The sequence below is a fragment of the Equus asinus genome, chromosome 15 (assembly GCF_041296235.1).
Source record: "Equus asinus isolate D_3611 breed Donkey chromosome 15, EquAss-T2T_v2, whole genome shotgun sequence".
In the NCBI taxonomy this organism is placed as follows: Eukaryota; Metazoa; Chordata; class Mammalia; order Perissodactyla; family Equidae; genus Equus; species Equus asinus.
Window position 1 is genome coordinate 34,216,311 of NC_091804.1, and position 70,348 is coordinate 34,286,658.

At 49.2% G+C, this 70,348-nt stretch overlaps 2 protein-coding genes and 1 long non-coding RNA gene across 3 annotated transcripts; 2 read left to right on the forward strand and 1 right to left on the reverse strand.

Moving 5' to 3' along the window:
• Positions 1-1,506: 1,506 nt before the first annotated feature.
• Positions 1,507-40,600, forward strand: MYBL2 (MYB proto-oncogene like 2). The gene is made up of 14 exons (XM_044748292.2): positions 1,507-1,663; positions 5,221-5,314; positions 15,401-15,472; positions 16,687-16,779; positions 17,017-17,237; positions 19,896-20,058; positions 23,951-24,238; positions 27,103-27,516; positions 29,684-29,823; positions 35,028-35,127; positions 36,601-36,714; positions 37,948-38,052; positions 39,296-39,445; positions 40,075-40,600. The coding sequence occupies exons 1-14, from the start codon at positions 1,644-1,646 to the stop codon at positions 40,201-40,203; spliced, it is 2,103 nt and encodes a 700-aa protein (XP_044604227.2). The 5' UTR covers positions 1,507-1,643; the 3' UTR covers positions 40,204-40,600.
• Positions 40,601-52,276: 11,676 nt separating this feature from the next.
• Positions 52,277-52,737, reverse strand: GTSF1L (gametocyte specific factor 1 like). The gene is given in 3 exon segments (XM_070485427.1): positions 52,277-52,387; positions 52,463-52,671; positions 52,674-52,737. Coding segments are annotated over 3 exon segments (384 nt in total).
• A 3,666-nt stretch (positions 52,738-56,403) lies between these two features.
• On the forward strand, positions 56,404-57,594 carry LOC139040270 (uncharacterized). Its single transcript, XR_011494439.1, has 3 exons — positions 56,404-56,527; positions 56,631-56,773; positions 57,381-57,594. It is a non-coding gene; the product is annotated as an uncharacterized lncRNA (long non-coding RNA).
• The last annotated feature ends 12,754 nt before the right edge of the window (positions 57,595-70,348 follow it).

The window sequence follows — 70,348 nt, forward strand, 5'->3', positions numbered from 1 at the left end:
TTTCTTCTTCTTCTCCCCAAAGCCCCCCTAGTACATAGTTGTATATTCTAGTTGTAGGTCCTTCTGGTTGTGCTATGTCGGATGCTGCCTCAGCATGGCCTGATGAGCAGTGCCCTGTCCCCGCCCAGGATCCGAACTGGCAAAACCCCGGCCACTGAAGCAGACCATCGGAAACTAACCACTCCACCACGGGGCAACCTCCTGCACTCTTAAATACTACACCCTAGCAATGAACAGGGAATGTCCACATGAATTCCTTTATGAAGGAAGTAGGTAGGGGAAGGCTTGAATTGATTGATGGGGAAGCTTCTATCACTTGTCAGTATTCCTTCTGCTGTGCTAAATGAAGTTTGCAACAGCTGGCTGGACTGTCCCAGGTGGCCAGCAGCTTCTGGAAGATGGATCTAAAGCACAAGCAGAGGGTAAGGGGCTGAAGTTCTGCCAGGTCTCCCCAGGCTCCCGTCTCATGGTTCATTTACCTTGTCTCAGCACTCCGCCCTGGGAGCCCTGTGTGGCATGATACTGCGGAGGTACTTGGTAAATGGGAGCTTAAAATGGAGAATCCTTGCTAAGTCTCTTGCAGTTTGTTTAAGCACATGGCAAACGGAATTCAACTCAAGTTGAATTCTGGACCCTGGGAATACTGCGGTGAATTGAGGGGCCAGTTGGACCTCAGCATGCCCAAAGTTCGAAGGAGGAAACGCACAGTTAACAAGCAGATTGTGGGCAGTAGACCCCAGGGATAAATAGGAGTTAGTCAGGAGGGAGGGGCGGGAAGTGTTCCTGCCCAGATAATGGCCCAGCAAAGGCAAGGAGGCTAGCAAGTTCCCTTTGGCTAGGGGCAGGGTGGTGATAGGGCAGGATTGTATCAACCTGATTATGGAGTCTTTTACCCTGAGGGAGAGGTGGGCGGTTTTAAGACTGCATAGGCAAGATCAGTTTTGCATTATATAAGCCTCACTCGGGTTGCCACGAGTGGAGCTGAGGAGCCGGAGCCATTGAATTCGAGGCTGCAGAGGAAGCAGGGAGATGGTAGGGGTGAGGGGCCGATTTAGGGTGGGGGCTGTAGGGACGGAGGAGCGGCTTGGACTAGCGCTGGGGGTTTTGCACAGTCGGTTTCCCCGGCCTGACTCTCCATCCTTGCACCTCACTGCCTTTCCTCAGCCTTTGCTGTGTGGGCTGCTCCTGCGCCGCCCCGGATCCACACTGAGCCTGGACCAGGCCTCAGTCACCTGGCGGCCCGTTCGGAGTCGCATCTCGCAAGGCGCCACCGCACCTCTTGGGCTCCCTGCCCTCCGCCTGCAGGGCTCTCGGCCGGTACAGCTCCGGCGCGCCCGCAGGCCCCGCCCCTCCTCACAGGCCCCGCCCTCCCCGCAGGCCCCGCCCCGCACAGCCCGCCCGCCCGCGCGCCAGGCCCGGGCGGCGCCGACGCGCTTGGCGGGAGATAGAAAAGTGCTTCTGTGCGCGCCGGCGGCGGCTGCAGTTCCTGCGAGCGGCGGCGGGACCTGGGGACACGCTGACGCCTCCCAGCGCGGCCCCGGGGCCCGGAGCGGCCGGAACAGCCAGCGCCCTGACCCCGGCCCGGCTCCCGCTCCGGGCTCAGCCGGCGGGCGGGCGAGCGCGGCGCGGCCCGGGCCGGGGGGATGTCTCGACGGACGCGCGGGTGAGCGTGGCGGGGGGCTGAGGGCCCCTCCCCCTCCGCAGACCCCATCCCCCTCCACCCTGATTCCCGCTCCCACCCCCCTCAAGCCGTGGCCCCTCCGAAGGGGCGGGGGCCAGGGTTCTGGGGGAAATGCTGCGCCCTGGGTCGCCCGAGTCAGGGGGCGCGCGCGAAGCCGGGGGGCTCCTGAGGGTCCCTCCCTTCGCTCCCCGGGCCTGCTGGGCCTCGGAGCCGGGGCGAGCGGGTCTCCTGGGACCCGGGCCAAGCCCTGCATGATGTCATTTTGTCTCCCGCCTAATTGCAGGGTGGGGGTGGGATGGCGGTGTCAACTGGTAGGGCCTTTACCGGGGACGGAGGCGACCCCTGAAGAGGGAAAATGATTCTCCAAGTCACAGTGAGCGGGAGGCCGAAGCCTGGAAGACACTTGTCGTTCAAGCTTATTTGGGTTCAGATTTGCCGATTCTCAACGTTTGGGGAAGCCCAGAGGGCCCCAAACGCTCTCCCTTGGCCTGGGAAGTGTGCCGTGGGGGAGGGGGCACTTTGTCCCCCACCACCTGGCTTCCGGGCCCCAGCTCGGTTTAGTTTCAGAGACCTGTCTTCCTGTTCCACGTGAGGAGTTTTGGGGCAGCTGGGGTCGGAGGTGAGGGGAAGAGAAACTGATGTGTGTCAAGACCACTCTGTGCCAGCAGCCCCTGGGGCCAAGGCAGGAACTGTGGTCTCCATTTTACTTACTCCCCCAGAGAATAAGTGGCTGAGTGGAGCCCCGACGCGGCTCTCTGGGCTCCAGGTCCCAGTCTTACGCCTGCGCTCCTGGGGCCTGAGTTCTGGACTTCTCAGCCAGCTTGGGAGTCAGGGAGGACAAAGGGGTCCTGCCCTGACCCCTCCCTGGACTCAGACAGCCCCACAGCCCTCTGCAAGTGGTGTTTGCCTTCTCAGGCCGCGGGTGCAGACCCGAGAGGCCTTCCCCAGAGCTCCTCTCAGCAAGGAGGCGTCTGAGCCCTGCGCAGTGGCCAGGGTGCCTGGCACAGGGTCTCTCTTCCTCAGGTCACCATTTCCCAGGGCAGCTCCAGTTCCCGGGAGTTTTCCGGTTAGGCACTTGTCAGGCGCTCTCCTGACTTTTGGTTCCGGAAGTATCACTCCAGGAAATGATAAAAGCCCCAGACAACCCCCAGGTCCTCTGCCACTTCTCCCCTGGGGCTCACTGGAGGAACCCCCTCCCAGGTGAGGGGTGGGTTCTGCACCCTGGCACCCCACATCGCTCAGCTCCATTCTTGGCCACTTGCTATGACTCTCCGCGGCATCAGTGCCCCACTTCCCGCTCAGCTTCTGACTCACCCCACCTGGAGCAGAGCCCAGCACACTGAAGGGCGTAGAAAGGGTGTGTGGGACCTACATGTGGTGGCCACCACTGACTTGGCCTCTGCTTTTTCAGCTGGGATTACGAGGTGAAGACTTGAAGGTGCAGGTTTGGAGCCTGGCTCTGCGGACTTCGCAAGTGGCATAAGCCCTGTGAGCCTCAGTTTCCACATCCATTAAATGGGGATGACGGGAGTGCCTGTGAAGTGCATGGTCAGCACCATGTTGGTGATAGAAGTATATTATCTCACAGAATTCTCCCAGCTGTCCGAGTTGCTTCCCCATTAAAAAGCACCAGAGTGTACACACAGACACCTGTTCATCCTTGAAGGAACATTTGCTCAGGTTCGATTAGAAGCTGGGTGCTGGAGAACCAAGTGTGGTTTCTGTCAGAAAGGAGTCTGGGGCAGCTGATTTTAAAACCAGCTTCATTCTGTTAATTAGTGTCTTGTAGATTTCTTGCCTCCTACTTTACCGCGGTGGAGGACCCCTTGAATTGGCTCGGGAGTGACAGCACAAGGCTGAATTCCAGCTCCTTCTGTGACTGATGTGTTGCTGGGTTTAGATGCCATACCTTCCTTTCCTACTTCTAAAAAATTTACTTAAATTAGCATTTTTTTGACTAATAGGCAGCAGCTTTGCACATTCGTTCATTCATTCATTTGTGTATCCAGTCATTCCCTGAGCAAACATTTCTTAAGGCCTTTTGGTGCGCGGGTCCCCACACCCCCCCGCCGCAATCCAGGGAGAGGTGGAGGTGGAGCTGACCTGTTGATGATGTCAAGGAGACAGGCACTTGCAGCCTAAGGGTGCACATTCTGAGGCAGGAGGATTTCCAAGGTGTCCTGGGAGTGTAGGAGTGGCTCTGGGAAGATGCTGAGTTCTGGGGAAGGGGAAAGTGTGGACACGAAAGGAAGCCCTCTTCCTTCTTTTGGCACCCGGCCTGTGCTGGCCTTGCTTGTTTGGAGATGTGCGGGCTTTTCCCACTTACATATACCTGCCTTAGGAGTACCTGACAGGTGACCTGCTGCAGGCCCCACCACATGGAGTTGGGAGGTTACTAACCTTGTGTGAGCCCCTGACATCCCTGGAGATGGATAGTGTGATCTCCATTTTTGTAACCATTAAACCTGGTAAATAGGAAGATTTTGGAGCAACTTGGAAAATTGCCTATTAGATAATTTAAAACATCCAGAATTCAAAGCTGCTTCTACCCTGCTTGTATTCCATAAACTATGTCTGTGTGTGGGGAAGGATTGAGAAGGGGATGTGCAAAACTGGACACAGTTACTGAGATAATGTATTTAAAATAACTAATATTTCTTAAAATCCTGGTGCTTGATGATTACATAAATCATTAGCTTTAATCCTCAAAATATCCATGCAAGTTTAAAAAGTTTTGTTACTAAAAATATTAAATGGGTGTCTGGTTTTGAATATTATAACATTCTTGATGAAATCTTAACCTCTTTTTTTCTTGTAGCTTTTGAAATCATTAGGTTGTTCCTGAAAATAAGAGAATAAAATGAAAAAATTAAATTGAAAAAAATTAAAAAGAATGTGGAGGGGGCCGGCCCCATCGCCGAGTGGTTGGGTTCACGCCCTCTGCTTCGGTGGCCCAGGGTTTCGGGGTTTGAATCCTGGCCACAGACATGGCACTGCTCATCAGGCCACGCTGAGGCAGGCATCCTACATGCCACACTGGAAGGACCCACAACTAAAAATACACAACTATGTCCTGGGGGGCTTTGGGGAAAAAAAGGAAAAATAAAATCTTTAAAAAAAAAAAATGTGGAAGTACTTCTGGTTTTAAAAGCAGAAAGAGGGGCCGGCCCGGTGGCACAGTGGTTAAGTGTGCACGTTCTGCTTCTTGGCCTCCCAGGGTTTGCCAGTTCGGGTATGGGTGTGGACATGGCACCGCTTGGCAAATGCCATGCTGTGGTAGCCATCCCACGTATAAAGTAGAGGAAGATGGGCATGGATGTTAGCTCAGGGCCAGTCTTCCTCAGCAAAAAGAGGAGGATTGGCAGTAGTTAGCTCAGGGCTAAACTTCCTCAAAAAAAAAAAAAAGCAGAAAGAGTAAAAGCCTGCCTCCCCTACCTTTTCCCTAGAGGTGACTGGCCACTGCCCACACTGTCCATCTGTCATGTAGCAAAGACGTGTGGAGGCTCATGTACTTGACCTTTAACTTGCTCCCCCTGCAGTGAGGAGCTGGATGAGCTGCATTACCAGGACACGGATTCAGACGTGCCGGAGCAGAGGGACAGCAAGTGTAAGGTCAAATGGACTCACGAAGAGGTAAGTGACACTGAGGGGCAATTCAAGGGGGGTGGGATGGCCTGAAAACTGAGCCTGGGATGTGTCTGCCTGATACCCTGACATGTGGGAGGAAGAGGAGCAGCTGGTGAAAGAAGTGGATGGGTTCTCTGGTTCTCCCCGATGATACCTCTTCTCAGAGCATCCTTGGAGAGTTTCAGTATTGATGTCTTTTTGGGGCGTGTGTCCCTCAAACCTCAGGGCCAGCAATTGCTGTTGTCTCCTGGGAGCTGTTGTGTTCTGTATTGCGGACATTAATTGTGCCTCTTGTCCTTTAACTGCTAGGAGGTTTAGCCAAATCTGCAACCCCCTCTTTATTACTGTTTTTTTTTTTTTAATATTTTCTTTTCCTTTTTTTAAGATTGGCCCTGAGCTAACATCTCTTGCCAATCTTCTTCTTTTTTTCTCCCCAAAGCCTTCCCAGCCTACAGTTGTACATTCTAGTTGTAGGTCCTTCTGGTTCTGCTATGTGGGACGCTGCCTCAGCATGGCCTGATGAGCGGTGCCGTGTCCGCACCTGGGACCTGAACCAGCAAAACCCTGGGCCACCGAAGCAGAGCGCGCAAACTTAACCAGTCAGCCATGGGGCCGGCCCCTATTACTATTTTTTAAGATTAACTTTATTGTCTCTCATGACATCAAGCTCTGAATTGATTTTCTTTTCATTCTTTAATCAAGTTTAGGGAAATATTTATATACACTCAAATACACCTTTCAAAGTGAACAGTTCCAGCGGTTTTGACAAATGTGTATGCTCATGTAAGCACAACCCTGACTATCCCAAAAAGTCCCCTTTGTGGTCCATCTTCCCCAGCTCCAGACAATTGCTGATCTAATGTCTCTCTGAGTTTTGTTTTGCCTGTTCTTGAATGTCTCATAAATGAAATCACACAACTATACTCTTCTATCAGCCTTCTTTTGCTCAGCATAAAGTTGCATGATTCAGTAATTTGTTCGTCTTTTTTTGTTGCTGAACAGTATTGTGTTAGAGTCTGTTTCACTTGTTGATGGACTTTTGGGCTGTTTCTAGTTTTTGGTGATTGTGGCTATGAAGATTCTTGCCTAAGTCTTTTTTGAGGATTATGTTTTCATTTCTCTATGGGGATACTGAGATATGGTCATGGGATAGGTGTCTGCTTAGTTTTATAGAAACTGCTGGACCTCTTTCTAAATTGGTTGTACCATTTTAGACTCCTACTGGCCTTATCTTTTTGTTCTGCTTCTATTTTCCTGGATGTGTTTAGTTTTAGGTCTTTTTTTCCTTTAACTTACGTGAGTTGTGAAACCCGCTTAAATTGTAGAATATGTTTCTTCAGCGGAGTGCTAAGCAAGCCTTTGCTGTTCATCCCACTGTGGATCAGGGACTATGTTGGGCTCTTGTGGTCTTAGAAGAATAAACAAGATTCCTACCCCAGAGCAGCTCTCTACCTGAGATGGAGAGATAAGCCCCTGCGCATGCAGGCCCGTGGATGTGCTGGCATTAGCCAGCAGGATTCATGTCTCTCTCTGTGTGCTCACCATCATATCTCTACTCTTGCACTAAGGCTCCTAGCACGGAGGAGGCGCTGTAATAGTTGAAATACCTTTAGAGGGAGAGGTTACTGTTGTCCGAAGAGATTAGGGAAAGTTTCAAGGATCAGGATTTGGAAATTCAGCAGTCAGGGAAGTGTGCAAAATGGTGGGCAAGGCAGAATAGGGGATGGGTGGGGAAAAGCAAGGAGAGGGGCCTGGTTTGGCTGGAGGGAAATGGACAAAAAGATTAATTGGGGCACATCCTAGAAGGCCTTGAGTGTCTGGCTGAGGAGTGTAGCATGTATTTAGTTAGCAGGGCGGAGCCATTGAAGGTTTTTAAAGCAGAGGAGTGACATGAATATAGCTGGGCTTCAGGGGAGCTAGTCTGCTGTGTGTAGGGTGGATAAGAGATTGGGGGGCAGCCTGGGATCAGTACCAAGGGAGTGGAGGGCGCTATACCAGGCAGGAAGATGGCTGTGGAGACACTGGCAGAGCGAGATGGAGTTGACAGGTGGAGGAGGCCCACGGGGTTCAGGAGGAGCTGGAGATGAAACAGCAAAGTGGCCGTGCCACTTGTCGGGATGGACATAGGGAAGATGGGAGGAAGGCAGGTGGTGGCCTGGCCAGGTCAAGTGCCAGGGGAGGGCAGCGTGTCCGGGGCTGGCTGTGTGGGTGTGGGCTGTGGGACTTTGCCCAGCTGGTGTGTGTGTGTGTGTGTGGTAAGAAAAAAAACAGATAATATTAAATTTACTATTGTAACCATTTTTAAGTGTTCAGTTTGTGTTAAGTATATTCACATTGTTGTGCAACAGATCTCTAGAACTTTCTCATCTTGCAAAACTGAATCTCTATATCCACTAAACATCAATTCCTCATCTCCTCTTCTAGCCCTTGGCAACCACCTTTCTACTTTCTGTTTCTGTGATTTTGACGACTTTAAGTATTTCATATGAGTGGAATCATACAGTATTTGTCCTTTAGTGACTGGCTTATTTCACTTAGCATAATTCCTCGTGGTTTGTCCATGTTGTAGCATGTGACAGAATTTCCTTTTTTTTTTTTTATTGAGTTCATAATAGTTTGTGTCATTGTGAAATTTGAGTTGTGTATTATTTGTCTGTCACCACGTAAGTGCTCCCCCCTGTGGCCACCTGCGGCCTGCCTTCCCCTGGTAACCACTGAACTGTTTTCTTTGTCCATGTGTTTGTTTATGTTCCACATATGAGTGAAATCATATGGTGTTTGTCTTTCTCAGTCTGGCTTATTTCGCTTAGCATAATTCCCTCCAGGTCCTTCCATGTTGTTCCAAATGGGATGATTTTGTCCTTTTTTGTGGCTGAGTAGTATTCCATTGTATATATACACCACATCTTCTTTATTCAGTCATCAGAGGATGGGATCTTGGATTGCTTACATGTCTTGGCTGTTGTGAATAGTGCTGCGGTGAACATAGGGGAGCATATGTTACTTTGGATTATTGATTTCAAGTTGTTTGGGTAGATACCCAGTAGTGAGATAGCTGGGTCATGTGGTAGTTCTATTTTTAGTTTTTTGAGGAATCTCCATACTGTTTTCAATAGTGGCTGCACCAGTTTGCATTCCCACCAGCAGTGTATGAGGGTTCCCTTCTCTCTACCCCCTCTCCAGCATTTGTTATTTTTAGTCTTAGTGATTATAGCCATTTTAACAGGCATAAGGTGGTATCTTAGTATAGTTTTGATTTTCATTTCCCTGATGATTTGTGATGTTGAACGTCTTTTCATGTGTTTATTGGCCGTCTGTATATCTTCTCTGGAAAAATGTCTGTTCAAATCCTCTGCCCATTTTTTGATGGGGCTGTTTTTTTTGGTGTTGTTGAATTGTATGAGTCCTTATATATTATGGAGGTTAACCCCTTGTTGGATATATGATTTGCAAATATTTTCTCCCAATGGGTGGGTTGTCTTTTTGTTTTGATCCTAGTTTCTTTTGCCTTGCAGAAGCTCTTTAGTCTGATGAAGTCCCACTTGTTGTTTTTTCTTTTGTTCCCCTTGTCTAAGAAGACATGGTATTCGAAAAGGTCCTTTTAAGTTCGATGTCAAAAAGTGTACTACCTATATTATCTTCCAGGAGTTATATGGTTTCAGGTCTTATCTTCAAGTCTTTGATCCATTTTGAGTTTATTTTTTTGTATGGCATGAGATAACGGTCTACTTTCATTCTTTTGCATGTGGCTGTCCAGTTTCCCTAACACCATTTAGTGAAGAGACTATCTTTTCTCCATTCTGTGTTCTTGGCACCTTTGTTGAAGGTTAGCTGTGTGTAGATGTGTGGTTTTATTTCAGGGCTTTCAGTTCTGTTCCATTGATCTGTGCGCCTGTTTTTGTACCAGTACCATGCTGTTTGTTTTTTTTTTTAAGATTTTATTTTTCCTTTTTCTCCCAAAGCTCCCCCAGTATACAGCTGTGTATTTTTAGTTGTGGGTCCTTCTAGTTGTGTCTTGTGGGATGCCACCTCACCATGGCTTGATGAGCGGTGCCATGTCTGCGCCCAGGATTTGAACCAGCGAAACCCTGGGCCGCCAAAGCAGAGCATGCGAATTTAACCACTCGGCCACAGGGCCAGCCCCAGACCATGCTGTTTTGATTACTATGGCTTTGTAGTACATTTTGAAGTCAAGGATTGTGATGCCTCCAGCTTTGTTCTTTTTGTCTCAGAATTACTTTAGCAATCTGGGGTCTTCGGTTGCCCCATACGAATTTTAGGATTCTTTGTTCTATTTCTGTGAAGAATGTCATTGGGATTCTGATTGGGATTGCATTGAATCTGTAGATTGCTTTGGGTAGTATGGACATTTTAACTATGTTTATTCTTCTAATCCATGTGCATGGAATCTCTTTCCACCTCTTTATGTCATCATCAATTTCTTTCAATAATGTCTTAGAGTTTTCATTGTATAAGTCCTTCACCTCCTTAGTTAAATTTATTCCTAGATATTTTATTCTTTTTGTTGAGATTGTAAATGGAATTGTATTCTGGAGTTCTCTTTCTGTTAGTTTGTTATTAGAGTATAGGAATGCAACTGATTTTTGTAAGTTGATTTTGTACCCTGCAACTTTACTGTAGTTGTTAATTATTTCTAAAAGTTTTCCGATGGATTCTTTAGGGTTTTCTACATATAAGATAATGTTGTCTCCAAACAGCGAGAGTTTCACTTCTTCACTCCCTATTTGGATTCCTTTTATTCCTTTCTCTTGCCTAATTCCTCTGGCCAAAACCTCTAGTACTATGTTGAATAAGAGTGGTGGTAGTGGGCATCCTTGTCTTGTTCCAGTTCTCAGAGGGATGGCATTTAGTTTTTCCCCATTGAGTATGATGTTAGCTGTAGGTTTGTCATATATGGCCTTTATTATGTTGAAGTAATTTCCTTGTATCCCCATTTTAAGAGTTTTTATCATAAATGGCTGTTGGATCTTGTCAAATGCTTTCTCTGCATCTATTGAGATGATAATGTGGTTTTTATTCCTCATTTTGTTAATGTGTATCACATTGATTAATTTGCGGATTTTGAACCATCCCTGTGTCCCTGGTATAAATACTACTTGATCGTGACATGATTTTTTTTTTTTTAAGATTTTATTTTATTTTTCCTTTTTCTCCCCAAAGCTCCCTGGTACGTAGTTGTATATTTTTAGTTGTAGCTCCCTCTATTTGTGGCATGTGGGATGCCACCTCAGCGTGGCTTGATGAGCTGTGCCATGTCCATGCCCAGGATCCGAACCAGAGAAATTCTGGGCCGCTGAAGCAGAGTGTGTGAACTTAACCACTCGGCCACGGGGCCGACCCTGATCTTTTTGATGTATTGCTGTATTCAGGTTGCCAATATTTTGTTGAGGATTTTTGCATCTATGTTCATCAGTGATATTGGCCTGTAGTTTTCCTTTATTGTGTTGTCCTTGTCAGGCTTTGGTATCAGAGTGATGTTGGCCTCATAGAATGTCTTAGGAAGCATTTCATCTTCCTTAGTTTTTTGGAATATCTTGAGAAGGATAGGTATTAAATCCTCTCAGAAAGTTTGGTAGAACTCTCCAGGGAAGCTGTCTGGTCCTGGGCTTTTATTATTCTTTGGGATGCTTTTGATTACTGTTTCAATCTCTTTACTTGTGATTGGTCTATTCAGATTATCTATTTTTTCTTGATTCAGCTTTGGGAGGTTGTTAAGAGTCTAAGAATTTATCCATTTCCTCTAGATTGTCCGTTTTGTTGGCGTATAGCTTTTCATAGTATTCTCTTATAATCCTTTGTACTTCTGTGGTATCTGTTGTTATTTCTCGTCTTTCATTTCTAATTTTATTTATCTGAGCTTTCTCTCGTTTTTTCTTTGTAAGTCTGGTTGGGGGTTTGTCAATTTTGTTTATCTTCTCAAATAACCAGCTCTTTGTTTCATTGATCCTTTCTGCTGCCCTTTTTTGTTTCAATAACATTCATTTCTGCTCTGATTTTTATTATTTCTTTCCTTCTGACTTTGGGCTTTGTTTGTTCTTCTTTTTCTAATTCAGTTAGATGTAGTTTGAGATTGCTTATTTGGGATTTTTCTTGTTTGTTAAGGTTAGCCTGTTTTGCAATGAATTTCCCTCTTACTACGGCTTTTGCTGCATCCCATGTGAGTTAGTATGGTGTGTTTTCATTTTCATCTGTCTCCAGAGATTTTTTGATTTCTCCTTTAATTTTTTCAATGATCCATTGGTTTTTCAATATTGGTTAGCCTCCACAACTTTGTCCCTTTCTCAGCCTTTTTCTTATAATTAATTTCTAGCTTTGTAGCATTGTGATCAGAAAAGATGCTTGTTATTATTTCAGTCTTCTTAAATTTATTGAGGCTTGCCTTGTTTCCCAACATATGGTCTGTCCTTGAGAATGTTCCGTGCGCACTTGAGAAGAATATGTATTCTGCTGTTTTTGGATGAAGTGATCTATATATGTCTATTGAGTCCAACTGATCTAGCTTTTCATTTAATTCCACTTTTTCCTTGTTGATTTTCTGTCTGGATGAGCTATCCATTGATGCGAGTGGAGTGTTGAGGTACCCTACTATTAATTGTGTTATTATTAATGTCTTCTTTTAGGTTTGTTAATAGTTGCTTATGTACTTTGGTGCCCCTATGTTGGGTGCATAGATATTTATAGTGTTGTCTTCTTGGTGGACTGTCCCTTTGATCATTATGTACTGCCCCTCTTTGTCTCTCTTTACCTGTCTTATCTTGCAATCTACTTTGTCTGATATAAGTATTGCAACCCTTGCTTTCTTTTGTTTACCATTAGCTTGGAGTATCGTCTTCCTCCCCTTCACTCTGAGCCTGTGTTTGTCATTGGAGCTGAGATGTGTTTCCTGGATGCAGCATATTGTTGGGTCTTGTTCTTTATACCGTCTCCACATTCTGTGTCTTGTTATTGGCGAATTCAATCTGTTTACGTTCAGGGTGATTATCGCTATATGAAGGCTTAATGCTGCCATTTTATCACTCGTTTTCTGGTTCTCCTGCATTTCCTTTGTTTAGTGTCCTGTGTATTTTGGTCTACCAGTTGAGTTATGTAGTTTTTTATGTTGTGTTGTGTTTGTTTTCTCCTTACTTATTATTTGTGTCTCTGTTCTGCTTTTTTGTTTAGTGGTTACCATGAGGTTTGTATTCATAATCTTGTAGACAAGATAGTTCATTTTCTGATGCCCTCTTATTTCCTTAGTCTAAACCGATTCAGTCCCTTTCCTCCTCCCCTCGTAAGTTGTTCTTGTCACATCTTATTCCATGTTATGTTGTGAGTTTGTGGTTGAAATGACAAGATTATCTTTGTTTTTGGTGTTTTCCTTTATCTTCAGTGCTATGTTTGAGTATTTACTAACCTGTTCTGATGTATAGCTGCAATTTTCTGACTTTGTCTACCTATTTATCACCTTACTCTGCTTTGTAACCTCTTTCTCCCCCTTTTTTTTTTCTGAGTATGAAGGCCTTCCTGAGGATTTCTTGTGTGACTGTGGGGTTTTGTGGCTACGAACTCCCTTAGCTTTTGTTTATCTTGGAAAGCTTTTATTTCTCCCTCATATCTGAAGGATATTTTTGCTGGATAGAATATTCTTGGCTGAAAGTTTTTGTCCTTCAAAGATTTGAATATGTCATTCCAGTCTCTCCTAGCCTATAAGGTTTCTGCAGAGAAATCTGCTGAAAGCCTGATGTATGTTATTTTCTTCTGCCTTGCTACCCTTAGTATTTTTTCTTTGTCATTTACTTTTGCCAGTTTCACTACTATATGCCTTGCAGTAGATGTTTTTACATTGACATATTTAGGAGATCTGTTAGCCTCTTCCATGTGGATTTCCATCTCCTTCCCTAGATTTGGGAAGTTCTCTGCTATTATTTCTTTGAACAAGCTTTCTGCTCCATTCTCCTTCTCTTCTCCTTCTTGAATACTATAATTTTTATATTGCATTTCCTAATTGATTCAGATATTTCGTGGAGACTTTCTTCGTTTCTTTTTAGCCTTAGTTCTCTCTCCTCTATCTGGAGTGTTTCAACATGTCTACCCTCAATTATGCTGATTCATTCTTCTATGATGTCTGCTCAGGTGTTCAGGGAATCCATATTTTGTTTGATCTCTTCCATTGTGTCTTTCATCTCTAATATTTCTGATTGATTCTTCTTCATAGTTTCAATCTTCTTTTATGAAGTAGCTCCTGAACTTGTTGAATTGTTTCTCTACATTCTCTTTTAACTTGTTGAATTTTCTGACAGCTATTTTTAATTCTCTGTCATTTAGATTATGTGTTTTTGTGTCCTCAGGACTGATTTCTGTGTACTTGTCATTTTCTCTCTGGTCTGGAGATTTAATATAATTTTGGATACTACTAGAGGGCATGGCTCTGTTTTTGCACATAGTGGTATTATTTGATTGCAGTTACCGCCTGTTGCCACTGGGTGGGGGTCAAGAGCTGCATATTCTGAGCCCTCTGTGGTCCACCAGGATGCCAGGCACTGGAGCTGGCGTTGGGTGGGTGGGAGGGGGTGCACTTTCTTCTGCATGCTCTTGGGGTTTTCTTGCTCTGCCCTTGCTGTCTGCTGTCAGGGTTGGCTTGATGAGGTCACCCCCACAGTAGCTTTCACCCCAGTAGAGGGGTTCCCTCTAGGCTGCAAGGGCCCTCGTGGATCTTTGACGTTCCTGCGAATGAATGTCCCCTCCCCACTTCCTTCCCTCTCTGAGGCCTCCCACGGTCCCAGATCCTAGTCTTTTGGGGAGGGAATGAAGTTTTCTCTTAGCCCCGTTCCACCTCCTCCAAGGGGGGCTCCAGCCTCTCTGCCCCCTGTCATATGGCTGTGTGGGTCTCTCGGATGTCTTTTGTGTTGTGTTTGGATGTCCTCTGTTGGACTATGGATGTCTTTTTCATTGTGTGGTGGAGGGGAGGGATTACTGGGAAAGCTCTCTCCGCAGTGATGCTGACGTCACCTCCTAGACTGAGAATTTCCTCCTGTTTTAAGGCTGAATAATATTCCATTGTATGGATATGCCACATTTTCTTTATCTTCATATGTTAAGTGAAAAAAATCAATTTGACTGAGGAATACCTTACCTACAATCAACTACAACCATTTAAAGGACAGTTTGATGAGTTTCAACTGATGTTTTGCTGTTGAACCATGAGCACCTTCACATTATAGAATGTCACCCCCCCAAACATTCCTTGCTCCCCTTTGCTATCCATCCCTCCCTCTCTCCACCCCTGACCTCAGACAACCACTGACTACCTTTCTGTCCCTGTAGCTTAGTTAACATCGTCTAGAATTGGATACGTGTGGAATCACGCAGTGTGTACCCCTTTCTGCCTGACTCCTTTCGTGCATCATGGTGATGCTGAGATTTCGTGTTCTTGCCTGAATCAGTAGTTCGTTTTCAGGAGAATGTTTTAACCGATAGTGTTTTGCCTTCTAACTACTCTTGATTATTCTGCCCAGGTCTCTCCATCTCCCTGCTGAGTCACTGGCCTCTCTGGCCTGGGTGCCTGTAATGGCGTCTTTTTGTCCATCCTGCCCTCTTAAGCCGGTTTTCTTGCAGCTACCAAAGTGAACTTCACAACAAGCATTCAGACCATGACCATCCACTGCTTGAATGCGTCAGTGGCTTTGCATGACCCAGAGGCCTGAATCAGTCCTGCATGTGGTCTGGCCCCTTGCATCCCTCTCTCACTTGCTTCCTGCATTCAGCTACCTCAAACTTCCTTTGAGCCCATCCCTTGGTCTCCCTGAATAGACAGTCACTATATACCTCTCCGTACCCCCGGCCTGGGGTGGCTTTACTTTTGTTTGTGGGAGCCTTTGCTTAGCATCTGCCTCCCTTTAGACCACAAGTCCCCTGAGGTTGGGGCAGCTCTGTGGCTGCCTGCTGCTGTGTCTGTAGTGCCCAGCTCGTAGTAGCTGCTCATTCCATGACTGAATGGATGAATGAGGCTGTTCCTCTTGGGGAAGGCTCTGTCCGGAACAGCTGCTTTCTGCACATGTGTGAGCAAGCCCTCTGTCTTTCTGGTGTTGGCAGGATGAGCAGCTGAGGACTCTGGTGAGGCAGTTCGGACAGCAAGACTGGAAGTTCCTGGCCAGCCACTTTCCTGTGAGTACAGCCCCTCTGTGGCCCCCTCCCCAGGGTCAAGTGTTCTTGGTGACCAGACAGTGTGCCTAGGACAGACCTTCTGCCGTGGAGAAAAAAAGGGAGTTCCTTACCAAGCCCCCCAGCTCACCCAAACAGAACCAAACAACCTCCCTAAGCCCTTTCTTCCCAAACTGGAATTGGAGGCACCCTGACGTAAGCATCTCCACCCAGCAGCCTTGGCATGCCTGGTGGTCTTCAGCCTCTCTGACATTTGCAGCGTGTGATCAGTGACATGTGCATGTCTTCCTGCAAGTCAGGAGCGAATTGCTGCTCAGTGTCTCAACAGTGAGACTGGAACTGGGGAGACAATGCTCTTGGCAGGCTTTGTGGTGAGGCCCCCGCAGAGCTAGCTGGTGTCACCACATTCAGCATGTGGAGCCTCCTGTGGTGCGGGTCCCCTCAGATCCCCACTCCCAGGACTGCAGGTGTCTGGCAGGTGGCAATGTCGCAGGAGCTGCTGTCTGGCTTATTTCCTGGGTCACTCAGGCAGCTCTGTGACCAAGTCCCCAGACTCCTTCTGCCCATCCTCTTCTCCCCTCCTTTCACGTGATCTGAAACCTTTAGGGAAATGATATTTTCCCAGAAGCAAGCAAGGATCCCTCACATACCCCACAAGCTTTTTTAGGTTTTTTGGGGGGGATTTTTATTTTGAGGAAGATTAGCCCTGAGCTACCATCTGCTGCCAATCCTCCTCTTATTGCTGAGGAAGACTGGCCCTGAGCTAACATCCGTGCCCATCTTCCTCTATTGTATATGTGGGTGCTGGCCACAGCATGGCTTGACAAGTGGTATGTAGGTCCACACCTGGGATCTGAACCTGCAAACCCTGGGCTACCAACACGGAACGTGCAAACTTAACTGCTGCTCCACGGGCCGGCCCCCTCACAAGCTTTTACAGGGGTTTAAAGGCTCATGATGGCAGCTCCTTGTGTTAGGGTGGCAGCAAGTGGCTTCCCTGGGCAGAGTTCTGAGTTTGCCCAGTTCCATCCACGCCCTCTTATAGCAAAGGGAGACCACACATGTTCTGGCATGTGGGCATGTAGTGAGTGGTGGGTGTAGGGAACAAGACAGACGCCCATCTGAGGTGAGCCTGGCCACGGTCCCCTGAGCCCAGCACTCGACAAGGGTCCAAGGCCACCATCCCAGGAGTTGTCACGGTCCTCTTCTTCCCCCAGAACCGCACTGACCAGCAGTGCCAGTACCGGTGGCTGAGGGTCTTGAATCCAGACCTCGTCAAGGGGCCATGGACCAAAGAGGAAGACCAAAAGGTGACTACTGGGTCAAGGCCTCGCACACAGTGGGCCTTCACCCACCCCAGCAAGTCAAGGGACTGTGTGGCTGCCCTTGGGGTTGGCAGGGGGGCCAAGCTGAGCGTGGGTGTGTGTCACCCCGCAGGTTGGGCAGTCCCTTCTCAGGGCCATGGTGAGGCTCCCACGGAGTGATGGTGCTGTGGGGGGGTGAGGGAGGGGCGCATCCCGCTGGTTTCACAGAGGCTTTTCTGCAAGGTCATCGAGCTGGTGAAGAAGTACGGCACGAAGCAGTGGACGCTGATCGCCAAGCACCTGAAGGGCCGGCTGGGGAAGCAGTGCCGTGAGCGCTGGCACAACCACCTCAACCCTGAGGTGAAGAAGTCCTGCTGGACCGAGGAGGAGGACCGCATCATCTGTGAGGCCCACAAGGTGCTGGGCAACCGCTGGGCCGAGATCGCCAAGATGCTGCCGGGGCGGTGAGTGCCTCCTGGGGCTGGGGTGGAGCCGGCAGGCCCTGTTCCCAGGAGGTCGGGTCATCTGTGGGCCTTGCGGGGGGTGCTCCAGGAGTCAGATTTCTCAGAGTTGTTGACTTTTCCCGGAGATGATGAATCCTTTAGATTCTTGCCTGGACCTGGCTGTGGGGAGTTCTGGAGCAGGGCAGGAGAAGGGGCCTCCCATTTAGTGCTGGTTTTCATCTGGTCCCCGTTTCAGCTCTGTGCACCATCCCTGCCCTCTGCTGCTGTGGCCAGCGTTGCCTGGTCATTTGTTCTAGAAAATAAATCTCTTCCCTCCTGCCTACAAGGTCAGGGCCAGGATCTGGACCTTTTCACCCTACTCCTAGCTGCGCCTGGTCCCTCCAAGCCCTGAGCCTCTTGATGTTCTGTGGGGAGCTTTGGGAAGACTTGGCTCCATTCTTGCCAGACTCCTAGTCTCCTAAGTGGCTTCTTGCTCCCCTAACTTCTTTTTTTTTTTTTCTGCTTTTTCTCCCCAAATTCCCCTGGTATGTAGTTGTATATTTTTTAGTTGTGGCATGTGGGACGCAGCCTCAGCATAGCCTGATGAATGGTGTCACATCTGTGCCCAGGATCCGAACCGGCTAAACCCTGGGCTGCTGAAGTGGAACACGCGAACTTAACCGCTCGGCCACGAGGCCGGCTCCAGCTCCCCTAACTTCTTTCCATCTTGTGGAAACTTAGAAAAATCTCTTATTTGCTGCTGTCTTCTACCCTGTTCTCTTTGTCTCTTATACTGTTTTATTTTTAATCCTTTCTTTGTCATGGCAGTGCGGTTCTTGGAGGGAGAGGAGATAAAACGCCCGAGGGTGTTTTTCCCCTGAAGTCTAGAATGGTCTCTTTTCAAAACTCAGACCTGAATGTGTTACCCTTTCGGCACTTCTAACACTTGGGTTAAAAGGCCTCTTTCCCCATGTGGCCTGCGTGGCCTGGCGCACGCCACCTGCCTTCCTCGACTCACCGTCTGCCTGCTCACCTGTTGAACTTCAGCTGCTCTGCCCTCCTCTCAGTGCCTCACACGTGCTGAGCTCTTCTCAAACACGCCCTTGTGTCCCTCTGTCGGCCCGGGATACCCTCTGCCCACGCCCATCATGTAGCCAACATGTTCTCATCCTGCAGTTCTTGGTGGGGTGTGATTTCCTCAGAGAAGGTTTCTCTGTCCTTTCAGACCACAGTTGGTCCCCCGCAACCTCCTCATAGTGCCCCGAGCCCTGCCTGGTCAGCGCCGTCCTGACGGCTGCAGTGGGAGCCATCGCAGATACCCACCCTCCTCTTAGCCTCCTGCTCGGTCAAGCTGGTAGTCTCTGGTCACAGTCCAAGGGAAAGGCACTCTGTGTGGAGCCCCAGGGAAGGAAGTGCCTGTCGGCCCTTGTACACTACTGTAGTACCACGTACCACACTGAAGTACAGTCACGTGCTGCTTCCTCCTGTGCTGCTACACGCTTCTGTAGTACTGTACCGCTCTCTGCTTCATATTGCTCTACTACATGTGCTGCTACATGCTGCTTTTTTTTTTTTGAGGAAGATTAGCCCTGAGCTAACTGCTGCCAATCCTCTTTTTGCTGAGGAAGACTGGCCCTGAGCTAACATCCATGCCCATCTTCCTCCACTTTATATGTGGGACGCCTACCACGGCATGGCATGTCCGCACCCGGGATCTGAACCCATGAACCCCGGGCCGCCGAGAATCAGAACGTGTGAACTTAACTGCTGTGCCACCGGGCTGGCCCCTGCTATATGCTTCTGTAGTACTGTACTGCTCTCTACCTCTATACTCCTCTACCAGCGTATGCTACTTACTACTCTACTGCTGTGTGTTTCTGTAGTACTTACTTCTCTATACTTCTGTACCACTCTACTGCCATGTCCTGCTTCCTACTCTACTGCTGTAATACTCTATACTTCCCTAGTATCTTATACTTCTACACACTATATATTTCTATGCTTCTCTGGAATGCTACTTCATACTGCTGTGGCCTTCTCTCCTACCCACTCCTTCCGTACTGCAGTACCAATCTGCTCCTGTCCTCCTGTGCTTCCCTGAACTTCTGTACTGCTCTGCAGTTCCGTGGTATTGTGCTGCTCTGTGCTTTGTACTAGTACACATGTCTCCTCGTCTAATCTTCAGTGAGTGGTGGAGTATGAAGCGGTCTTCTGCTTCTCCAGATAAAGAAACCAAGGCTCAGAGTGGACAGTCGTGGACCCTCTGTGTCATCTAGCTCTGCCCTCTGTGGTGGTTTTTCAGTCTGCAGAGATGCATGGGGCTTATGTTCAAGGTCACCGTGAGCCTCAGGATGGGGGTCAGCAGCCAGCGGTTTGCTCATGGTTTCTACAAATGCAGAGTGAGCAGGGGAGGGAATGAGAGTTCCACAAACATTTCAGTTTTATGATTTTTGCCGTAAGCTGAATAAAACCTTTGCTTATTTTACAGAGGTGAGTGAGAGGTAAATCATTAAGGGCTAGAAACGTGCAGCTTCATCTTACAGCTAAGAGACCTTAGAGTTCATTGATTTGAACCCTTATTTACAGAAGTGGGGGCTTAGTTCAGGGGGGTCAGTGGCATGTCCAGTGGCACACAGGCTGCAGGGCTGGGGTTCAGTGGTCCGCTCTTGGCCCCTGCAGGACAGACAATGCTGTGAAGAATCACTGGAACTCCACCATCAAGAGGAAGGTGGACACGGGAGGCTTCCTGAGCGAGACCAAGGACTGCAAGCCCCCCGTGTACTTGCTGCTGGAGCTCGAGGACAAGGATGGCCGTCAGCGTGCCCACCCTGCAGAGGGCCAGGTGGGATGGCTGCCCGAGACGCCTCGGCCACTGGGCGTGGCTCCGGGTTGGTTTGTTGGGTCGCATGTTTATCCGACACCATCTCGTTTACATCTGTTCTTCTCATTTCACCTTTTCCTCAGCTGTTCATTAGTTCCTGCCACAGGGTCTCCGTGTGGGCCATGTGTCTCACCAGGGCCTGTCCTTGTCACACGCTTCTGAGGACGAGATGCAGGGGTCCTCAGCCTCCTTCTGTCCTTGTCAAAGCTCCTTCCTACTTGTTGCTCTTTCTAGGCTTTTCATACTAAAAGCATATTTGCAATAAACAAATCAGGTTTATTGAGGTATAGTTCACATATAGGAAAATTCGTTGTGTTTGGTGTACAGTTCCTAAGATATGACAAAAACACACTGTCATGTAACCACCATTACAATCAAAATACAGAGCAGGGGCCAGCCTGGTGGCACAGCAGTTAAGTTCGCATGTTCCATTTTGGCAGCCCGGGGTTCTCCGATTTGGATCCCGGGTGCGGACATGACACCACTTGGCAAGCCATGCTGTGGTAGGTGCCCCACATATAAAGTAGAGGAAGATGGGCATGGATGTTAGCTCAGGGCCAGTCTTCCAAAACAAAAACAAAAAAAAAGATACAGAACGTTGCCATCACCCCCTAAGTTCCCTGTGCCCCTTTTCATCAGCCTTTTTCCCACCCTTACCCCCTGTTACCCCTCATCTGTTTTCTGTGTCTATAATCTTATATGATTTGCTAGAAAATCATACTGTGTTACATTTGCAGTTGTGAAAATGAAACCAAATGTGCAGATGTTAACATCTCCCATCCCACACCCCAGAGTAAACTTCTCATTGATATTTTTAAGCTATATCTAATGATTTATTCATTAAAAAAATAAAGATTTGGGGGCTGGCCCCGTGGCTGAGTGGTTAAGTTCGCGCGCTACGCTGCAGGCGGCCCAGTGTTTCGTTGGTTCGAATCCTGGGCGCAGACATGGCACTGCTCATCAGACCACGCTGAGGCAGCGTCCCACATGCCACAACTAGAAGAACCCACAACAAAGAATACACAACTATGTACCAGGGGGCGTTGGGGAAAAAAAGGAAAAAAATAAAATCTTAAAAAAAAAAATAAAAATAAAAAAAAAATAAAGATTTGAAACATACGTGTCAAAGTGTAAGATTTGACAGTGCTGGCTATGTGGTAGGTAACACACTTCTACACTGTCAGCTACAAAACAGAAACCAGTTTAAGAGGCACAGCGTTTATTTGGGATCAAAGAATTGCAGTTCAGGGAGCACAGATTCAGGTAGAAACCCAAAGTAGTGTCCTGAGTACAGGAGAGGGGCTAATAGTGTCTATGGGAAAAGGGAGGGAGAGGAGCAAGGTTGTATTAAAGAAGAGTGTGTTGGTGCTAGACTAGGGAATGCTGGGTTTGTACTTCATTGATTGGTTAGCCATTCAGTCATCGGCAAAGTCCGGTTTCGTCAGTCCTTACAAACAGGATATTCTTGTCCCTGCTGACTTCTTGGAATGTTGGTGGTTCGGTTTAGTTTGGAAGATAAAGAAAACAAGCTGTGCAAAGCAATTCCTCTGAAATGGCTGCTCTGGCTCTGTTTTAATATGGCTCCAGTCATGTCATCTTTCACAACCGTTTCTCAATATTTTCTGTAATTGTGAACCATTTAACAATTTTTTTAATGCTCCCCCTTCCCCTTTCTTACTGGCTAGATGCAACTTGTTCACTGCTCCAGTTCTGCAGTGCTCAGCTGGAGCATATAGAATGTCCCTGCCTCTCTTTCTTGATTTTTCAAGTCTGGAGTGCTGGCCATGCTGGGCCAGGATGAGCCCCAGATCACAACCCTGAACACAGGAGGTCAGGTCAGCAGGTCAGCGTGTTACTGTGTCCTCCATACTCATTCCTCTCCAGCGTCAATTTAATGGTTCTGTTGTGTTGTTTATTTAATTAAGCTCATATCCAATTTTTTGTTATTAGAAACAAAACTTTAATGATTGTCCTTGTGGCTCAGTCACAGCTTATTTGCTCAATTATTTCTTGAGAAATTCCTAGAGATGGATAGATAATTCTTGAAAAACTCTTAATCGATCTTGTTAGATTGCCTGCCAGAGAAGGTTTGCCTGTTAATGTGTGTTTGGGACCCCCCCCTATTTTCCCCGCTCACTGGTCAGTGCTTGCAATTATAAGTTTTTTCCCTGTGCTTCAAAAGTAACACATGATCACTGTAAAGAGGGAAAACTTTACAGAATTGAACAGTGCAGAGGGCAGAGCTCACTAATCTCAGCTTCCCCAGAGAACCAATATATCGTTTCCAACATTTGTTACTGAGGGTAATAAGCTTAAAATGGGATTTTGTTATATCTCACCATCTTACGTCTCTTTTTCTATTAGATCTTTCCATGTTGTTATATGTATACAGATGTTTACCTCATTCTTGAGTCTGTCGTATCTGATCATCTTGTCCATGTTGTTGTGTGTATCGGTGCTTTGTTCCTTTTTATGGCTGAGTGATACTGTATGGATGTGCCACAGTGTTTCTGTTAACGAGCTGAGGGACATTGTGTCCAGCTAGTGTTTGCAAATGAAGCTGCTGTAAACATCTATGTGCTGGTTTTTGTGTGAATGTAAGTTTTCCTTTCTTTTGGGTAAATATCTAGGAGAGGGATTGCTGAGTCATATGGTAAGTGTATACCAAGCTTTATAAGAAAGTGCCAAACTGTTTTTCAAAGTGGCTGTTTTCCAAACTGGGATTCCCATGTTGGTAGCTATTAAATAGTGTTTGTGGCATTCTTGCCCACCCTTCTGTTATAGCAGTTACACGTTTTAATCAAATCTGTTCTTCTTATGTCCTTTTCGTCCTTTGCTTTATCACAAACCGTATCCATCGTGTCACTTGACAACGATACCAATAACAGCCCCTGTTTAGATTGGATGCTTTTCACATCATTGCCGATCTGTGTAATGTCCCTGCATGGTAAGCCTTAGTGTCCTCGTTTCACAGGCAAGGAAATTGACCCTCAGACGGTCAAACAGCTTGCCCAAGGTCAGCTGGTCAGTGGCAAAGCTCCATCTGAATCCAGAGCCCAAGTCCTCTCCCTGACTCCATTGTGCCCCCATTGACACGGGACCCAGCTAACCACATGTGCCATCTCCAAGGCCACGCTGGGGTCTGTCGGGTTAAAGTGTCAAGCTTGTTTCCCAGGTTCTGCTAAGAGAGCTATTGCCATGAACCGTTTTCCTCTATTCCTTTTGGTCTTTCACAAAATTAGTAAACGCTCATTTTTCAAATTTGCGTTTTGAAATGTTAAGCATACAGAAAAGTTGCAAGAATAGAACAAAGAACTCCTATATAGCCTTTACTGGATTCATTAGTTTTTAACGTTTGCCAGATTTACTTTATCTTTCTCTCTATATACACGTATCACTCATTATCTGAGCCATTTGAGAGTCAGTTACATACATGGTGCCTCTTTATCCCTTAATGCTTCACTGCGTGTTTCTTAAGAGGAAGGGCGTAACCTTACATAACCACAGTACAGTTATGTCCAATCCAAGGAATTTAACACCGATTTGAGACTTTTCTGTTATCTACAGTCCATATTCCGTTTTTTTCCTGCCCACAGTCCAATCCAGGATTAGACGTTGCATTTCATTGTCATATCTCTTTCGACTTCTTGCCTCTGGAATGCTTCATCAGCCTTTCTTACTCTTTTGTGATATTGATATTTTTAGAAGTGTAAGGTAAGGCCAGTTATTTCATACACTGTCTCTCGATTTGGGTTCATCTGAGTTTCCTTAGGTTGTGCGTTTTTAGCTGGAATACTGCACAGTCTAGATCTCAGAACAGAAAGTCCCAGCGGTGTGCCTTTGTGTCCACCAGGGAGGTCTCGTGGCCGGCTGGCCCCCGGCGCCCCCCGCCATGAAGGAGGAGGAAAGCAGCGAGGAGGAGGCCGTGGCAGCCGCCCCTTCCAAGGAGCAGGACCCTGTCCCTGCAGAGCTGGACGGAGTGCGAACGCCAGAGCCCTTGGAGGACTCCCCCAAGCGTGACGACCAGGAGGGCTCCCCGTCGGAAATCAGCCTGCCCTACAAGTGGGTGGTGGAGGCCGCAAACCTCCTCATCCCTGCCGTGGGGGCCAGCCTCTCTGAAGCCCTGGACTTGATCGAGTCGGTAATGTTGGTCATGGTACTTCCGGGTGGGCCTGGAACACCCCCAGTGTAGTGCTCCCAAGGGCAGGCCTCCTTCCAGTCCCGCTCACGTTTACTGAGCCGATGCTGAGTACCGGCCCGGAGCCAGGCCTGGGGACACCGAGATAGTTGCCATGCAGTCTCTGCCCTAAGGGAGCTCCTGGCTCATTCTGTACAGTTCAGGGTGGGGTGGGAGGGCTCCCCAGAGGAGGTGGTACTGCCCTGATTCCTCAGAGATGACGAGGGGAAGGTGTCTGATTGATAACACAGCACGGGGAACGTGGGATTTGTGGCACCAGAGATGGTTGGGTGTCCCTGAGAGGGGCCTGGGGCTGGAGTGGTGGGTGGGTTCTGATTGCTCAGGGGGAGCAGCCCCCAAGGCCGCGCTGGATTGTGCCCCTTGGGAGCAAGCTTGGTGGGAGGAAGCACCTCTTGGTGTGACGTCCCCGGCTCCCCGCTGTGTCAGCCAGGCCTGCAGCGTGGAGGGCGTTTCAGCAGGTGATGGGCAGCAGGCCTGGCAACCAGGGGCAGGGGAGCTCAGTGGGAGGTGCCCTGCCTTCACCAGCATACTTGGGCTTCCCCCTGTTTACTAAGAGTAATGATGCTGTTTATTGAACATCTGCTAAATCCTAGGCTCTGAGCTTAATGTACAGTCCACACAATATCCTGTGAGGTGTATACTTTCTCTGTGTTGTAGATAAGACTGAGGATCAGAGAGATCAAGTAGTGTACCCAAGGTCACACAGCGAGTAAGCTTCGTGGCCTTGACCATTGTGCTGTGCTCCCACTGTCCTGCCCAATGAAAGATTGGATGGTGCAGTCTCCAGGGGACCATCTGCTGAGTCCCTCTGACTCTGGGCCTCACCTCTTGTGCCCAGCGGCTGGGACTAGACCCAGCTGCAGGGTCCATCTGTGGAGTCCCCTCCACTGCAGAGAATTTCAGAGTAGCTAGAGAGCAGGTCTGCTGTGTTCATCAGTCTCCCAGGCCACCGGCTGCAGTCCCTGCTTTGGGCTTTAAGGGGAGTGTTAGATGAGAGTTGGGCCCACTTTGCGCCTGGCACTATTGGCGTTTCACGGCCTTACCTCCCTTCATCCTCAGACTCTTCCGTATCTTTCTCCACTCACTAGGCACAGAGAAGAGGAGAGGGGAACTCACTTCTATTGAGCACCCACTGGCTGCCAGGCCCAATGCTTAATTAGTAATTATAATATCTAACCTTTAGCGCCTGCTATGTGCCAGGCTCGTTACTTGCTACCTACATACACACTCTCTGTTAGTTCTGTAGTAGCCCTGTGAAGTAGGTGGTAGACCCATCACTAATGAGGAAATTCCAAGCTCAGAGAGGTTAGGAGACTTACCCAACATCACACAACCAGGGCTAGGAGTCAGGCGTTGCTGTCTGGGTCTAAGTTTGAGCCCTTTCCATGATGGCCTTCAGTGGCTGATGGAGTTACAGCATTTGCGGAAATACCGCTGCCTGTCCCTCCCTGCAGCCCTCCAGGCGGACCTTGTAGGATGTGCTTCTGGTCTGTTAGACGCTGTCAGTTCTGGGGCCTCCCCGAGGTAGGGGTTTGCTGCTGGGAGTGTGGGCCTGAGTCAGCACTGCCCTGAGCGGGCCTCCACTCTAGGAATGAGCTGCCCCAGGCTCCTGCAGGTCCTGAGGACCACACCAGGGTCGGGGTCTGATCACCTCCAAGGACCAAAGCAGAAGGTTCTGTCTCCAGAAGGCTTTCAGCTGGCTTGTAATTTACTGGGCAGAGGTGGGAAGACCTGGGTATGCCTCTTAGAATGGCTCTTAGAAACGCAGTGACCTCGGGCAGATTGCGCCCTCTCTGGCCTGGGTTTCTTGGTGTGAAAGGGGAAGAGTAATACTTCCCTGGTGGGATCACTGGGGGATTGGAAACAACTCAGGTGAAGCGCCAGGGAGGCACCTGTGATTGACAGGCTCGTGGAGCACAAGTTGCATCCTCTCTCCGGGAATGTGACTGTTCGAATCAGGACCCCTAAACCTCTTCACAGCCTTGGGGCCACGACTTCCACTGCTACTAATCTATATTAAGGAAATAACTAAAAATGCAGGGGAAGATGTATATCCAGGATATTCATAAAGATGTTACTGTTAATTTTTTAAAATGAGAGGAAAAACCTAAATGTCCAGCAGAAGGGGAATGAATAGTTAAGTAACTGATATATTCATGTGAGGGAATATTTTGCAGTCATAAAAATTATGTTATAAAAGTTGAAAATTTCTCATCATAATAACAACTAATGTTAATAGTAAACATTTAACTCATAGGTAATAGAATTAGGTAGTATTGTTATTATAATAATAATTTTAAATGGAGAAAAGAGCAGCCTATAGAAACAGTTTGTACTAAGGTTAAAAACATGTAAAATCCTAGATTTTAGGGGCATGTGTAAGTGGTAAAGAAATGCATGAGGATGAGAAATAGTGACTTCAGGCACTGGTCGCCTGCCCTGGCAGAGGATGTGAGCCAGGAGGCAGACACGGGGTTTTAGTGATTTATTTAAGCTTATTGATGGGTATCTGAGTTTTCTTTGTATTTTTCTTTGTGCTTTTTGTATATATTATAGATCGCTTAGAACATTTTTTAAAATAACAGAGCAAGCAGCTACATGTACAATATGCCTTCAGTTATGTTTACAAATATACAGACGTAGAAGAATCCTTGAGGAAATGCGGGAAAATGTTAATGAGGCTCGCTCCTGGGCTGTGGGGTTGTACTTGACACCCGTGTATTTCCCTTTAATGAACGAGTCCTGTTGCATCAACTGGTAGAGAAGCAGAGTAATTGCACTTATTCCTAACCCTCCTCTCCGGGCAGGACCCTGATGCTTGGTGTGACCTGAGTAAATTTGACCTCCCCGAGGAGTCGTCCACAGAGGGCAGCCTCACCACCAGTCCAGTGCAGCCCCAACCGTCACAGCAGCAGCAGGCCCCGCCAGCCCGCCAGCCTGCTGCCCCGGGGCCCAGTGTGACCGAGTACCGCCTGGACGGCCACACCATCTCGGACCTGAGCCGGAGCAGCCGGGGCGAGCTGATCCCCATCTCCCCCAGCACTGAAGTGGGGGGCTCGGGCATCGGCACGCCGCCCTCGGTGCTCAAGCGGCAGAAGAAGAGGCGTGTCGCCCTGTCCCCCGTCACGGAGAACAGCGCCAGCCTGTCCTTCCTGGACTCCTGCAACAGCCTCACCCCCAAGAGCACACCTGTCAAGACCTTGCCCTTCTCGCCCTCCCAGGTGTGTGGACCCCACCTGCTCACTGGGTTCTGTTTACAGATTCCCAGTGCCCAGTACAGGGCCTGACATGCAGGCGCGCACCATTCAACCAGGACGTGTTGAGAATCTGCTGTGAGGGTCCCTGTGCTAAGTGCTGGGACATGGGGGTGAGCAGAAATAGGCCTGGCCCTTCCCTCGTAGAGCTTACACTCTGGTTGGAAGACAATTGATAAAAACAGACCCAAATAAACATGATAAATGGAACGAAGGAGGCTACAGTACTGTGAGTGCATCTGGTCTCGGGGTGGGTGTCATCCAGGAAGGCTTCCATGAGGAGGAGGAACTGGTTGTGCTGGGGTGCTAACCAGGCAGAGAAGAGAAGGGACTCAGTATTTGTTAAAAGAATCAATTTATCGAGCACCTATTTCATACCAGATTTGCCAGCACTGGGGAGCAAAGGTGAAGATGACAGCCCTGCCCTTGAAGAGGATAGCTAGTGTTGGGGACAGGCTGTAATGAATTGATCGGAATGTGGTGTGGAAGGTGCTACGGTCATAACGATGACTAAGTCGTTGAGAGCTTATTGTGTTCTGGGAACTGCTTCCCGGGCTCTAAGATACACAGTGTTAGGGGAGAGCCGGGGAGGGGTCCTGTCTCTCCTAGAGGTCAGGGGAGGCACTCAGAGGCTTCCTGGAGAGTGGTGTCTGAGCTGGGTTTTGTCGATCCATCGGCTTAAACAAAGGCACAGAGTTGGGAGAGCAGTGTGTGTGGTGTAAAGTCCAGAGCTAGGGGTGACAGGTGGGGGCAGGAGGGGGTTGGGAGATGGGGGCAGGGGCCTCAGAGGGCCTTAGGTATGACGGAGGGGTATGTACTGCTCTGGGGGCTGTAGGGGGATGGGGATGGTAGGGCTATGAGAGGATGGACTCGGGGGTGGACGAGACACAGGTCCTAGAGTTCCATGTCCCCAAACAGGAAGGAGAGGCAGAGGATTTGGGCCTGGTTGGGTCTGCTCCCTTCTGTGAGCATGTGGGAGAGAACAAGGCCCAGAGGTGGCACATGTTACAACACCATCTGCTGTGGAAGGATCGAGGCCCGGCCCACGTGTCGGGTGTGATTGGTGTCTCCGAGAGAGTCCCCGAGATAGTTTGCTCTGGCTGCTGGAACAGAGTACTGCAGACTGGGGGCTTATACCCCAGAAATGGATTTTCTTACCATTCTGGAGGCTGAAATCGAGGTGTAGGCAGGATTGGCTTCCTCTGAGGCCTCTCTCTGGCTGGTAGATGGTTGTCTCCTCCCTGTGTCTTCACATGGTCTTCCCTCTGTGTGTGTCTGTGTCCTAATTTCTTTTCCCTTATCATCTCTTACCTTTTTCTCTTATAATCTTCCAAGGACACCAGCCATATTGGATTAGGCCTTACCCACATGACCTCGTTTTGCCTTCTGAAGCCTCTTTAAAGGCCCTGTCTCCAAATGCAGTCACAGTCTTAGGTACTGGGAGTTAAGGGTTCAGCATGTGAATTGGGGGAGATACAGTTCCGTCCGTGACAAGCCCCGAGTGAGGGCTGCTGACTAGAGAAGAGGGGAGCCTGAGCTGCCCGGACAACAGCCCAGGATGACGGGCCACGGTGGCCACCCTGCTTCAGGGACCCCGCTTAGGGCAGGGGCCCTGAGTGCTGCCGGTGGCCTTGAGGGCAGAGAGGCCAGGGAGGTGGTGCTTTGGGCATGGCTCAGATCTGGGTTTGAGTCCTGGCACTGTGAAAAGTGCACGACACGCTTGGTGAGAAGTGCTTAGCCCTGGCGAGAGGAGACACTCTCTAAACGTTAACATCACCACCGCCATCGTCACCTGTCCTGCACGGGTCACTTAAGAGCTGCTCCTATTTCTTCTGAAAAGGAGCTGCTCTCACACAGTCAACTGTCTTTGACCTAACTGCACACTGAGCAGCAAAGAGGGGTGGGCGATGGACCTCCCACCACCTGGCAAAAGCAAGGATTGGGGGCAGTGACAAGCCCAGGGGTCTACGTGCATCTTCTCGGTGGGTTCCTGTCCAGCTGTCTTGCTCTTTATTCTCTGATGGGAGGAGTCCTCCCAGGTCAGGAGGGCACTTGTCAGGGGAGGGGCTCCAGGGTGTCTCCCACCCCCACAGGTTGTTAGTTTGTCATTTCCTTTCTCTTTTTTCCCTGGCAGTTTCTGAACTTCTGGAACAAACAGGACACACTGGAGCTGGAGAGCCCCTCGCTGACATCCACCCCCGTGTGCAGCCAGAAGGTGGTGGTCACCACGCCCCTGCACCGGGATAAGACACCCCTGCACCAGAAACACGCCGCGTGAGTGTGCCGACGGCTGCCCGCCTGCCCCCTCCCCCAGCGGTGGATGGCCTGGAGGCCTGGGGGCCCAGGATCGCTGGGGAGGGGCCGCTGCGGAAAAGCAGAGACTGTTTTCCTTCTGGCCACCACATCTCTTGCTTTTTGTCAATATAATCTGGTGCCTCACCTTTGTTCTTCCTCATTTTCGTTTTTCACTTGGATGGTTTTCTAATCTCAGGAACGAAGAGAGACCAGATTGTCACAAAAAACTTAGTCTCCATCTTTTATGAGTTTCAAGTGCAAACCCACTGTGTTTGAGTAGCCTGATGTGAAGGAGGAAAGTGCCCCCGGCCCCTCCCCGCCCCACCCCTGGTCTCTGGTGCACAGGGTTTCACCTTCTGAAGCCCCTACAGTTTGCTTACCCACCTGCTTTGTTGGACGGGCTTTCACAACAAGTTTACTTCCTTCTGTCAGCCTGACTCTGAGTTCCAGGTAGAGAGAGCTGTGTAACTGTGCTTCTGCTTATGACATTTGCTGCAGGAGAAGCGTCGCTGTTTATTATTTCGCGAGTAAGTTACGAGATTCAGGAATCAGTTCAGGATTTTAACCCTTGTAATGATACATAATTTCGGAAAGGATTCATGTCTCCCTTGGTCAGAAATGAGTCTCAGCAGTCGACCTAAAGTTTAGCATAGGTACGTTTCCTGAGAAATGGTTCTCCTTTCAAGCCAGAATCCTAGGACTTGAGTGTAAGCCCTTGATCAGATAGGCTGGCACCACAAAAGGAACAGATTGTTCTTTCCCCTGCTCCTTCGTGTTCATAACCTGCTGTTGCTCCGGCTTCTCTGTTCTCTTCCAACAAAGAAGCATGTCCGTCCTCTTCACCCCGCTGTGGATCCGTATCTCTGTCTGGTAGATCCTTCTGTCTGAAGGCTGTCCTTTACGTTATTGGTACTGTGGGCCTGCTGGGGATGAGTTCTTTCAGCTTTTGTGTAGCTGGAAAGTTGATTTAATTTGGGGAAGATATTTTTTGCCGAGTATGGAATTCTAGGTTGACAGGTGTTTTCAGTTTTAAAGGGGTTGCTCTCCTGCCTTCTGGCTTGTACAGTTTTATCATCGGTTTGGAACAATTTGGTTATGATGTGTTGTAATGTGTTTTTCTTGATGTTTCTTGTGCTTGGTGTTCATTGAGCTTCTTGGATCTGTGGGTTTATAGTTTTCTCCAAATTTGGAAACATTTCAACTGTTATTTCTTCAAATGTATTCTCTGGGCCCTCCACCCCCCAGCCCTCTTCAGCGACTCCACAGTTACACATATTTTAGGCCCCTTGAGGTTCCCACGGCTTACTGATGTTATGCTTATTTTTCTCGTTCTTTTTTCTCTCTCTGTTTCATTTTGGATAGTTCCTGTTGCGGTGTCTTCAGGTGTACTCATCTTTTTCTCTGCCACGTCTAGTCTTCCGATAATCCCCTCCAGTGCATTTTTGGTTTTGGGCGTTGTAGTTTCCATCTTTAGAAGTTCAAGTAGATCTTTTAAAATTCCCTCCCTGTCTCTACGTCACTTCTTAAGCATATGAAGTACACCGATGATAACTTTTTATTTCCTTTCTGCTGGTTTTAGCTTGTGTATCAGTTCTGGGTCAATTTCAGTTGATGGACTTTTCTTTCTGCTTCTTTGTAAGCCTGGTAATATCTCTTTGGATGCCAGACGCTGTGAATTTTACCTTGTTGTGAACTATGTATTTTTGTATTTCTATAAATTTTTTAGAGCTTTGTTCTGGGATGCAGTTATATTACTTAGAAATAGTTTGATCCTGGGACCAGCCCTGTGGCTGAGTGGTTAGGTTTACACATTTCGCTTTGGCAGCCCAGGGGTCACCACTTCAGATCCTGGGTGTGGACCTACACACTGCTCATCAAGCCATGCTGTGGCAGCATCCCACATAGAAGAACTAGAATGACCTACAACTAGGATAACTATGTGCTGGGGCTTTGGGGAGGAATAAAAAAGAGGAAGATTGGCGACAGATGCTAGTCAGGGCCAATCTTCCACACCAAAAAAAGAGAAATAGTTTGATCCTTTTGGGTCTTGCTTTTAAGATTTATTAGGTGGGACCAGAGCAGCGGTTGGTTCAGGATCCTCCAGTCTCTGCCCACTGCTTGTGAGTGATGAGGATTTCCAGTCTGGCTGGTGGGAAGGAGCGCTTTTTCCAGCCCTGGTGGGTGTTGACTACTCTGCTGGATGAGCTTTTTGGATGGTTCTTCCCTGGTCTCTGGTAGTCTCCTTATATGGTGTGTGCACAGATCAGCACCCTGGTTAACACTCAAGGAGGTCCCTCTGCCATCTCTGGTGTGTACCTCACTTGTCTCTGGTGATACTGTGTCTTGTGAACCCGCTTGCCGTCGCCTCTTGAGCTCCAGGCCTGCCGGGCTCTGGCTCTGCCCCTCCTTGTGCTGTTCCTTGAGTCTCAGTGCAGCTGCTCTCCTCATTCGTCTGCCTTCTCAGGGCTCGCTCCATCTTTGCCTCATGTCCAGTGTCTTTCATCGTTTCACGTCGTGTGTTGTTTCCTCGTTGTTTCAGGCAGGAGGGTGAATCTGGCCCCTGACGTTTGATTTTGACCAGAAGTGCAGATCTTTTAAATCCAGATCATTGCCACAAAAGGCTTTTTTGGTTTTCTTATTTTCCCTTTCAAAATTTCTTTTTGACATTTACAAGACATACTAGGCAATGGTATTTGGACTTAATTCTGAATTTTTCTGTCTCCTTGACCACTGATTTTAGATCCCACCTTCCCCACTTTATTTTTGCCTGCAGAGGTCATGGTTGACTGGAAGGGACAGCTTCCTAACGGTCCGTAGATGGTGTTTCAGAGGGAAACGGACACCACAGAGGGATTATATGGTCTACAGGCCTGGGGAGCACAGAGCAAGGGCGAGGGGTTTCTAACTTAGGTAGGAGGTTGGGATGGCGCCTCAGAGAGGGAGAGCTGTGCAGGGTTCTGAGGAAAGGAATCCAGGCAGAGGGAACCGCAAAGCAAAGGCTACCAGGTAGCAACGTGCTGTTTGAGTTTAATGAACAAAAGTAAGGCTGCTGAGTTTGCAGTGAGTTGGGTGTGGGGAAGGACAGTAGGAGAGAGGACAGGGGCCGCATGGGTCAGCGGGGACACAGGGCCGGGTGGAGCTGTGTAACAAACACCCCTAAGACTTTTGTGGTTCCCGAGAGCAAACTTTGCCTTGTTTTAAAATTTGGGAATTGTCTGCGTTTGATGGAGTGCTTTTTCGAGTTCTTTTCGGAGGGGAGGGGTGAGGCCTGTGCCTCCTGAGGTCTGGGCTGTCGTCTGTTGTTCAACCACAGGGGCTGGACGTGGAACTCTGGAGGGAGGATGCCTGTGGCCCAAACCACGGCCTCGGCTTCGTTTATGGCGTTTATGTCATGGAGAATTCTGATACCTGTCCTGCTCTTATTCCTTTGTCCCAAATCTTTTTTTTCTCCCTGGATCCTTGTAGGTTTTTTATTATTATTATTATTACTAGTTATTCCTGAGATTTGCCAGGCTGTATGTTGGTATGCTATGTCTTTATTAACTTTTTTTCCTCCGGTTTTCATTTCAAACTCAAGACTCAAACTTTGAGCTGAGAAAATGTACTGTTATTTCTTTAATTATTGTATCGCTGGTGTCTGCTCCTTTCCTCCCACCTTAGACGTTGCTTCCTACACAGACGCCTCTCTTTTTCCTCCTCTTATTCCTGTTCATCATCTTAAACCATTTCCTTTGAACTCTGCGAGAATGTCAGGGATTGTCTTCTGATTCACCAACTTGGTTTTCTGCGTTTTCCCACCTGCCAAGTCCTCTGGCTCACAGAATTACATTTTTTTCATCTCTAAGCCCACTTCTGTGTTCGTTTTTCAAGTCGGCTCCCTTCGTCTTCTAACACGCGTGTTGCTCTCAGTTCTTGCTGACACCGTGAATTAGAGAGGTGCTGGAGCTTTCTCGTTTGTTGCAGAAGCTCCGTGTCCCATAGAGATGTTTGGTCCCAAGGCCCAGATTCATCCCCTTGAGCAACTGTAAGGTGTTTGCATCTGACCGGTGCTTCTCATCCTTACAGAGGGGTCTCTGTGCCCCGTGCCTTGCAGGGGGTCTCCCGTGTGGGAGAGAGCAAGGATTTGGGAAGAGACCCTGTGGATCCCTGTCTAATCTCTCAGTCCCGAGGAAGGAAGAAAAGAATGGTTTTACTTGTCCTAGCTTTTTATCTGCCTGTGGAATGTCTGGCAGGCTGAGGGAAGTGGCTGGAGGGGTGGCCCAGGCCGCGTGTCTGGGAGTTGGCCTCTGCACCCGAGTTCCTGACCACCTGGCGTGTTTCTCAGGAACCCCCACTGAGGCTTTGGGAACCGCTGTGGCGGTGCCTCTAGCTGGATGAGGCCACGCTGACCTCATGCAGGTGGGGTCTGGCACCTGCCATCAGAGCCAGAGTTTGCCACCACCAGCTGGCCCGGCCTGTACCTGCAGCCCTGGCTCTCCGGTGTGAGGCGCCTCTTGTGTCCCTTCCCCAGCAGGCTTTTCCATCGCAGGCAGAAATCACGCGTTGGTGGGGCCACATCTGATAGAAGCTCTTAGTATTTCTGCTTGTGGACCAGACCCTTCCCAGGTTTCTCTCTGGTAAAGCTTTCCCTCCACAGTTCTCTCCCCACTCTGGTCGCTTTGAGGAGACTTGGGATGAGGGTAAGTTAAGCACGTGCACTGGCCTCGCCATCTCGCACCTGATGGCAGCCCTGCCTTTCCTTAGTGACGCTGCTGCCGTGTGCCCTCCAGGTCTTCAGGTCTTCCTGGCTTCCTGCCGTCCTGCCCTGCCCCCTCTCTCTGGGCCTGCAGTGTGCCACAGGCCTTCCTTGTCTTACGGGAAGTCCTAATACAGACCATTGACTGAGCAGCATCCTCAGCCATCCTTTCACCTGCCTGGGTCTCCAGGATCCTCTTAGACTATGTCCTGTTCTTTCCTGTTTCTGAGGATGGCCCTTCTCCCAAGACCCTCCCCTGATTAAGCCCCTTGGGGATGGGAGGGGGGGCGTGAGCGGGAGGGGAGGAGAGCGTTGCCGGGGTTTCCTCCCTTCTTCTGAGGCCAGAGGTCCAGGTGGAGGGGAGGTGGGGGCCGCAGGCAGCCTGCAGCTGAGCGGCTGACGTCTGCCCCCCACCTCGCTACTAAGCCTCCCCCTCTGGCCCCGGCAGGTTTGTAACCCCAGATCAGAAGTACTCCATGGACAATGCTCCCCACACGCCGACCCCCTTCAAGAATGCCCTGGAGAAGTACGGACCACTAAAGCCCCTGGTAGGTGGGGTGGCCAGGTGGGTCTGCACAGTGGGGTCTCCTGGGTTCCTCTGGCCGTTTATAGTTCACAGGCTCTCTCCCTCTGAGGTCGCATTGGATTCTTCTCACAGTCCTGAGAAGTTGCGGACATCCTAATTGTGTAAATGGGGATACCGAGGCAGAGTCACTCATTGGCTCCTCAGACAGTCCCCAAGCACCTACAGTGTGCCAGGCAGCCACTGGCTGGGGCTGGAGACAGTGGCAGCAGGTGAAGCTGAGCGTGGGCTGCTGGAGACTGGCACTAAACACATGAATGCACACATAGCGAGTACTTTCAGCACGTCGTCAGTGCTGGGCAGAAGGCGGGCAGGTGTTGGAATGGAGGAGGACCTCCCCGGTGCCATCGCTAATTTGGGGGGTGGCGTGTGGCTCCTCGAACTGAAGCCTTTTGCTTAACTGCCAATTCTTTACAAAACACTGGAAAGCCACTCATGGGTGGGCTGAGCGGGCTGGTGAGGACGCACCCTCTCAGCGGTGTGCAGACCGCCCTGCTCCCCCTCCTCCCAGACCATGAGACCGTCATGCTTTCCCCAATGAGAAAGGAAGAGGTGACACCGGGGCTTTCTGAGACAGGCAGGTACTTTAGAAACCGGTCGAAGGTGAGGGAAGGGCAGGTCGTAGAGGAGCGTTCGCCATGTGAACAAAGCCTGTGGAGTGCTCCCCTCGCCTCCTCCCCTCTGCGTGGGGTCCTCATGTGAAGGCCAGAGCCAGCGGGGCTGTGGTCTCCCGAGTCCTGAGACAGAGCTGACTGAGTTGATGGGCCCAGGCGAGGCGCTAGTTAGCATGCCCTGTCCTTTCCTAGCGGAGATTCGGCTCCGAAACCTGCAGGCTCTCCAGACGGGGTGAGAGGGCAAAGCTGACCTTGGCAACTGTAGTTAAAGCACGTGGGGGCTTTTAGAGTGACTTCTTAGTGTCCCTGCACCTACACCTGCTGCTGCTTGGTAGCTCCCTCCCTCCCCTGGTCTCTGCTGCCTGAGGCCAGAAAGGTCACCTGGAGCCCCCAGGCCTGAGAAAGGGAAATGGAACCAAGTGTCCCCATTAGTGCAGAGCAAAGGGGTGAGGAGTGTGTGCGTTGAATGTGTCCAGGTCCTAACTGCACAGCTGTGTGACCTTGGCCCAGGCTCTTGCTCTCTCTGAGCGTCCGTGTCTACCCTGAGGAAGCTGACAGCTGTTGCGCACGCTTGTGTGAGGGTGCTGTGGGGACACTCCTGGTCCACAGCAGCCCACAGTGAGTCGAGGTCAGTGTCCACTTGTCCAGGACGGGACCATTAATGGTCGTGAACGATGTGTATGAAGCCAGTGTCCTGGGACTGGGCCCCCTTCCTGCATTGCCTGGAACGGCCGAAGCGTGGTGGGGTCTGTCCTGACTTCCCCACGAGCAGGCCCTGCCCCATAGCTGGGTGCGGAGCCTCACGTGGGCCGCCCTGCCCCCAGCCCCAGACCCCACACCTGGAGGAGGACCTGAAGGAGGTGCTACGCTCCGAGGCCGGCCTTGAGCTCATCGTCGAGGACGAAGTGAGGCCGGAGAAGCAGAAGAGGAAGGCTGGGGTGAGTGGCTGGGCGGGTGGGAGAGCACCTGGCCACCAGCCTTGGCACCGTGGGCAGGGGAGGGTGGAGCCATGGCAGGGTGAAGAGAGACTGGGACGGGGGGTGGGTCTAGGGACAGCTGATGAAAGTGAGGTGCTGGGGAAAGTGGAGCTGTGGCCCCATGCCCTTTGCTCCCCTGAGTGGTTAATGATGAAACCGACTAAGGTAAGGCCCTGGGGCCTGGGACCACCCCATCCCCGTCCCTGCTTTTGGACTGGTCCCTTAGTTATTAAGCATTGTGTTTGGACCCTTCTGAAGTGGGCTGTGGGCTGGATGGGGTGGATAGAGCAGTGGTTCAGACCCTGATGTGGTTGTTCCCTCCTCGAGTCCAGTGGATGGAGACAGACACTAGACAGACACTGGTCGCTTTCCATATGCTTGGCATTAAGGGAGTAGAAAGGGTCACAAAGAGAGGATTCCGAGGGAAATCCTACAGATGGAGCCAGTTGGGTGTGTGGGCCGCGTGAACCAGGTGGGGGACAGTCGGCTTAGGAGAGCAGGCAGGGGCCCCCCCAGGCCAGCCCAGAAGCCTCTCTCCCGCTGCACTGCGTGTGTTGTTTCCTGATAGCAGGACAGACTCTGGGGACCCCTTTGTCTGTGTGCCCCTTTTCTCCTGGATGGTCTCCTCTGCAGAGAGGTGGGAAGATGGGAACGTGGCAGCACTTTCTGGGGCACACCGCCGGGTTAGGGGCTGAGTGCTAGACCCAGAGCCCCTCCCTGCTATTGGGGCTGACGCCTCACCTGCTTATAGGAGGCGCATCGGTGGGCCAGGCACACCTGTGATGGGCCTGTGTCCTGTGGGCTTCTGTGTCTCTGAGTTACTCGCGCATGGGTGGGTGCTTCAGGTGTAACTTGGATGATTCTCTGCTGGGCCTGTCTGGGGGGGTGGTAGAGACTTGGGGGCTGTGCTTGGTCCATTCAGGGATGAGGAGTGGGTCTCTGGGTGGAGGTTGGCATTTGTGTTCTCACTCCAGTCACAGCATCTGGAAGGGCAGTCTACCCTGGGCGCAGGGTCTGCCATGCGGCCGGAGTCTCCTGGTCCCCCACCCACCCCCCACCCCCCGCCTTGCTCGAAGGCAGCGGGGCCCGGTCTGTGACCAGGGCAGCTAGGGCTGGCTTCGTCAAGGTGCTGATAGGGACCCATGGGAGTCCCAAACACCTGCCCTAACCGCCTCCTGCCTCCCCAACCCTCAGCTGCGGCGGAGCCCCATCAAGAAGGTCCGCAAGTCTCTGGCCCTTGACATCGTGGACGAGGACGTGAAGCTGATGATGTCCACACTGCCCAAGGCTCTGTCCTTGGTAAGGGGTCCGAGGGAGAAGCCGCGCACTCAGCCAGTCCGCCCAGAGCTGCCGAGGGCTCTTCTGCCCCTGGAACCCTGTAGCTGTGGAGAGGGCCCTGGAGGTGGAGTGGTCCGGTGGTTGTCAGACGGCTTCGGGGTGCTGGGCCAGCAGGGAGGGGGCTGATGGGGGCGGTCGGGCTGGGCAGCCCCCGGCTTCCATCAGGGCAGCCCAGCTCCTGTTTTTCACAGAAGGTTTATTTGGCAAGAGTTGCATTGCTAGAATATGTTTGAAAACCCTGGATCCCGGTCCCCAGCACCTTCCCTTGTGTCCTGCTCATGGGGGTGACCCCAGAGACGGCCTCGAGGCACGTCACCCTGGGCTGGGTGCTGTCTGCTGCCCAGGCCAACCTCAGGAAGGCTGCTGCTGCCTGCCCAGGACGTGGGTCCCAGAAACCAGGCCATGCTGTTGATCCCTTGCAGCTGACGATGGCCAGCCCGTCTTGCCCTGGCGCCCAGTGGGAGGCCGTGAGAGGCGTGGTGTGGGGGTCACAGGACAGAGAGTTGCCTGATTAGGCCTTGCAAGTACGGCTGCTGCACCCGTAGTCTATGCAGAGAAGCCTCACTCTGGCCAGCGATCCCCCCGGGCCAAGACTTAGCCAGACTTGGGGCTGGGGCCACCTCGGGCACATGAAATAATTACCAAGAAGAAAAAATGGTCCGGCAAGCCGTTCAGAGCACAGGCTTTGGAGTAGGGTGGGCCTGGGCTGAGTGCGGACACCAGCACCTGCTCCCTCGGCTCTCTGAGGCCCCTGAACCTGAGGTTCCTGTCTGTCAGAAGGGCATTGAGCCCAGCAGACTAGAGGGTGAAGGCCGAGCAGAGCGGGGAGCCTGGGGAGGCCTGAGGGCTGTTGTGCCGCTCCACGTGTTGGCTGGTCGGGGCAGGCGTCTCTGACTGCCCATGGATGTTGCTGGTACCTGGAGAAACTAGAGTAGCTTGGGCTCCAGGGGAGGAACCAGTTTCATGTGAAAGGAACCAGCATCACTGGGCATTTTAGGTGCCAGGCTTTGAAGCAGGCACTTTAGAGAAGTTTTCTTACTTAATCTTTAAATGAAAGAGGAGCTGAGGCTTAGCAAAGTTAATGTTCTACCCAAGATCTCGACAGCCAGGAGGTGGTGGGGCCGGGATGTGGCTGAGGTGTTTTCTCCTTCCCACTAAGAGCTTGTGGCAAAAACCTGAGTCTTTCACCTGGTTTTGATTTCAGCCGACAAATGTCCCATCAAGCTCCTCCAGCCTCATCCTGTCAGGCATCAAAGAGGACAACAGCCTGCTCAACCAGGGCTTCCTGCAGGCCAAGCCCGAGAAGCCAGTGCCCGCCCTGAAGCCCAGAAGCCACTTTCCAGCACCCGCCCCTGTGAGTGCTAGCCACACATGTGGCATCACCCTTGGGGGCTTGCTCTGCTGCTCTTCTCACCTCAGGGCCTTTGCACAGGCTGCTGCCTCTGCCTGAATGCTCTTCTGTGGCTCTGTTTGCTCCAGATCTCAGTCCAAACACCACTCCCTCAGGGAACCCACCTACTGGGGAGCCACCCTCCCCACCCCCCATACTTATGACACAGTCTTACTTGTAATCAGGTCACAGTCTCTATTTGGTGGCTTAGCACGTGTCTGTCCTTGAGGGCAGGGGCTGCCCTGGGCTGTCCAGATCTCAGCGTCTGTATGTATGAACTCCTCGCCCCTCCTCCTCACCAGCCTCCGTGGCTGCAGCTTTTCCTCACGTGGAGACTGGTGCCACACGGAGAGCATGGAGGGTGGCCGTGTTGTCTGGCTCATCCTCCTTGCTTTACAGCTGAGATGGGAATGACTTCCCCAGGGCCACCGGGAAGGTGGAGAGAGCACAAAAAGACTTGGGGCTTCTAGAGGGAGGGAGGGGGAGAGAGAGGGTCGTAAAAATGTCCCCCACCCCTCCCCAGCCAGGCTTGCCAGGGTTCGCTGGGAGCATGCTGTCCTTGCCCGGAACATAACCCTCTTACCTCCTCCCAGATGACCAGCGCCTGGAAGACGGTGGCCTGCGGGGGGACCAGGGACCAGCTCTTCATGCAGGAGAAAGCCCGGCAGCTCCTGGGCCGCTTGAAGCCCAGCCACACATCGCGGACCCTCATCTTGTCCTGAGGGGCTTGGTGGTCACGAGCCCATTCTCATGTTTACAGGGGGCTGGGGGACCGAGGGGGTCAGTGAATTTGCGACTCACACTCAGGTGACCGCCTGCAGCGAGCCTTCTGCCGCCAGCCCCTCCCCAGACTGCTCAGGTGGAGACAGCAGGGCCACCCCTGCCCTGTCTCCAAGTCCGGCTGCGGGCGGTTCCTGGTGCTAACAGAACAAAGTCCCACCCTGGGCCTGCTCAGTGCTCTCCCCAGTGCCACAGGCAGCCCCATTAGCTTCTCCCATGCCTTGGGCAGGCCTGGCCCCATCTCAGACCCCTGCTTAGGACGGGGGACGTGGCCAGCGTGCTCCTCCCCTCAACCTGTTGGTGCATCTTCTTGAAAGAATAAAATTACCTTTCTCTTTCTGCTGTTCTGGCATCCACCCTTCTCCTGGGCCCTGCTCGTGCTTCCCTGGTAACTGTCCTTGGGGCCCCCAGGGCTGTGGGGACCTTTGCTCTCATCTTCACAGTGCAGCCTTGTCTGCACAGCCCAGGCCTGGGGACTGAACCCTTATCCACTAGAGGGCCCAGTGTTCTGAGAGCGGTTTCTCATCTCTGCACCCAGTGGGCGTCTGCAAAACCCCGAGGACTCTTGGCTGTGGGGTGGGGGTGAGAGAAGTTGTGCATCAGAACTTGGCCTTTGCCACTGATGGCTGACCTGGCCTGTGATGAGCCAAGCCTCCAGGTCAGACTGGTAAACAAGGAGTGACCAGCACCTAGGCAGAACCTCCTTGCCACAGTGGCCCTCACTCCCCAAGGCCATGGCGGCAGTGGCAACCGGGGCTGTGTCCCTGGTCATGGCCCAGTGGGCGCACCGTGGTCCTTGGCTGGTAGCTGGGAAGAGTCATTGGGGATTGAAGGGGGGCAGGCGCCGGGTCTGAGAAGGTCTAGATGTGGGAGTGAGGTTTTCAGCAGTGGGGCTCATGGGATGGGGCGTGTGGCCATTCCTGGGGGCTGAGGTCTCAATTCACTGCATGGCGGCACCCACCTGGGGAAGGACCATACCTAGACCCTGCTCAGTGCCTCTGGCTCCCAAAGGAGACTTGGGGCAGGTCCTCTTGCCTGTGGGCCCCCATCCTCTAAAGAGAAAGAGTGGGAGTTAGGACCCCAGGGTTCAAGTCTGACCCAGACACACCCCTGCCTTGCCGAGCTTGCACATGGGCTCCTGTCACTCAGCATGCAGAACCCTCCCCAGGTGGCCCCTGTCCGGTCACACATCATTGTGCCTGGTTTGAGCCTGGCCGTGTCCTGGTTCCTGCTCTTGAGAGCTGAAGTGGAGATGGGACACTGCCTCCTGCAGCCCGTGTGGCCGAGACGGATGCTCCAGCCTGTTCCGTGGAGGGGCCATGCCTGCCTCACACTCCTGTCCCTTTGCTGATTTTTTGGTCTGGACTCCCCTCACTCCAAACTCCTTCCCCTGGTGACCTGCGGGGCTCTCAGCATTAATGGGCAACCCCTGTCCTTCAGTGAGAGTGGGGCCCGGGGTCCCTTCATCCCTGGGGTTCCCACTACAGCTCAGTCTGTAGAACACCCAGATCACACTTGGATGCAGCGTGCCTTGGGACCGCCTGCCCACCAAGTCTCCCACCCTGGGGCTGATCAGAGGCTCGTGGGGTGGAACCTGGAAATGGGGATTTTAACAATGACCTGTGGGAGAGTCACAGGTGGGTGGATGGTAGCTACACTGGACAAACTGGCCTACAACACGCCAGAGGCTGTTTGCCTCGTGCCCCTGCTCCCCGTGGTCTTGCCCACCTATTCTCGGGGTTCATCCTTCCTCTCTTCCCTGTCCGCCAAGGGAGGTGGCCGCGGTGGCCGCAGACTTCTGAGCTCTGCACTGGAGCTGTCCTCTGCCTCTTGCATTAAATAAACACATGGAGGTTTCCTCTGGCAGCCGCCCCTCCTCACCCCTGCGCCAGGCATGGTTCTTATGCTGAGGATACAACAGTAAAAAAAAAACCCCAAACAACCTTATTCCTAGGGAGCTTAGATTCTAGAGAGGGCAGACGAACTATAAACAAAACTATGCAAACGTGCCAGAGGTCGTGGGACTTTGAAGAAAGATACAGCAGGGGGATAAAAGCAAGGGGGCCAGGCAGAGTGCTAAGAGGAGGAGAGAGGTTTGAGTGAGAAGGTTGGACACAGCCCCTGGCCACCATGGGGACCAGGAGGGACAGCCTGCCTGGGAAGGGGGCACTGGGTGCACTGCGTCAGTGCCGAGGGCCCACTGTTTCTTGAGCACAAGTTTTGGGGCACACAGCCCGTGGGTGGCCTGGAGAACTTGGCCATCTGGGTTCATCCAGGGCCCGGTGTTGGCTAGGCCAGTGTGAAGAGCAAGAGGGAGTTAGCCAGCGAGCTTCTGAGTTCAGGGAGTACAGGAGAGGGAGGGCTGGGAACCCCTGGGAGATGAGAGTAGGAGGGAAACGCATGCTTCAGTCAGGATGGCAGAGGGTGAGTGTTCTGGCAAGGTCCTGATGGTGGCTTGGCCTTTGGTGGCTGGAGGTGAAGGTGAGCGGGTCGGAGGCATAGAGGCTGCAGGAGATTATTTGTTTAATGGCCCCAGTGAATCGCTGTTCTCTGCAGCCACACCCTTGAGTAGGTCACATGGCCGTGACTTACTTTGCCCAACGGAATTGCACAATTACCACGTGAGGCATTGTGAGGGAGCCTGCTGGAGGAGACGAGAGTTCCCCATTTTCCCAGCTGAGTCTTCAGACCCTGTCCTGAGCCATCCAGCCTCACCCAATCTAGTCCAGTCCAGAAGGACTGCCCAGCTGACCACAGACTCATGAGAAATAATGAATCAGTATTGTTTTAAGCCAGTACATTTTGGGATGGTTTGTAACTGATAGAAATGCTGTCATGGGGAACGGGGACTGTGGGTACTTGGGGGTCCAGGATGAATTGGTCAGGTGTCCTGGTCCTCCGTGAGGAAAGGGCGGGGACTAGGGGCAGGGGGAGGCCACAGCCGCTGGTTGAAACCTAGGTTGGACCAACACAGGGTGGAGGAACGGCCTGGCCGTGAGCAGATCGCCTCCCAGTTGTGAAGAACCCTGCGTGGATGGGAGAATGGCATTCTCACTTTGAGGAAGCTGTAGGGGATTGGGAGCCGGCCAGCCCCCTGGTGAGGGTTTGGGAGGTGAAGACGTTCAGTGAAGCTGTGGGCACATATGTTTAGGTACGGGGTGTTTGTTTATAATGTTTGAGATATGCAGTAAAACATTTATTTGCATTTTTATATCTCCCTTTTAATAAGGGGAATTGTTTTCCAAGATGGTTTTATTAGATATTTGTCTATTTTTTTAACTTATAAAAGCCTTACACGAAATTCAGATGATGTCGAAGTGCATAGATCAGAAAGGAGGAGTTGCCTCTCGTCCACCCCGTTTTCCTCGGGGGGAAGCCCTGCTAATCCTAACACAGTGCTTCTCCAGCTCTGATCTGCACCTGGATTACTAGGGATCCTCCTAAAGTGCAGGTTCTGACCCGGGAGGTTCTCAGCTGAGGCTTGAGATGCTGCACCTCTAACAGGTTTCCAGGTGATGCTGAGTTGGGGACAGCACTTTGAGTGGCAGGGAGATAACTGATGTGTTCATTCGCTTGGGGTAAAAAACATAAGGTCCCATATTTTTTATTAATCAAATTCAAAGTTTGGAGATTTTAGGGCTGTTGTTATCTTTTCTTCTTCCTGGGTTTCCGTGGCACCTCCTAGAGCCTCACTCACTCCAAGTCAGTCCCGGCAGATTCAGGGCAATTTGGCCATGTGGTTTCCATGGTGATAGTCCCCTCCACCTGCCCCCGCCTCCCAGGAGCCTCAGGCCCAGCTGCAATTACACATGTGTTGTACTGGTTGCTTGTATGACCCTCCCCACTTGCATGTAACCTCTGAGGGAGCTGGGGCAACACCATCATGTTCTCTGCTTTATCTCCAGCACCTGATCAGTGCCTGGCCCACAGAGGGTGCTCAACAAATATTTCTTGAATGAACAGTGAAAACCAAGCAAGATCATCCATCCTCTGTTTCTGTTTTTTTATTTTGAGGACGATTAGCCCTGAGCTAACAGCCGCTGCCCATCCCCCTTTTTTGGCTAAGGAAGACTGGCCCTGAACTAACATCCGTGCCCATCTTCCTCCACATTATATGTGGGATGCCCGCCACAGTACATCTTGCCAAGCAGTGCCATGTCTGCACCTGGGATCTGAACTGGCGAACCCTGGCTGCCGAAGCAGAACGTGCGAACTTAACTGCTGCGCCACTGGGCCGGCCCTGATCAGCCATCCTCTGGCCATTGTTCAGCATTCCTGAGCTAAGAATCTCCATGTTAGACTGATGTGGGCTCAGCAAGCCAAGGAGTTGACAGAAAAATTTCTTGGACTCTCAAGTTCTGGCAGTCATGCTCTTTTATTCAGAGAATAGCATGGAATAGCATGGGGACAGGACCCGTGGGCAGTAAGAGCTGCAATGGGTTGAGGGCAGGGCTAAATTTATAAGGCATAGGTATGTGAGTTATTTCTTTACAAGACAAAGGAAAGATTATGTTAAAAAAAAAAGTCATTAAAATGGTATCAGTTCATGTGGGGTCTGGTTATCGGGTGGTCCTATAACTTTAGATAAGAATCAGATCGGATCAGGTCGAGATGTCCTATGCTTCCTGGAGGATGATATAGATCGGTATGTAGGGCAGGACGCCTTGGACTTCTCTCCTCAGGGCAGGGGCAGCCTTGATTCTCATCAAGACCACTCAAGGTGGGGTTGCTCTCTTGACAAGGCCAAGGGGAGACCTGGCTTTCTGCTATGTGGCCACAGGGCCTGACCAAAAATTGTCCATGGTCTGAGAGTTGTACATGTGTCTCAGGAGATGGAATCTCCCACTTCTTCCACTCCAGCCACCCAGACACAACCCCTTCAAGAGCCTGGAGGCCTCTTCCCAGAGTCATGCCCCACCCCCTCCCATATGCAGGACGCCCTGTGCCAGAACATGTTCTCCATAGACACTTACCTGTCCTGGGGTGCCCGGGGACACAGTGACTGAAGGTCTGATTCGCAGTCTCTCTCATGACAGATAATCCCAGATCTCTCCTCCATGCCAGACTCAGTTGTTTATGGGTTTTTTAAAAAAATTGCAGTAAAAACACGTAATATAAAGTTTACCGTCTTAACCTCTTGAGTGTAGTTCACTAGCATAAACTATATTCACATTGTCGTGCAACAGATCTCTGTCATTTTTCACCTTGAAAAATTGAAATTCTGTACCCATTAAATAGCAACTCCCCATTTCCCCCTCCTCCTAGTTCTTGGCAACCACTACTTTCTATTTCTGTGAATTTGACTGCTCTAGGAACCTCATATAAACGGAATCATACAGTATTTGTCTTTTTGTAATGGCTTTTTTAACTTAGCATACTATCCTCCTTTTTAAGGCTGAATACTATTCCATTGTCTGTATAGACCACACTTTACTCATCCATCATCAGTTGACGGACACTACGGTTGCTTCCACCTCTCATCTGCTGTGAACAGAGCTGCTGTGAACATGGGCGTGCAAATATCTTCACAATCTTGCTTTCAGTCCTTTTGGATACATACCCAGGAGTGGGATTGATGGATCGTATGGTAATCCTATCTTTAATTTTAGTTGTTTACGTTTTGTTTCTATTAGATTCCTGGTATTTTCGAGAAACCTCTATTCCGGGTTATTAAAGCCTTTGCAATGATGGTGTGACTCTGTCGCCACCTGGTGGCCATTGATGTGTTTGCAGCAGCGGGGAAAGTGGCCTATATTTGTTGAAGGTCTTGGAAGGTCCTTAGAAATTTTTTTTGTTTCCCAGGCCCCCTCTTCAGCAGTCCCGTCATGCCGTTGTCTGGCCGTTCTTCGAACACTTCCACTGACGGGGAGAGGTGACTCTGTTGCTTGGCATCCAGCTCCATGGATGGACAGCAGTTGTGAAAAAAAGATTCTTTACCCAGAGAGAAAATTCTCCCCTTGTCATATCTGACACCAAAGGAAGGACCAGGGTGAGTGGGAAGCTGGTTTATGGGGACATCGGGGTCCTAGAACAGGTAGCTGACAGGCCAGGGTTAGCTTGGGCGTCTGATTGCCTGAACTCGCCGCTGTCTCGGCTGCCCTGAGCGTGAATCAGTTCTGTGTTCCGGCTGTTTCCAGAGATCACCGAGCCTCTGATTTAGTGATGATAGTGATTTAACTCTCTCTCAGATGGATTTCATGTTTCCGCCCTTGGCCACACATGTTTGAAATTAAAGCTGAGTTTTGATATGAACTGAGAACCAAACTTTTCACTGATACAGACCAGCGGTCCCAGCTGGTCAGGATGAAGGTATTTTACTTATATATTAACTAGGGCTGAGCCATAGGTATTTAGGTTAAAGTACGTAATGAATGGGACAGTCTGATAGCGCAGGGGCAGAGCCTGAGTCAAATGCCCTCCAGAAAGGTCAGTTGGGAGGAGGTCTGTCTTCTCTCTGAGACAGTCCTGGGACCGTGTCCAGAGAACTGCCCAGGCCTGAGCCCAGTAGACGCTCAGTAAGCGTCGTGTCTGCCGTGAAGCGATGTGATTGAGAGAGAAGCCCGGGGCAGCCAGGACCAGAGGGGTGGGGAAGGCTTTGTCATTTTTTATTGTCGATTTCCAGCTTAATTCTCCTGTAGTCAGGAAACATAGCCTGTGTGGCTTCACGTCTTTGAAATTTGTTGAGACTTGCCTTACGGTCGAGCATAGGATCGATTTTGAAAATGTTCCTTGTGCATCTGAAAAGAGTGTGTCCCATTTTTGTTACATGCTAAGCCTCTTGTCCAAACACCCAACATCCTGGTTTTTCTGTCTGCTTCTTTTTGTGGACCTAGATTAGCCAAGCCCCAAATGACACGTGATAAGAATGTTTTTTAAGCCACTGAATGTTGGGGTGGTTTGTTACTCAGCATTGATGTGGCAGTAACTAGTTGATACAGAAGGTAGACTCATGTCCACCAAAAAGCCCTGAGGAAAAGGAGCCATGCACCGGGCTTAGCAGGGTAGGGGAGGGACTTAGAAGACTTGGAACTTTGCTAGAAACGAGTGGGATGAAGGAGTGGGGGATCCAGAGCCATTGTGACTGTGCCCGTGTCTTGGTTGTCCTCCGGGACTCGGGGCAAGCTTTCCGTGCCTCCCCTGCAGCCGTGGATAAAGCTCTGACTTGGGCTCAGACAGTCCTGGGTGTGAATCCCAGCCTGGCTGTTACAGCTTGTGACTCTTTCCTGCTCCGAGCCCTGGCATCCTCGGCTACAGAGTGGGAGAACCCGGAACTTTTCAGAGTTGCTGAAGGGGTTGGAGAGAACACTGGCACCCCCTCGGGGCTCAGAAAATATGGCTCTTAGGATGTTATTGCCAAATGCCTTCTCGTTCCTTTCTCACGCACAAGAAACCCTGCAAAGGAGAAGTTCATGTGCTTGTTTCAGTTGACTGCTCTGAGCGGAAGTTACTAGAAAGTGGTCAAGTCAGGACTCGAGCCCAGTCTTGGACTTGAAGGCTGGCACTTTAGCATTGCCCTGTTCCATGTAATCGTCTGTTTCGTACTTACCAGCCTGGGAAGGGGGGTGGTGCAGTAGATAAAGCAGATGCGTTAGGTACAGGGTCAGTCTTTAAAGACTTTCCGTGGAGTTCAACATACAGGAAACCACACAAACCCCAAGTGGACAGCTGGATGAATTTTCACAAAGAACACACTCACATAATCAGCAAGCAGATCAAGAAATACAAGACGACGAGCATCCTGTAAACCCCGTCCCCCCACCAAGGGTAAACACCACCCTGACTTCAAACACCATAGATTTGTTTTGCCTTTTTTAAACATCGTGTAAACTGAATTTCACATTATGTGAGATTTACCCATGTTGACTTGGGTAGTTAGTTTGCTGCTTCTCACGACTGTATAGTATTCCATTGTCTGACTTTTCCATAATTTACCTACTCTCCTGAAGAACATGTGGAGCGTTTCTGGATTGGCTATTACAAATAGTGCGTTATGGGGCCAGCCTGGTGGTAGTGTGGTTGGGTTTGCGTGCTCCACTTCAGTGGCCTGGGGTTCACAGATTTGGATCCCGGATGCGGACCTACAAACCGCTCATCAAGCCATGCTGTGGCGCTGTCCCACATACAGAGTGGAGGAAGATTGGCACAGATATTAGCTTGGCGATAGTCTTCCTCAAACAAAGAGAGGAAGATTGGCAACACATGTTAGCTCTGGGCCAATCTTCCTCACCAACAAAAAAGCGGATAGTGTGTTATGAATAGCTTGTCCTCATCTTTTGGCAAACTCCTGTGCACACTTCTGGTTTATAGATATCTGGGAGTGGAATTGCGGGGATGGGCTCCATTTCACTGGGCCACTTGCCGCTTGCTAGCTTTGTGAACCGAGGCAATTTATTTAGCTTCTCTGAGACTCACTTTTCGTATCTGTGTATTGGAAATAAAAATACACAGTGCAGCGGCCAGGACGTAATAAAATAACGTCTGCAGGGCAGCCTCCTGGCCCAGTGTAGCTCCCCTTTCTCTCCTCCTGCCTCGGCCATGCCGCAGCTCTCTCTGCCCTAAGTCGTGGATTTTCTGCTAGGTTCCCCCTTTGCCAGGAATCCTCCCCATGAACTTGGAAAGCTTGCCCGCTCTCCAGTGCCGGTGGGGGTGCCCTTCCCCGGTCCATTGTCTGCTTTCCTTTGTGAGTCAATCATGGCACCCAGTCCAGCATTCACTTGCTGTGGTCACTGTCACCGCTAACAAGTGTCCTTATGATGGTCCCTGTAGGAGTGTGGCTGGGACAGGTCCCGCAGAGGCAAGGAACAAGGGCTGAGGAGGAGAGGGAACAGGCGGCTGAGATCCAGCTCAGGAACTTAGAATGGACGTTCCTCCTCTCTTGCCTGGTCTTACCCCCAAGATCTCCTGGCAGGAGTTTTTCTTAAGCCCTTTATTTCCTTACGCTTCCTGAAACACCTTGAGTCAGGCTGGGAGGCTGCGAGTGCTCCAAGTGGGGAACCTACCCACAGGGGGCTCTGTCAAAATAGAGCTGCCCTCTGTCTCTATGTAATGGCAGCCTGGAGCCTTGTGTGAAGGAGGATTCTGAAAGTACTATAATTGATTAGTTATGTCTGCTATATGCACAGGAGGTGGTAGTGGTGGCACACCTTTCACGTATTTACTATCTCTGGCTTAAAGGTATTGGTTAGTATTAATTAGAATGGACATGCATTTGATTTAGAAAGATAAATGGAATTTTTTTTAATAGGTGAGTTAAATGTTTTCATTTATATGATTATTGATATATTTGGATTGATTTCTATCATTTAATTGTGTTTTCTCTTTACTATTCCTTTTTCCTCTTTTTCTTTGTTAAAAAATATTTCTGGGGGCCAGGCCGGTGGCACAGTGGTTAAGTTCACACGTTCTGCTTCTCGGTGGCCCGGGGTTTGCCAGTTCGGATCCCGGGTGCAGACGTGGCACCGCTTGGCATGCCATGCTGTGGCAGGTGTTCCATGTATAAAGTAGAGGAAGATGGGCACGGATGTTAGCTCAGGGCCAGTCTTCCTCAGGGAAAAGAGGAGGACTGGCAGTAGTTAGCTCAGGGCTAGTCTTCCTCAAAAAAAAAATTCTGTTGTTTTAGAAGCTATTTAAAATTTTTGATATACATTTTTGTTATTTGATGTTTCTATCCCCCTGAACAATGCCCTCCCCTAGCCTATTTTTATCTAGTTTTATCATTTTGAATTCAAAATTGATGATTTTCTCAGTTGATTAAATTTGTTTACATATCTTATACATTTACTTATTTATCATTGTTTCTCTTACTCCACTCTATATTTTTTTGCTGAATGCTGCCACCCCTGTTGCCACTACTAGCAGTAAGTGATTTGGTGGGAAAAATTGTATTCCTGCCATGCTTGATGTATGTTCTTTGTTCTGAAATGGTGTATAAGCACGCTGTAACCCATGCTTCCTCAGAGTGCTTTCTTCCCTGGTGGAGAGAGCACTTCCAGGCTAGTCCTCAGCATTGGCTCAATATCACTCTATGTTTCTTATCTATAGATTGGTTATTGCTTATTTGCATCGACACCGCTAACGTCTTTTTCTGTTCCAGGATCCAATCCAGGGTACCACATTGCATTTAGCATATATATTAAACTATTTTTACTATGGAAGATTTCAAATTTATATAAAAATAGAGACAACAGTAAGATAAATTTATATGAAAGTAGAGAATAGTAAAATTTATCCTTCACTCAGCTTCAACAATGATTAACTCATGACCAATTTGTTTCCTTCATACCCCAAACCAAATTCCTTTTTTCTTTATCCTGGTCCTGTTGACCTGCAGTTTACAGATATGCACCCTATGCATCATTTCTTATTTCCTCTGCTTCCTGGATGAAATTCTCTAGTCCATGTACTTTATTTATCATGGAGTTTCTGAGGCCAACACCCAGAACTTCTTTTTTTTTCCGAGAAGAAATCCTTAATACTTTGTAGAAACAGTTGAAGGGGCCAGGAAGTTATGATTACTTAAAAAAACAACAGTTAAGATTTCTTCCTGACAAATGTGTATTTTAATTTTTGACCAGATAATGCATTCCCGTGTGTTCACATATAAAAAAGCCTATCATCCCTGCCTGCAGTTGCCTTGTTCTCTTCCCAGGAGGCAGCTGACATGAGTTTCTGGTGAAGAGATCGGCAGGACTTTTCTGTAGCGATTAGAGAGTAAATATTTTGGGCTTTGTGGACAGACCCCTGTCTAGAGTGACCTTGGAGAGGAAATTTATGCAAACACAAGCACAGACCTATACACGTCCTTTCCCACAACTCTACAAAAATGGTGGCATCATATAGAGAGTGTTCCAGACTTCTATCTGTTAACCCAGAGGTTGGCAAACTATGGCCAAATTCAGCCCGTCACTGGTTTCTGTAAGTAGTTTTATTGGAACCTATGTTCATTTGAGCCAGCTGTGGTCTAATGGTTAAGATTGGCGCTCTCACCACCGTGGTCTGGGTTCGTGTTCTGGTCAGGGAACCACAGCACCCATCTGCCATTTGTCATACTGTCACGGCTGTGTGTTGCTGTGAAGCTGAAAGCTCTGCCAACGGGATTTCAGATACAAGCAGGGTCACCCATGGTGGACAGGTTTCAGGGGAGCTTCCACACTAAGACAGACTAGGAGGAAGGACCTGGCCACCCACTTCCAAAAGAATTGGCCATGAAAACCCTACGAATAGTGCGGGGCATTGTCTGAAACAGCGCCGGAAGGTGGGAGGATGGCACCAAAAGACCAGGCAGGGTCCCACTCTGCTGGACGCAAGGTTGCCACAAGTCAGAATCAACTCATTGGCACTAACAACAAACGTTCATTTGTCTACACAGTGTCTGTGGCTGCTTCCGTTCTACCAAGGCAGAACTGAATAGTTGTGACAGAGACTATACAGCTCACAAAAAAAACCTCAAATATTTTTTCTCTGGCCCTTTAGAGAAAAGTTTGCTGGTCCCTAAGTTAAAAACACATCTTAGCCTTTCCCTGTCAGTACAGAAAGAGCTTTACTCTTTTTCATGGCAGCATACTATTTCCTAGTATGGCTGCATCGTGCTTCATTTAATCAAGCTCTCCTAATGGATACGTAGGTCATTTCTGACCTTTTGCTGCTACAAATAATGCTGCAGTGAATAACCTTATGTTTACCTCATTTTCCACATGTGTGAATGTATTTACAGGATGAATTCCTAGAAGTGGAATGGTTCCATTGAAGCAAATGCACTGATCATTTTTAAAGCTATGGTCAAATTGCCCTCCATGGAGTTTTATCAACTTATATTCTCACAAATGTTACGAAAGTGCCCGTTTGGCCCCACCTTTGCCAGCAGAATCTCTTAAGCCTTTTGATCTTTACCAATCTCCTTCGGTGGAAAAAAAAAAGCATTCCAGTGAAGTTCACGTTCCGTGCCTTTTATTCTGGTGAGTTGCGTCTCCTTTCACGTGTTTAAGAGGCACACATCTTCTTTCTGCTGCCTGTGGTTTACTCTCCGGGTCTGAGGGTCTTTTGGGGGCTGGTCAGGGATGGGGGATGGTCCTCTCTCTCTGACTCTCTTGCGTCGCTCTCACAAACAAGCTTTTGGGGAACAAAAGTCTTAAGGATGAACATGGGGTGGCAGTTAGGGCCATCGACATTCCAGACCTCAGCGTTGGGGAGCCAGGGGGACACCGGAGGGGCACTTCCATTCTGCTCTGAACTCAGAAGGCTAACTTTGAGAGGGCTCGAGCTGTCCTCCTCTGCTGTGCTCCTGTTGACAGAGGCAGCCTCGTGCTCCTCCAGCTTCTTGATGGGAACCACGTGGCAGGCATTGTATTTGCAGCTGGCCATCTTTTTGGCTTTCTTGGGATTCTTTCTCCTGCATGATGCCAGGTGGTACTGAATCTGCTGAGCGGGATTCGGTGGTGAGGGTTGTAAGGGCAAACTTCCAAGGCTTCTGGCTCCATGAGAAATTGTTCTTGAAGCAGAATGGTCACTGCCAAGAGTCAAAACAAAATGCCCCTCTTGGAAAAGGCCCTTGGTGAGAAGAATGGAGATTTTCTCTGCCCCAGCGTTGGCCTTGTACGCACAGGTCTTATCAGCTCACGTTTCCTGTTCTCTGGGACCACGAGTAGTGGATTAGAAAAAGGACAAGGAGCTGTCAGGAGCAGCTGCACAGAGAACAGAGTTATCAAATGGCACGTGAGACAGAAGAACTATGTAAAGCAGATGCAAGAGCCAAAACCCCACACTGCCCTGCCTGGAAGGTGAAGAAGGTATGTACGTGCCAGCCCTGCGTGACTCTGCAAGTTATGCTGTGTGATGTCATGGTCACAATGGGCAGCGTGAGTCCTCAGGAAGAGGCTACTTGTTGTCCACCACTTTCATAGGGGTGGGGCACTTTGGGGACAGCTGTCATGCAAAATTGTTTGTGGCATGTCTGTGACCATTTAACTGTCTTTAAACTCACCTGTTTAATATAATCCCCCATGTATTTGGGTTTAAATCTGCCATCTTATTATGTGCTTCTTGACTTATTCTTCGGTTTATTCGTTTCTTCTTTCTTCTCTTCTTTTAAACAGACAGTTTTAAAAATTCTTTCCACCTCCCCACTATTTTGTAAGTTATACATTCTCTAATCGTTTAGTAGTTACTGTACAAATTGAAACCTTCATAGATAACTTACCAAGGTTTAAAGTTAATAAAAGTTTCACCCCCTTCCTGGATATTATGGACTTCTTCATTTACTCCCCCCTTGACTTATTACGTTATTGTTCCCCGTATTTTTTTTTTTTTTTAAGATTTTATTTTTTCCTTTTTCTCCCCAAAGCCCCCCGGTACATAGTTGTATATTCTTCGTTGTGGGTCCTTCTAGTTGTGGCATGTGGGACGCTGCCTCAGCGTGGTTTGAAGAGCAGTGCCATGTCCGTGCCCAGGATTTGAACCAACAAAACACTGGGCCGCCTGCAGCGGAGCGCGCGAACTTAACCACTCGGCCACGGGGCCAGCCCCTATTGTTCCCTGTATTTTAATCCTAATTTTTAAAAACTTGACAAGACAGGATTGCTGTTGTCCTTTTACATCGTCAAAGCTTGTGTGCACTCTTCCTCCTGTTCACTCCTCTCTGTTTTTGCACCTCAGACCCACCGTGTGGGATCCCTTTGTGTCTGCTGGAAGTTTATCTTCTAGAATTTCCTCTTGGCAAACACTTTTGGTTTTGTTTGTCTGAAAATGTCTTTATTTCATCCTCCTTCTTGAAAGATATTTCGCTGAGTATAGTGGTGTTATTTTCTTTCTTCACACTGAAGCTGAGTTCAGTTTCTTCCAGCTTCCACTCCCTGCTTGAGAATTCAGAATTCCATCGTTACCTAACTTCTTACGAAGGTAATCTATTTCTTTTCCTATGTCTGTTTTAAATGATTTTTCTTTATCTTTTATTTTTCTATAGTTTCATTGTGATGTTGACCTGTGGGTTTCTTTTTATTTATTTGTTAGACCTCTGGAATCTGTGGATTATTGTCTTTCATTAGTTTTGGAAAATGCTCAGCCATTCTCTCTTCAAATATCACTTCTACTTATTCTCTCACGTCCACTGGAATGATAAATGTCACTTCCACTGACATTTCAATGTCCAAAGCAAGTGTCTTGGCCACACCTAACTTCAAGAGTCAAGGAGGTACACGTGCTCAGAAGGAGGAGAAAGGAAACTTTGTCAAGAGTCCTAAGAACACCTCCAGTCTGTCCTTCTTATCACCAGTGTTTGTTCCCTTTTTCTCCATGTGCACAGAGTGTACTCCTTCCTACCCAAGGGAGAAAACCCAGAGTCCCAGCTCAGAGTGGGGGATAAACAGCTTGGTCAGGGCTCATTTGGGGCTTCTTGGGTCCTGGCAGGACCTTTCTCTAGACTAGTGGGAATTCTAGTACCTCCAACCAAGTTGCCCCCTGTGAGGAATGAGAGGGCCACGGAGTCACGCTCACTGTACCCTGACCCATGCACCCCAGAGATATCTCCTGGCATACTTTACTAGGAAGGTGTCCTTGGTAAATCGTAACTTCCGTATCATTGATGTGACAGTGTCCATTTTCTCTGAGCCTGTAACCCAGTATTGAGGGAACTATGACATTGACCCTACTGGGAGTTAACAGGTGGCTCAGCATCTGCTCTTACAAACCCCTAAAGCCTGGCATGGTGTTTGTTGACAACACTGGCAATGCTTTTGCTTTTTAAATTCTCAGTCCTACAGCCTTTTTCGCATGTGTGACCAGGAGTGGCCCAAGCTCGAGTAATTTAGGCATTTGTAAGGCTGTGAATGGAGATGATAATGAAAGCACTTCATCTGTCATTGAAATCGACATAAAGGACAGGGCATTAGCTATTGCAGGTTTCTTTGTGGCTAAGCACCCATTAGTGCCGCAAGCCACCATTTAGCCCATTAGGGAGAGAGGGAAGGCCAGGGTTGTTAATGCTTCTAATGGATGTCTTGAATGGTCCTCAAGCCTGCAGCCTTCCCTCAGCATCCGCTCTGAGCCTGGGACCTGACAGGATGCTCACCATGGCAACACAAGGGAAGAGACGGATATAGATGCACCTGTCTGGGTGGCACTTCTCAGGCCCGTCTGCATGTATATGACCAGTAATGCAAGCGAGGTCAGATATGCTTTCTGCTCACTCCTGTTCCACACTGATCATCTTGAGAGATGCTGCCAACAGATGGTAATGAGAGCTTGGAGAGGAGAAGGTCACAGAGCATGCAGAAACAAAGTTTTCTGAAAATGAAAAATCATATGTCCTGGCCAGCCAAGTCGGCAATGATCATTATGGGGTGGTATGGAGCAGTGGAAGGATTAGAGTTGCTACGAGTCTGAAACTTTCAAGCTTGGAGAGACTTCTGATGACACCAAGGCCAGCTTCTCTCCCAGAGGCAGCTCTCCTCTGGTCATATAGTGATGGGGAGCTCCTACCTCCCCAGAGAGTTCCGTTGTTAGGTTTCATCCACTGAACTAAGCTGACCTGCCTCTTCATGGCCTTTGGCAGTTAGTGTTAACTTGGTGACCTCGGCCCCAGGAACATCCTCTGGGATATCCCAAGCATGTCAAACTCACGCCCTGTGTACATGGCATTGGAGTAGGGGTGTCCACTCCATTCCTGGCTCCTTGTGTGTCCCTGCATGTCCAGCAGACTGGTGTGGACAGCCCAGCCAGCCCCTCTGAGCCCTTGAGCTCTGGCCCAGGGCTTCTCCATGCTGCCCTTTCTGGGCCGTTCCTTGTTCAAGGCTGCTCTGGTCTCAGGCCATCTGGGCTCCTGCTAGTTCTTTCGATTCGAGGGCCTTATTTTGAAAACCCTCAGTGTAATGCTGTGCATCACTTCTCAAACTAACATGCGCACAAATCACCTGGGATCTTGTTAAGATGCCAGACTGGGGTTATCTTTGTCAGGTGTATGTGTCACGGCTGCGCTGGACTTGTAAAATGAATCGGAAAGCATCCTATCCTTTTCTGTTTTCTGGACAGTTTAAACAGCCTAGAAACGTTCTTTGAAAGTTTGAAAGAGCTTGTTTGCTGAACTCTCTGACTCATATTCGTTTGGGAAATCATTCTGTCAGTTTCCAAGTTAGTTCTGTGGTTTTCTGCTTCTCTTGGCAATTCCTATTTTTCTACAAAAGTATGCTGTTACAGACTGAATTGTGCCCCCCTAGAATCCACATGCTGAAGCTCCAACCCACTGTGACTGCATTTGGAGATAGGACCTTCAAAGAAGTAATTAAGTTAAAGGAGGTCATGAGGGTGGGGCCCTCATCCAAATGGACAGGTGTCCTTATAAGTTGAGGAAAAGACGCCAGGGATCTATCTCTCTCCCCAGGAGTACAGAGGACAGGCCACGTGAGGACACAGAGAGAAGGCAGCTGTCTGCAAACCAGGAAGAGAAGTCTCACCAGAAACCCTGCCGGCACCTTGATCTTGGCCTTACAGTCTCCAGAATTGTGAGAAAATGACTTCTGTTGGGTAAGCCAGCCAGTCCGTGATTTCTTGTTACGGCAGCTGGAGCAGACGAGAATACATGCATTCTCTACTGAACACTCCAGGCTAACCAGCACACATCTGTATTTGCTGTTCTCTTTAATTTGAAAACTCTCCTCTGCATCTTTAGCTAAATTTCCCTTCCTTTTCTAATTTCTTTTTTATTTAAAGATTGGCACCTGAGCTAAAATCTGTTGCCAATCTTTTTTTTTTTTTTTTCTTCTTCTTCTTCCCAAAGCCCCCCAGTACATAGCTGTATATTCCAGCTGTGAGTGCCTCTGATTGCGGCATGTGGGACACCACCTCAGTGTGGCCTGATGAGTGGTGCCATGTCCACACCCGGGATCTGAACCGGTGAAACCCCGGGCCGCCGAAGCAGAGCCCACGAACTTAACCACTCGGCCACGGGGCTGACCTATCTAATTTTTTTGGATTCTCTCCCTCACTTGCTCGCTGTCCCTCCCTTTATCAGACTCTTACAAGTCTAGATATCTTACAGCTATTTGTAAGTAGCCGAGTCTTATATTTATCAATTCTGGTTTTTGTTTTCTATTTCATTAACTTTTACCTTTACTTTTCCTTCTCTCCCTAGGTTTGTCTCTGTCTTGTATTCTGGCTTCGTGAGTTGGATGCCTCGTTTACTTTCGGTCTTCCTTGTTTAATGACAAAAACACTTACAGCCACAGGGCGTGTGTGGTTACATTCCAAGGGTTTTGCTCTGTGGAATTCCAATTGCCATTATGTTCTCCGTGGCCTATAATTGCTGTTTCATTCCCTTCTTTGACTTGAATTATTTAGAAATAAATTTCCGAGTGATTTAAATTTTTTTTAGTTAGCCGTTTGTTTTCAATTTCTGTTTTTATTGGATTGTGGTCAGATAATGTGGCCTGAAAGACTATATTGCTCATTAGGACCTCTGAGGTTTGCTTTGTGGCCTAGAATGTCATCCGTTTCAGTTGTTTCCTTAGAGATGTTTGAATTAAATGTTTTATCTGTCTGTATGTGTTTATCGATTGGAGCTTACCTTTCTGAGCTGACTTTCCTTGGAATGCGGGTCCTACACGTCACTCTAGGAGCTGGCACAACGCCTCCCTCTCCTGAGGATTCAGCCGGGGTCCAGTGTGTCCGCCAGCACGGACCCAGGGAGTCCCAAGGTAGAACAGCCCTCGTCCCTTTGCTCAGTCAATATTTCCTGAGTGCTGACTTTTCTCCTTAACATCTGATCCTGCCTCAAGCAGCTAGTTTTCCAAGGACCGTATTTCAGAAAAACTCTGTTTTAAGGTTTTCTCTTCTTTTTTTTTGAGGCACAACCATTGATGAAGAATCATAGTCGTCATTCCTCAGGTCTGGCCCCTCCCTCTGAAACTCTGAGCCCCTCCGTGAGTCCTGAGGCTTCTCTGCTCGTTTTTACAGGAGGAGGAGCTGCCGTGGGGAATGGCCGTGTGGTCCCTGCAGGACACTGTGCCACTCTCAGCTCCGGTGGGATTTGCCATCCTTTTGCTTTGTTATCTTGGAGGCTCTGTTGTCTGAGGGACCCAACCAAGGTGTGAAGCTACGTGCAATGACCTCACTGCTGGGCTCCAGGCTTTCTCTGTTTGTTGGAGCAGCCTGAAGTTAGCTGGGCCCCTTTCTGTACCTGGCCACAGGAATATCCCACACTTCATTCCAACATCAGCCCTGGGATGTGAAGTAGAGCCACAGCCTGCAGCACCACGAGCCAGCCGTCCTGCACCCCCCAGGGGTAACATCAGCGCCAAGTGTGGATCCCCTACAGCTGCCTGGGGCGTAGTGTCCCTGCTCCCTGCTGCTTTGAGCTTGCTGGTTTCATAGAGTCCTACCAGGGATGTGGCTCTGTCTTCACTTGGGTTCTTTCAGAAACAGAGCCTGAGACAAGGATTCAGGTGCAAGTAGTTTGGGAAGTACAGGTAAGCCTGTAGGAGGGTGGGGACGTGAGATACATTTGTATATACACTCACATACAAACATTGAAAGACAATGAGGTCAACATTGTAACAGCATATTTTCTATACTTTCTAAAGCTTTCAACGTACCAATGTTTCCATAATAAGAAAAATCAAGCAAAATTTCTATTTAGAAAAACATGAATGTAACCTAGTAAAGACTTGCAAGGTTAAAGTGTGTGATTCAGCCAGCTGCCTGTGTGGGCATCCGAAGGACTTTGGGGAAACTACGGGAAATGGTACAAAACACACAACTCAGAATTACCCAACCCCGGTTGTGATGGAGCTGGGGTATGTATACCCCAACTTCCAAGAGACTCATTTTTTGAGGCCTATTTCAGGGGGTTTGTAAGTTCCGTGGCACTTCCAACCTGCTAAGCATGGGCAGTTCTGGGAACAAGATTCCTTCCAGACAGATGCAGAGACTGGAGGTGGAAGTTGGCAAGAACACACTGAAAGGTCCCATGGATATGGGTGGGGCACTGACCTCTTCTGCCATGGGGTCCCTTCAACTTACAGAGATTTATTTCTTCTTATTTGGTGACATCTGTAGTAGTCAGCCCAACAAATGTTCAACAACCAGCTCTCAAAAAAACACAACTCGCTGATTTGTAGCATCTGCTAATTTCCACGGTGTAGACACTCCTACCACAGCCAATTTCAAGCTGGTTTAACAATCAGCTCCCCAAACTCAGCTCTCAGGAGCCGGTCGGAGCCAGCTCCCTCCAGCACACCCGGTAGCCGGTCCTTCACTCAGTGGGGCCTTCCTGGTATTAAATTTCACTGCCAGGTTGCTAGCCTGTGGTCTGGGTTCTCCCTGGTTTACATGCTAATATAGATCATTCTGTTTTTCTCCTTTGACCGTTTTAGCAGGCTTCTGGCAAGAGACAGTTAAATGTATACCACCATCAGTCATCTGGAATCCCTTCGCTCTTAACTTTATGCGGCATTTCATTGGCTGTGGGGTTTTCATAAATGGCATTTATTTGAGGACGGACGAGAAGGGAAGGCTGCTGCTCTTTCGTCACTCCGACTTCTCCCAGGAGGAGCTGCTGACCTCATTGGCCAGATTGCAGATCGATGAGTCCACTTCTACCAGGAAGGGTCACCTCCTCTTCCACGTCCCCCGTCATGTGGCTGGGTGGGTGCCATCTTCCTCTTTCTCAGCTCTCATTTTCTAATTCTTCTGCTATGGGGTGCTGGGTTGCTACACAAAATCCAGGATGCCCAGTTAAATTTGAATTTCAGGTAAATGGTGATAACTTTTTGGCATAAGTATGTCTCAGATATTATATTGTACGAGACACAATTACGCTAAAAAATTATTTGGTGTTTATCTGAAATTCCAATTTAAAAGGACATCCTCTATTTTTATTGGCTATATCTGGCAACCCACATACAGGTGACTGTTCGAGGGGTCTCCTAGAACAGCTGGCTGTTAGATCTGGATTTGGGTTTCCATGGAGCCTCTGGTTAGGGCTCAAGCCTCATCATAATAATGTGGAAACTTATTTTCCACTTTCTTTTGTTTTTGGAGAATCTGTCCTTTGGGAACTTCATGAAGAAGGGCCATTAGCATGGCAAGATTTGGTATTCCTGCGTCCTCCAGCAAGCTACCATCACATATCATGAAAATCTCACTTTGAAGTCTAACAATTTGGGTTTTGGTTTTGGATCCAACTTGAGTCTTTGATGAATTTAATCTGCACACGTCTATTGATACATCTTTCATATTTGGTCTTACTTCTGTTGTTTTGTTTGTCCCAATTGTTTTTAATGAGCTGTGTTTTCTTGAATTAGTTTTTTCTGGCAGCTTAGGCATCATACATCTTGCATTTATTACACTAGAGGTTATTTTAAATAAAAAAATCTTGATTTATCCATCATATACTTTTCCTTTTCTCACAAGTCTCATTTTTTCTGGAAATAATTTGGGATTTTCAGAGCCAGATGATTATGATCATGACTATGCACAATAAATTATTTGAACGTGCTGTGTATCTTCAGCTGTAATTTACTTCTGACATTTGCAGTAAGTTTCGCGCCTCATTAGTTGTCGTCAGCCCTGTGTTTTGACATTCTGGTTGTTAGTTTCTATTTTCTTTGTACTGTCTCTTCCCTGCTCTTGAATTCACTGTTGGATTCCTCAGTTTTGTGGTTTGCTACCAAGCCATTGAAGCTGGAGTCTTCTGGGCTCAGTTTTCTCTTCTACCTCTTACTGTCTGCTTGCAAACAACTCACCAATAATTGGCTCAAGATCTAAGCCATCTTCTGAGTGTGAATTCATGAGTGTACCTTGCTAAGGGGTGTGTCTCCCGTTGAATATCTCATGGGCTCTTCATGCCTAGCCTGCCCCAAACCAGTCTAAAACGCCTTCCTGCGCCAACTGGTCCTGCTCCAGAGTTCCCGGCTCAGTGGACGGCGCCTCCACCTGCCCCCTTCCCTTCACTCCTGCAAACCAGGAGCCCTGGTTCTGTCCTTTTTCTCACTCCCTGCCCCCATGTCTCATCTATCACCAAGTCCTGCCACTCTTAACTTTGGAACAACTTTTGAATCTATCTAACTTTCTTCATCCCATCACCACTCCAATCCATCCTAGTGACCATGGTCTTTTGCCTGGTCTACAGTAATAGTTTCCTAACTGGTCTCCCCAACAGCCTCTGTCTGGACTAGACCCAGAGGAAACGTCTAGAAATCCAGATACACTGTCCTGCTCTGCTTCCCACTGCTTAGATATAGTCAGTATCCTTCAGGGGCCCACGGGGCCCCGCACCATCCAAAGGCTGCCCACACCCAGCCTGGTGCATGTCTCCACTCCTCTCTGCACTCTAGCTGCACTGGCTACTCTTGGCCTCTCATGGACTCTGTGCTCTCGGCCACCCCAGGGTCTTGGCATCTCCTGCTTTGCTCCTGTCATCTTTCTTTGCAGGGTTAAGCTCCTTCTTGTCCTTCTGAGCCCAGCCTCCCCTGAACTCCCTGCTGGTTAAATTCCTCTGTTTGTTGCCCTCTTAGCCCACGTGCCTTTCTTTCATAACATAACATGCCAGCTGTCACTTTACATTCATTTCTGTCCATCTTCTGATGAGCCCCTGCCTCCCCTGGTAGACTCCACGCTCCCCACAGGCATGGATCATGTCTGTTTCAATTCCCTGTCAATTCCCTGCTGTATTCCCAGGGGCCCGCCTAGCACCGGGAACCTAGCGGGTGCTCAAGGATTTGTTAACTGAATAAGTAAGTCAATGATCGAGAGCTCTTCGCAGCTAGAAATGACGTTGAAGATCATTACTGTCATTAACAGTGGACCTTGAGGCTGAGACCCCAGGGAAGGGAAGACCTCTGAGAAGGCTGGGTGATGAGACTCAAATTTCAGAGTTTTGCGTTTCAAAGTGCTCGAAAGCTATGGCTTTTGATTGCAAAAGCCAGATGCTGGAGAGAGAAAAATGTTTTTGTTTGCTTGTTTTTTTAGTGCTCAAAGCTTGGCTTGGCATATCATGCACAGAGCCAAAGGGACCCAGAACATACAATTTACACCATAAACCATGGGATGGGGAAGAATGGGTGGCGATGAAGAATGCTGTCCTGCCCAAACGGAGATGAGTTCAATTAGCGAGTGTGGAAGGAACGGATGGAGGGGATATGGTTGGGGTTTAGAGTTACTGGGTTCCCAAGAGTGAGTCCAGCACCCCATCCTCCAAGGCCATAGCAACCCCAGTTAATGTTGTAGGGATCCCAGAAGAGGCCTCAGAAAGAAGCCCAGTACAGCACCCGACTGGAGGGGCAGCAGTGCCCAAGGGAGGTGTTGGAGTGGAGTGGCTTAAAGTCAGCATCAGTGAGACCAGGGACCCCAGCACAGTGTAGGGGAGCAGACTAAGTCCTCAAGCCCCCAACAAGTGTGTGCACAAGGCTGCGAGTGGATGCCATCCTGAGTGGGCCTCGGGGTCCTAGGAATGAATGACTGGGGGCCATGCAGAACTCTAGTCATCTCTACAGCAGCAGGAATCGGGATGACCAGACTCCAGGGAAGCCAGGGAGGGCTGAGGACCACTCCCAGCTGGACAGCCCTCCCAGTCGTGGGTGTCGTATGTAGACCCCTTTCCCCTACCAGCCTGGATCACCTCTGGGTGGAGTGTGTGTGCGTGTGTGCAATCTGAAGACAATGTGCGTTGACAGAAAGAAGAGCAGAGTGAAACGGCTGTTCTATTTTATGTTTGCAACTATGTTCCCCACTTTCGGTGGAAATGGGAGCTTAAAAGCTAGAATGAGTTTAAATATGAAGAAATAGTGAAGTTCATAGGTTCTTATCCCCAAGGAGGTAGTCTGGGAAATTTATCCTTGCTACCTGGACTCACTGCCTGTATGACTTGAGGTTCCAGCAGGGAGCAGAATGCTACTCAGCTGGATTTAAGGAAGGGACTAGTACAGAGGCGTGGGTGGGGCAAAGAGATCCAACCAAGGTGTTCAGGCTTCCAGGGACCAGCAACCATAGGAAGCTGGGGGCACGGTAAGGGGATTGTGCTACTGGGGTCCAATGAGAGCTGGAAGCATGAGGCATGGGCCCCCCACAGGAGCTGTAGTTGTAGAGGGGCTGAGCTACTGCCAGAAATGATACCCAAAGGAGGAAGGCAGCAGGCAATAAATACCCCCACCTCTCCCTCCTCCTGGCATCCAGCACCCAGAAGCCAACCAGCAAGGGTGTCTGGGTGGTGCAGTCCATGGGGCCAACCTTTCAGGGCCCGGAGCAGGGCAGGAAAATGGGTGAGGTGGAACTGGGGATAAAGAAAAGCTAGCACACCCTTCTGGTTGAACTGATGGGGAAACTGAGGCACAGACAGGGGAAGGACTTGCCTAAGGTCACTCAGCAGGCAGAGTGAGGGGCCACCCCAGATCTCCCCTCCTCATTAGAGCTCGTTGCCCAGAACTGCGCAGCTTTATTTCCTCAACACATGAGTCTATTTTCTCACTTTCAAACCTTATTATAAAAAGAAATCAGAAAATGCAAAAATGTATGAAAGAGAAAATAACATGTTGACGTGTATTCCTCCAGATCGCCTCTCTATGCATGGACACATGCACTGAATAAAAATGGGAGTGGGCTCAATAAGGCGGGAGAAGGGGAGTTGCCTGCGAGCCCTTGGAGGGGCCAGCACTCAGTGAGTCAGCAGCAGGGTCCCTTGGAAGAAAGACTACTTTCTCCCCGCTCCTCGGCCTCAGCATCCTCATCTGTACCGGGAATGTTCCTGCTCCCATGGTTCTGAGCGAGGGAGTTCTTGGTGTGAACTGTGTTCTTTCATATGGGATTCAGCATGGGCGATTGCCCAGCTGTGATGTTTGGGCCCTTAGAGTCGCCCTGGGAGGGGCCAGGCAATGCCTAGCACGTCCTAAAATGGTACATGCCCAACATGAGGAATGTGAGTTATGTTTGATGGTGTTTTGATGGGTGGTTTTTATGTTAATAGTTACGTACATGCTTTAGTGAATATTAGCAGGGCTGATCATAAACATATTTGAATAACTGGTATGGCGCAGGAGTCAACCAGTCAGAACGGGTGGTGGCAGTAAATAACCCGTGACTGTCTCCACCTGCCATAATTGAACCAGAGCAGCCTGACTCTCCCCACCCCCTGGTGATTGGGGTGCTAATGGTCCCCCGAGAGTGGGTTCATGCTGTATTCACCACACTGGTCCCAGGACACTCCAACAGTGGCCTGGCCCCCACAGATGCCCTCCAAGCTTTGAGGGTTGATCATGGGGACCCAGGAAAGTGTGGATTGGAAGGAAGGAGGATCGGGGTATCACGGGGTGGCAGCTGCCTGGAGCTGGACCACCTGGAGGCCCCTTGTTGATCAGCCTGTTTCTGGGACATGTATCCAAGTGGGCTGCTGAGCCTGCCCAGCTCTCTTATCATGGGCCAGGGTCCTTCCTAGCATCCTAGCTGGGCAGCTGTCTCATTCTAACCACTGCTGTTCAGCGTCACCACCTTTGTTTTTAGGCATGCATTTGTAAATTACCTGTATTTCACTGTTTATTTTTTATTTCCACAGCATTTTTTATTGTGAGATATAAAATATAGGAAAAATGCATACGGGGCCACCCCCATGGTTGAGTGGTTAAGTTTGCATGCTCTGCTTCAGTGGCCCAGGGTTTTGCTGGTTTGGATCCTGGGCAGGGACACGGCACCGCTCATCAGGCCATGCTGAGGTGGTGTCCCACACAGCACAACCAGAAGGACCTACAACTAGAATATACAACTATGTACTGGGGGGCTTTGGGGAGAAGAAGAAGAAGATAAAAAAAAGATTGGCAACAGATGTCAGCTCAGGTGCCAATCTTTAAAAAAAAAGAAAAGAAAAATGCATAAAGCTCATACATACAGGTTAACACGCGATTGTAACTATTTCCCAGATGGAGAACTGGGTTCCCAGGAACCATCCCTTCGCAATCACAGCCTCTGCCTGCCCCCAGAGAGAGCCCTGATCCTGTCTTTTATAATAATGATTTCTTTGCTGGTCTTTATAGTTTCACTGCCTGGGCAAGCCATTGCTTATTTTTATTTGTAAAATGGCAATCTTTTTATTTTTTTAAATTTTGGTAATCCCTGTTTTCTTTTTTTACTCCTCCATGTCTCCCCATCCTCCTCCCCACCCCCTATTTATGGTTAGTGAAACTGTTTTTTCCCCATCTACTGTGGGGGTTCAAGTTTCCCTTTAAAATGAGTTATTTTGGATAAATACATTTGGAGAAAAAACAAGTAAATAATAATTCAGGTAGGGTGAGATGGGCAGAATGGTGAAGGTGTTACCCAAAGAAGTTTGGGAAACACTGATTATCTTCCATTTACGGAGAGAAAATAGTCCCGGAGAGACCATTGGAGAGTCAGAGACCAGAACACAGGTGCCGACGCCCCGGGGCAGGCATGGGTCACAAGACATCACCAGTCACTAGAGGCCCCAGCGGCGAGGGTCCTTCGGGAAGCCCAGCACCAGCACGACCACCAGAGGGCAGCACGGCTCCAGCTTCTGACGCCCTCGCAGCTTCTTGAGCGGGCGGCCGGTGTGGCTGGAGGGCTGGGGGGCTCACTCTGGAGACAGAGATTCGTCTGAATTCACCCTAGTCTAGAGATCCTCAAACGGAGGTGTAGGACACACTCCCTTCGAAGTTACCTGGGTGCCTGTTAACAATGTAGCTTTGGGGGCCCTTCTGGACCCACTAAATCAGCACCTTTGGAGCTCCAGGTGTGTGGGATGCCGGATGTGGGGGACTGGACAAAAAGGTTAGGGCCTGGGGAGTTTTGAGAACTACTGCTCTATGGAGGTGGGCACCACCTCCTAGGGTCAGAGTTTGGGAGTGGTGTGTGTGTGTGTGGTGGGGGAACAGAAGATGATCACATAGAGCAGAACAAGTGGGAGTGACAGTTGGAGTGCTTGGGCTTGTATTTTGGCCCCATCTCTTACCTGGATGGGTGGCAAGTTTTTTTTTTTTTTAGTATTTCTCAACCATCCATCCATCCGTCCATCCATCATCTATCCATCCATCCATCATACATCGTTCATCATCCATCCAGCCAGCCAGACATCCACCCACCCACCCACCCATCCTCCATCGATCCATCCATCATCCTTCATCCATAATTCGTTATCCATCCATCCATTGATCCATCCATCCATCCATCATACTTCATCCATCCATCCATCCACCCATCCATCATCCATCTATCCATCCATCATCCTTCATCCATAATTAATCATCCATCCCTCCATCCATCCATCCATTATCCATCCATTCATTCATTCACCCATCCACCATCCATCTACCACTCATCCACTATTCATCCACCATCCACCGTCCATTCAATATATAGTAACTAAAGTCTTACTATATATCCTTCCTGGATGTGAGGATACAGTGGTGGACAAGACAGACATCATCCCTGCCTTCTTGGAGTTCATGCTTTTGTGGGAGAGTTAAATAATAGCAAATACTTCCATAAATATGAAATTACAAACTGTAATAGGTGCTTTGAAGGAGGAGGAAAATAGAGTGGTATGTGAGTGAGAAGAACTATAGGAACATGTAGGTGTGAGGGGTTTCCCTTATGCTTGAGTTGAGATCCGAAGGGTGAGTAGGAGTTAACGAGGCAAAGAGTCAGAGGGAAGAGTGTTTCAGGCAGAGGAATCTGCTTGTGCAAAGGCCTTGAGGTGGGAACAAGCTCATTGCCTTTGAGAAACTGCAAGAAGGCAGCATGGCTGGAGGGCAGGCAGAGTGGCTGGACCTGGGATTTGGGCAGTAGTCAGGGGCTAATACCCTCAGGTTCTCCAATTTTTCATCTTCAAAATAGGGCAGTAGACCTGTCTTGCAAAGAGGATTAAGTGTAATGATGAATTCAAAATATGTACTGTAGTACCCACTACGCAGCTGGTGTCCATGGATGTGAATGAGTGTGGGGCAGGGCCTCAGGGTGTGGGGTGCAGCCTGGTTAAAGAGTGGGCCGTGGGGAAGCACTGGGCAGGTGTGGGGACCAGAGCTGTCTCAGTTGACTGCAGGGACCGGCAGAGAAGAATATTTTAACCATGGTGAAAATTACCGTTGGCATCCCTCTCTTGTTGAAAACAAAGTGAAATTGGAGAACATGCTGTTGTCTTTAACTAGGCCAAGATGACTAATTATTAGACTCATTTTCTAAAGGTTACCATATACAGACATGCGATTAGATGGAGAGAGGAGAGTTTGGAAACCTGATTCATTCTGAAACCCCAATAGATGGAACTCGTGTGCGGTTTCTGAACGTAATGACTGTGAACATTCAGTTTAACTCAGCTGTCACCACAGGCATGATACAAAACAAAATGTTTTGTATCAGCTCCATAAAGCGTCTTGAAACAGCTCATGGCAGCGCTGGGGGGCATCTCTGCCAGATTGAAAAGGATGTGAATGTGGGAGAGGGAGCTCCAGACCCCGAGTCCTAACCATGGCTCGGACACTTAGTGACCACGAGGCCTTGGTTCACGCCCTCCTTTCTTTGGGCCTTAGTTTCCCCATCTGGAAAATAAAGAGCGAGACCAGACAATCTTTAAGGACATTTCCAGTTTTGTTGTTCTGTAACATTTACTGATGGTGTGATCCTGGATGTCACCTTCACCTCTTTGGGCTTCAGTTTCCTTTTGATCATTTCAAAGTTCCCTAAGAGGGTTGATTCACTTTTCCTCCCCACTGGCAGCCCCTCACCTTTGAAGTTCAGTGACTCTAAGTCTCATTCCAGACTCCACTGAAACAGGGCACTCCTTTCCTTCCCTGTGGGTTAGTGGTTTAATCTGAGGATGCACGAGTCCGCTGCAGTCCCATCTGGAGATGCATGAGTGCAGTGTGGTCCAGGCTGGGAATGCATGGGTCCACTGGGGTTCAGTCTGAGGATGCACAAGTCCACTGGGGTCCCATCTGGAGATGCATGAGTCCAGGGTGGTCCAATACTCACGGACCCAAGGGGGCCCTGAAGGCCCATGAACCCCTTCAGAAATAGCTTCCTAATTCTGGGGCTTGCAAGGGAACATTCACGAAGCTAGCATCAGGGCCAAACACAGATCGGGGCTCTCTAAGCGCCAAGTGCAGTGCTAGGCACTTGGACATACGTGATCTCATTTCTTTTTCACATGCCTCATGTGAGGGAGGTATCCTTAGTCCTACTTCTGAGGGGCTAAGCAGTTTTCCCAAGGCCACACAGCGAGTACGGGGCAGAGGTGGCATAGTTCCTCAAGTATATTTGATTCCAACCCTCTTTGATTATGGAGACTGACTCCACCATCTCATTTAATCCTTATCACAACAAACAAAGCTGTTAACAGATACCAAGTTTTAGAGTCTTCGTAGCGAAATGGAGTAGAGGAGGCCTTGTAGGTAAGCAGGAAGCCTGGTGATCTCTCCACCCATCCTTCACTTCCTGGCCTGGGACTTGAAAGCAGAGAGCTCTCATTGCACATATGGCCACATGAGATTGTCCATTTGCCTCTTCCGGTGGTCAAATGTGATGGTGCAAGAGCACCATTGAATAGGGTTGTAGCCCTGTTCAGTCTGCTTATAGGTTGTCTAAGGCATCTGCAATGGTAGTTTTGGAAACACACAGCTTTTGCCCTAAATGTTGACATTAGACCTCAGCCATCCTAGGTCAGGTGTATCTTCCCAGGGGTCCCAAGTGTATTGACTGCATTTGGGTATCTGACACCCACTAAGTAGGTGGTTGTGTCTGGACCCGAACCTCGCCCCTAAACAATGGGATTGCCCATGGGTCAGTCATCCATGTCAGAGATTACAGCACCCTCACTGGTCATTCTTATCAAAATGAGAATGGTACTAAAATTGAACACAAGCCACTGTTAATTATCAGCAAAATACTTAAGAATATAATGCACAATTTGAAGCAATATTAAATCAAAATAAATTACTCAACGCAAGTAGAAGTTTCTTGCTCCAAGTAGACCCTTGACACTCCTTAGGGATGGACTCAACACATCCACTTGGACCTGAAGATCCCCCAGGCATGTGAATATGAGTTTTTGAACTGTCTTCCAAATCACTTCTCAAAACTTCCGCTTTACCACCTTCGTCCAAGCCACCAGCAAACGACTCGGCTCATTGCCGCGGCCTCCTCAAGGGTCTCCCGCCTCTGGACTTGCTCTCCCTGCAGGTCATTCTCTGCACAGCAGCCGAAGGATCCTGTCAGAAACCTGTGTCACAGCATCTCGATCTCTGCTCACAACCCTGGAATGGTTTCCCTTCCACTCAGAGTCAAAGCCAAGGCCCTATGATTTCATACATAGAAAACCCTAAGGAACCCGCCAAAGAACTTTTAGAAGTAATAAATGAATACGGTAAAGTTGCAGGATACAAAATCAACATACAAAACCCAGTTGCTGTTCAATACACAAACAACGAAATAACAGAAAGAGAAATTAAGAATACAAGCCCATTTACAATTGCAACAAAAAGAATAAAATACCTAGGAATAAATTTAACTGAAGAGGTGAGAGACCTGTACACTGAAAACTATAAAACGTTGTTGAAAGAAATTGAAGAAGACGCAAAGAAATGGAGAGATATTCCACACTCTTAGATTGGAATAATTGACCAAGTTAAAATGTCCATACTTCCTAAAGTGATCTACAGATTCAATGCAATCCCTTTCAAACTTCCAACAACATTTTTCACAGAAATAGAACAAAGAATTCTAAAATTTATATAGAACAACAAAAGACTCCAGGTAGCAAAAGGAATCCTGAGGAAAAAGAACAAAGCTGGAGGTATCACACTGCCTGATTTCTAAATATACCGCAAAGCCATAGTAACCAAAACAGCATGGCACTGGCACAAAAACAGACACACAGATCAATGGAACAGAATTGAGAGCCCAAAAATAAACCCACACATTTATGGACAGCTAATACTTGACGAGGGAGCCAAGAACATACGATGGAGAAAGGAGAGTCTCTCCAATAAATGGTGTTGGGAAAACTGGACAGGCACATGCCTGTATGAATGAAAGTAGACCATTCCCTTATACCATGCACAAAAATGAACTCAAAATGGATTAAAGACTTGAATGCAAGACCTG

What these genes read in the sequence shown, in the direction of transcription:
- MYBL2 (XM_044748292.2), top strand. Translation starts at nt 1,644, where the DNA reads ATGTCTCGACGGACGCGCGG. An exon ending in TCAAATGGACTCACGAAGAG is followed by an intron (nt 5,315 to 15,400) that starts GTAAGTGACACT and finishes TGGTGTTGGCAG; the next exon opens with GATGAGCAGCTGAGGACTCT. An exon ending in GCCAAGATGCTGCCGGGGCG is followed by an intron (nt 17,238 to 19,895) that starts GTGAGTGCCTCC and finishes TGGCCCCTGCAG; the next exon opens with GACAGACAATGCTGTGAAGA.